Consider the following 72,089-nt stretch of genomic DNA (forward strand, 5'->3'; position numbering starts at 1 on the left):
CTTACCAATGAATTCATTGATGTTTACTGTTGCCTTGGGCACATGGTTATCACTGTTCGTATGAAGTAATTCTCTTTTAAAGGACTTTTCTTATCGCCGTCTATGGTCGATCTACTCTTCAGAAGTTAGGCGATTGTTCTATTGCTCAGTTTTAACAAACGTAACCAGAAGATTAATGGTGCGGATCAATGAGTAGGACATCTCCAGGAGTACTGTTGACAATTCCGAGCATAAGAATGTTCGCGTGTTAGTTTTTTAGATATTAAAATTGCTTCACACAGAAGAGTCTGAGTGGTTCCTTCCTAAGTTCATGTGTAATAATCTTAATTATAAGAACTGTATCCTGCAGTGAGATCTGAATTTTGAGACCTGACACAAACACACTAAAACATAATCAGTAAAAGTTAAAGCAAGAATCATTGTACGATCACGATAGTTAATACAATCCTATTCAACGTAACCGAATCTAATTAGCATAACTGCATACATTTGCATAATTGTCTAAATTACTATAAATTCATAAAATGACACTTCTCACTAAATTTTATTTTTCAAGACAATATATACAACACTCTTCATATTCTCTGTATATGGCTTTCACTCATTCCCCATTCATTCAATCCATCATCGTTTACTTTCAACTTCGCTTTCACCGAATTCACGCATCACAGATTTGCCACCCATCGATTCCTCTCATCTATTTAATTCACTTCATCTCCACCATTATCTTAATGTTGTACTATTGTTTATGTTTTGTAAAGCGACTTCGATAAGGCGCAACATACATTCTTTAAGAATAAGATGAGATGAAAATGACACTCTCAACCAATCGAGGCATTGATTTAATGAGAAACGTTCGAAGCAGATACAATTATTGAATTCAAGCATTATCAGTTATATGCGAGCTTGCACGTACAAATAGCCAGCACACACAATTATATATACGTATCTATCTTGTAAATGTATTGCCAAAAGTTGTTCACGCAATAATCTCTTACTAGGAGAGAAACTGTTCCTCTTGAATGGAAAATGAGACGGCTGTCATTTCATACCCTTCTCACAATCATGCACTTGATAGCATTAAAATTAACCTGCTTTTTACGTAAGATAAAAAGCCAAGATAATAGAGGTTTAAAAAAAATTGCGGATTTAAATAATATTTTGGCGAAATTAAGATTAGGAGCAAAAATGTATAAGTTAAAGCAATTTCATATGATCCATGCCAGTCTTCTGTTTGTTACTCCCAGCTCCTCGATGTTCGATATCTAGTCTTACAAACGTTTTCTTTAACATGTAGGCATTCGCGACCAATATTATTCATAATAAAGGTTTTTGGGTTAGATCGCGTTTATTTATAAATGTGTCGTAACCCTCCACCACCCGACATGGCCAATCAGCAAAAAAGTGTCACGTTGACAAAAAAACAAATAATTCACTACTTTAGCCCACCGGTGTGTTGAAGAGTGAATCCACATTTACAGTTTGAGTACGACGTTTCGCTGGTAAATACATCCAGCATCATTGGGCAATTCGCACACCGGTGGGCTAAAGTAGTGAATTATTTGTCTTTTTGTCAACGTGACACTTTTTTTGCTGATTGGCCGTGTCGGGTGGTGGAGGGTTACGACACATTTATAAATAAACGCGATCTAACCCAAAAACCTTTATTATGAAAAACTTTTCTTCTTCCACTCTGTCAATATTTGTTTATTACACCGAAAATCCCGTGTAGCCAGTTACCCAGCTAGTTTTGGTGGCAAGGGCCCACAGCCACTAACGACATCATATAACCTTTTTGCCAGTATCAAAGTATGAAAAATAAAACGTTTTTCTTAAATCATCTGGCAATAAAACAGGTGCTAAGATGTTCAAACACCAAATAGATACCTTGTGCAAGGAGAGACGAGCTGTCTCTGGTGTAGACCCATCAATTTCAAGGACAATGCATTTATCAGAGCATGTTTTTTTGCATGCTCATGACAAATGTATGTGGTTAATGCAGTCACTTTATTCCTTGCAAAAGGTTTCTATTTGTTGTTTGAACATCTTAACACCTGTTTTATTGCCAGAATGGGTAAAAATCCACCACAGCTACTATTGAGGTTGCGATGCGCCCAGCCAGCAGCCAGCCAACACATTCGAAGCATTGATAATTCTTTCATAGTATAATTTAATGTACACGTTTTAAAGTTAAATACATGGCTGATTGTATGGCTTTTAAGTTATTTTTTTCCTTTTTTTTCTCTTCAAGACTCAACTTGTTTTAATATACTTGGAAACCAAAATACAACTGCAATAGCCATTTACAATTATTTTATCCGGAATAGCTAGAAATAAGCACGTCACCAATAAACACGGCAGCAAAATGACTCTACAGTACAACGTCGCATATCCGACTCGCTCGGGAACGTGAAAAAGTTTAGGTAAGTGAACATCTACAGAAAATTAGTCACCAGTGCACAAATATTGCACTGGGTGTGGTGGGGAGTTCATCGAACAAAGCAGATGATCAGTGACGGGACTGATATACAAACGTTGTACTGTACTCAAAAGATTATAGTCGGAAGACTAAAATGCCTCAAACTGTGCACAAATCATGGATCCCCTCTGGGAGTCGCTAAAACGAACGTCAAGTGAGGCTAACCACTTACTGATTGAACGTCAACAGTGGCCCGGCTAATGTCTTCACCGAGGATTAAATGGGCTCCTGCCATAGGAACGTTTAAATTCCAACTTCATGCACACTCGTACTTTTGTTTATCATTAAGGCAGGCGTATACTGGGTGCAGTGAGGCAGGTCGATCCACGTGGGTTCTACACGGGACCGTGCTCTTTGGGAAACGGGCACTAACAGGTCAAGGGGAAAATCCATAGCCTGACACAGCAACCAAAGACTGCACTTTTTCAGTATTTTGTCGATAATCCACTGTTGGATGAACCGCGTCTGCTGTATGAATGGAGAACGATCCCTCATCCGCTCTGGTATTGTCCGTGAGTGTCCGTGAGTGAACCCGTGCACAGCTGACTGATCAAGCGCCGGTATCCCTACGAATGGTCGTCACTGATTTAAATTGTTCTGATGGGACACAAAGAGAATGAATACCGGACGATATCCTACCAATGCCGTATTAGTCACGGAGGTTGTTTGACATCGGTTCCCCATTCTGATCAGTGCAAGTTGGTGAAGGGGACGGGGCAGGACCGATTCAGATATCACTTGCCACGGACACTTGCTGTGGCTGGGAATCGAACTCAGGTTCCGCGGTGGCAAGATGTTAACTACCTCGCCTAGTATACAGGAGGCCGTGGGTTCAATCCCAATACCTATGCCTGTTGTATATTTGGAGTTTACATGTCGCTCTCTCTCTCCGTGGTCACGTGGATTTTTCTCCAGGTCCTCCGGTTTTTCCCTCCACAGTTAGAATGAGAGAGGCTGCCATACATTTCCATGCGATAAGCTCCTTCCTGGAGCTGTCATTTGTGATGGCCAGCTCGCTTCTAAAAGATTGCAATGCAGCAGCTCAGTGGGCCTTACCTGGTAAAATAAAAAGATAGATTAGTATGTTTGGATGCCTGGTTCCTTATGCAGAGTGCGAGCCACTGTGCCATGACTCCACAATCCCGTGTTGGTTCTCAACACGGGCCCCTTGGGAGTATAATGCAAATCTATTTAGGTGAAATTTGGCAATGTAAAAAAATAAATGCAACTTTTAACTGAATACATTCGTTCACATTCAGAACCCGAATGTCACAATAGCCGCAAACGTCAACTCAAGAACTTGCAATCACACCTCAATTTACTTTGTTGGTGGAAAGCCATTAAGTACAATACAAATATTGTACCCTCGTTTTTCTAACAATTGCTTAATGATAATGTACCGTGTGTGAATGCACAATACACGTTGTTTTATTATCAGTCAAAAATGTAACATTTTGTTTAACTACAGTGCTATATTAAATTTTTTTAAATATTAAGGTAAATTAATTAAAACAGGATTAACGTCAATATATTTACGGTTACATGTATATAATGACTAACCAAAAACGTTTACAACTTAAATAAGCAAGTAGGAAGGTTTATTTAGTCACTGAAAGGAAACAATATATCATTATATTATTGGTTCCCTTGGTAAAGTCACGTAGAAGGGAAACAATAAAATAATACAAATATAAAACAAAAAAAATATATCATTGATTTCAGTGGCGTTACCCACAATGCAATGTCGTATGACTGACTCCCTGGAAAACTAAGGTATAGGCGGATCTGTGAAAATGGCAGAGAAGCTAACATCTTTAAATAGTTACAGTACCCACAATTCCTGCACTGGTTGTGAGCAATTTTTTGGTCAGGGCGGTTATGCGGTCAGATATGTGATGTTATACAGGGACTCTATTTACAAACGAGCTAGGTTCCAGAAGTCTGTTTGTAAGTCGATTTGTTCGTGAGTCCAAATTTACTCCTGTTGATTCCAAACATGTCGTACGGCATGTACACTAAACACAGGGAATGGCTTTAAAAGTTGTATAATCTCCTGTAGATGTAGATGCCACTGGCATTCTTCACATTCTGCAGATGTAGATGCCACCGCCGCCATCTATTGCACGGCGGTTGAACTTACGACTCTCGGTCCGAACAGGCAACTGGACATGCGGACAGGTTTGTTTGTATCTCTGAAAGTTGGTAAGTCGAATGTTCGTAAGTAGAGGAGTCCCTGTATTGTATTTATGAAGACCGCTTTCAACAAGGTTCACCGTTACTTAGCATGATCAGCAGCAAGATGTGATTCCACAAACTGCTGAGATGCAAGAGGCTGAAGAAACTTCTGTAGGAGTATTGGGAAAGAGGCAGAGAGGAGAGCTACTATTTGACAACTTTACATAATGGCGGCACTAGCGTGAAGTGAAGAAAGCTTCATGGTGGAGACAGGATGGAGTGTGAACCTAAGATTTGCCATTGAAGAGAACTGAAGACGAAGAGGGTAGCAACTACAATACATCACGTAGTATTCATTAAAAATTCCCTTCCAGTGATTAAACAAAGCGGCCTAATACAATTCTCAACCATTTACTATAATGGGCGTAACTTTCCAGAGCAACATAATTACAACAATTATCAAGCGATAGCAGGACATTGCTCATCTTCAGAGCAGCTTTTTCGACACCAAGGTTTCTCTCCTTGGCAGCAAATTCAACGTGTTCTTCTCCCGAGATACGGAGCTGCTGATGGGCTTCAGGCCTAACATGTTTATCTTCTTGGATCTCCGCTTGCGCTCCGAACCCTTGCATTCGGACGTGGTGGTTACGGATTCTGCACTGCGCCTCATGAAATAGCTCTTCCTCGCGATAACCGATGTCACTGCCACCCCCCCTCTCCTCCCGGCCTCTCTCCTCCCAGCCTCTCTCCTCCCCGCCCCTCTCTTCTCCGTCTCTCTCTTCCCCACGTCTCTCTTCTCTGCGTCTCTCTTCTCCGTCTCCATCTTCTCCGTCTCTCTCTTCTCCGCCTCTCTCTTCTCCGTCTCTCTCTTCTCCGTCTCTCTCTTCTCCGTCTCTCTCTTCTCCGCGTCTCTCTTCTCCGTCTCTCTCTTCTCCGCCTCTCTCTTCTCCGCCTCTCTCTTCTCCGTCTCTCTCTTCCCCGTCTCTCTCTTCTCCGCGACTCTCTTCCCCGTCTCTCTCTTCTCCGTCTCTCTCTTCCTCGTCTCTCTCTTCTCCGCCTCTCTCTTCTTTGCGTCTCTCTTCTCCGCCTCTCTCTTCTCCGTCTCTCTCTTCTCCGTCTCTCTCTTCTCCGTCTCTCTCTTCTCCGTCTCTCTCTTCTCCACGTCTCTCTTCCCCGTCTCTCTCTTCTCCGTCTCTCTCTTCTCCGTCTCTCTCTTCTCCGTCTCTCTCTTCTCCGTCTCTCTCTTCTCATCGTCTCTCTTCTCTGCCTCTCTCTTCTCCGAGTCTCTCTTCTCCGCCTCTCTCTTCTCTGTCTCTCTCTTCTCCGTCTCTCTCTTCCTCGTCTCTCTCTTCTCCGTCTCTCTCTTCTCTGTCTCTCTCTTCTCTGCGTCTCTCTTCTCCGCCTCTCTCTTCTCCGTCTCTCTCTTCTCCGTCTCTCTCTTCTCCGTCTCTCTCTTCTCCGCCTCTCTCTTCTCCGTCCCTCTCTTCTCCGTCTCTCTCTTCTCTGCGTCTCTCTTCTCCGTCCCTCTCTTCTCCGTCTCTCTCTTCTCTGCGTCTCTCTTCTCCGCCTCTCTCTTCTCCGTCTCTCTCTTCTCCGTCTCTCTTTTCCTAGTCTCTCTCTTCTCTGTCTCTCTCTTCTCTGTCTCTCTCTTCTCTGCGTCTCCCTTCTCCGCCTCTCTCTTCTCTGTCTCTCTCTTCTTTGTCTCTCTCTTCTCCGCGACTCTCTTCCCCGTCTCTCTCTTCTCCTCGTCTCTCTTCTCCTCGTCTCTCTTCTCCGTCTCTCTCTTCTCCGTCTCTCTCTTCTCCGTCCCTCTCTTCTCTGCGTCTCTCTTCTCCGTGTCTCTCTTCTCTGCGTCTCTCTTCTCCCTGGGTTTTTGCAGAAACTCACTCATCTGCACACTCAGGGCATCGGCTTTGGAGCTCTGGGCGGTCTCTTTCTGGCTCCTCTCCATACTACAGTGCTCATTCTCCCCTCCTGCCACTGATCCCATGGGCGAGGGGGGCAGTGGAAAGAGGAGGAGTTGGGGAATAATTCTGTTGATAAATTCCATGCAGGAGCCGCTGTTTGAGCGCAGGCTCATTTTGGGGGATTGTGATGATTGTTCCGAGCTTTTGTTGGGAGAGGCGTGCGGCTTCTTTGGAGATTTTCCCCTCCCTATTGTCAGTTTATCCTCATTAACAATATGATTGTCATCTTTGCATTCCTCATTGGGTCCAGAAAAACGACAATCTTCATTTGAACGTTCTCCCGCCGAGTTATTCACTTGTGGCTGCTTAGTTTCCTGGATTTCTACAGCTCCGCCATCATCAATAACAACCTTTTCTGGTATCAGATTCAACTTTCTGCCAGCACTTGTCTGTATGCTCTCAATAATTTTAGAGCTAAAAGCTCCTCCATTTGTCTCACCAATTGTTCGTGAATTTTCAAACTCGGCACCATCCGCGTGGCCACTTTTTTCGGAACGACCTCCCCCAATCAACGACCACCTCTCTCCCAACGGTGTCAGCAGTGTCGCTTTACGAGGACGGCCTCTCTTCCTCTTCGCGGGGGCCTCTGAACCCTTGCAGGACTGCGCGCCATTTGGATCGGCCCGCGCCTCCCCTTCGCTGACCACCACTGCTCCCGCGAGAGCCCCGGACCATGCCCTCAATCCGGCACAGTGCTCCAGCGGCACGACCACGCATTCGTCAGCCACACCGTCTGCCTCACCCAGGCAAGAGACAGAGTCATGAATCTGCGGCCTCCTCTGAGCGCGCGCCGTCCAATCTTTGTCACTGTCGCCAATGACGGCGGTTGCCGGGGCCCGGTCACCACTTGGCACGGGGCTTGCCGACGTTTGCTTTGGCGCAATGTGAGGGACGTGCTGGCCGGCGTTGTTACCGACTGATTCGAGCATAGGCGGGTACTTGCGGGGGCGTCCACGTCGTCTCGGCAAAACGGGAAACAACGGGATGCCGCCGGCGCCAACGCCGCCGATTCCGCAGCCGTTCTGATCGGCACTCCCGCACAACAAGTGAACGCACTTCTTCTTCGTGGGGCTGCACTCTAATTCCCTGCAGTCTCCTTTGCTCCCAGCCGTGCCCGGCACGGAGCCTTCTCGCCACAATTGAGAATCTGCGCCATTGGCCATTCCGTCGCCCGCCCCGGTCGCGTGCCTCATTTGCGGCGGCCACATCTGCCTCTTCTTGTAGGAGCGCTTCTGCTTGGGCAAGGCCTCTTCCGCAGCCGACTGCTGCGGTGTCTTACGTGGTCGTCCTCTCTTCTTGGGCACCGCTGCCGCTGCCAAGACGGCGGCGGCGGCGACGACAACGGCGTTGCCTTTGGGAGCTTGTGGCACCGACTGCTGTGTTGGCCCAACGTGAGCGCCTTCATTGAAGGCCTGCCTGCGCTTCAGCGGCACCTTGCCCTGCTTCTTCTGCAGGTAGGCGCTCGGCGGTATGAATCCCTGCACCATGCGCCTGCGCAGAAGCTTGTTGAAGCGCCACATGCCATTTGGCATTAGCTCCTGCTGCTGCCTCGCACTGAAGTCGCACGTCCCCGGCGCCGCGCCCGCGTACGACGACACGAGGGACGACGGCGGTGACTTTGGCGACTCCAATATGCTGCACCGCAGGCCCAAGGCAGCCAGCAGCCTGTGCTTCTTGAGTGTCTGCACGGACAGCCCAACTTCCGGAAGGGACCGAACGCTCCGTTCCGGAGAAACCCGGCCCGGCTCGACCGCGGGCAATGAGCTCGGCACCGCCCCGCTCGATATTCTGACGTCTTTCAGGCAGACTCTCTCCACCTCCAGCTTCATCTGCTTGAGTGACGGTCGTTCTGGGCCGCACCCGTCGAATGGCCTCTTACCGGCCAGACGGCCGGGCCGTGGGCAGGCGGTCTGATTCGCCTCAACAGCCGTGCCGAACGCGTGCATCGAGTGAGGCCAGTCGCATGGCTCCGTCTGCACCGAACGCGACACTGAGAGTGGCGGGCGAGGCGGCGAGTCCGGGCCAAGCAAGCGGTTTGTGCGATGCAGCCTGTCAGGCACTGTGGCGTCGGGCGGCTGTTGAGTTGGAGAGGCCACCCACTCGGCGGAGCGTGAGACGTCGGGACCGGGGTGCCGCGCAGGGGCCCCGGTCTCAAACAACCCAAGCGCGCCGTCCATCTGCAGGATCTCGGCCAGGGTCTGCACCTCGGAGCGCTGGCTGATGGGGTAGGAGAGTTTGGAGGTGTAGCAGAAGTCAAGCAGCGGCAGGAAGGTGTGCTTGGGAAAGCCTGGGGGGGTAGAAAGAGCGACAGGTACGGAGTGCAGGTTAGCGTAAGTAACCCGGTGACGTGTTCATTACAATGGTGACAGACGATAACTCGCTACCGAACGGCAGTGACGTCACCACAAAGCTCATAACCAAGCTAAGCTGCACTTTGAGGCCCAGTGAATTGTTGAATGCTCACTGGCAGAAGATCACGGGGCAGACCCATGTGATATCGGTTAATGGACCACGATGAATGACCAGGGTTTTCCATTCTGCCAACTCGCCTTTGCATGAACCCTTTTTGTTCTTGTTATTGTTTGAACTACTGCCACCGCCCGCAATTGTGAGTTGTTTGCGTGAGTGTAAACTGTGCATTAGAATGTGTGAAATGTGAGTGAGAATGAGCTGTCTGTGAGCTGCATGTGAGTGTGTGTGAGTGAGCTGTGTGTGTGAGTGAGCCGTGTGTGTGAGTGAGCCATGTGAGGGTGAGCCATGTGAGAGTGAGACGTGTGAGCCATGTGAGGGTGAGACGTGATTATAATAAGTGTGTGTTGTAAGGGCCATTGCCCGAAACGTCACCTATTATTCTGGATTTTATTTTGGAGGCCACCCCCAGCAAATGTGATGTGTGTGATGGTGTGGTGATGTGCACTTGTGTGTGTGTGTGTTGGTGTGATGGTGTACAATCGTGTGTGTGTGTGATAGTGTACACGCGTGTGTGATGGTGTGGTGATGTGCGCTCGTGTGTGTACCTGGCACAGCCTGAGTGAGGCCTGGTTGATCGTGCACCTGGTGCGGCCTGGGTGGGGCCTGGTTGGTCGTGCACATGCCAATGCCTGAGTGAGGTCTAGCTGATCATACACCTGGCGCAGCCTGAGGCCTAGCTAATCGTGCACATGGCGCAACCTGAGTGAGGCCTAGCTAAATCATGGACCTGGCGCAGCCTGAGTGAGGCCTAGTTAATAGTGCACGTGGCGCAGCCTGAGGCCTAGTAAATCGTGCAAGTGGCGCAGCCTGAGTGAGGCCTAGCTGATCGTGCACATGGCACAGCCTGAGTGAGGCCTAGGTAATACTGCACATGACACAGCCCGAGTGAGGCCAAGTAAATCGTGCACCTGGCGCAGCCTGAGTGAGGCCTGGCTGATCGTGCACCTGGTGCAGCCTGAGTGAGGCCTGGTTAATCGTGCACCTGGCGCAGCCTGAGTGAGGCCTAGTTAATAGTGCACGTGGCGTAGCCTGAGGCCTAGCAAATCGTGCAAGTGGCGCAGCCTGAGTGAGGCCTAGCTGATCGTGCACATGGCGCAGCCTGAGTGAGGCCTAGGTAATACTGCACATGACACAGCCCGAGTGAGGCCAAGTAAATCGTGCACCTGGCGCAGCCTGAGTGAGGCCTGGCTGATCGTGCACCTGGCGCAGCCTGAGTGAGGCCTGGTTAATCGTGCACCTGGCGCAGCCTGAGTGAGGCCTAGTTAATAGTGCACGTGGCGCAGCCTGAGTGAGGCCTAGTTAATTGTGCACGTGACACTCCCTGAATGAGGCCTAGTTAATCGTGCACAGGGCACAGCCTGAGGGAGGCCTAGTTAATTGTGCACGTGACACTGCCTGAGTGAGGCCTAGCAAATCGTGCACCTGGCGCAGCCTGAGTAAGGCCAAGTAACTCATGCACAAGGCGCAGCCTGAGTGAGGCTTAGTTGGTCATGCACGTGGGGCCTGGTTGTGCACATGCCACTGCCTGGGTGAGGCCTGGCAGATCGTGCACCTGGCGCAGCCTGAGAGGCCTGGTTAATCATGCACAAGGTGCAGCCGGAGTGAGGCCTGGTTGACTGTGCACCTGGCGCAGCCTGAGTGAGGCCTAATAAATCGTGCACCTGGCGCAGCATGAGTGAGGCCTTGTTGATCGCGCCCATGGCGCAGCCTGAGTGAGGCCTAGTTAATAGTGCGACGGACCACAAGCTGTCTTCCTGCCACGGACTCTAAGCTGTGTTCCTGCCAAGGCAACATTGCCACGAACTCCAAGCTGTGTTCCTGCCAAGGCAACATTGCCACGGACCCCAAGCTGTGTTCCTGCCAAGGCAACATTGCCACGGACCCCAGGCTGTGTTCCTACCAGGGCAGCATTGCCACGGACCCCAAGCTGTGTTACTGCCAAGGCAACATTGCGACGGACCCCAAGCTGTGTTCCTGCCAAGGCAACATTGCCACGGACCCCAAGCTATTTTCCAGGAAAACTTCACGGAGATCGTCAAGACGGCCAAGGGTCGTGAATGAAGAGCCCCCTGTGTGGGCTTCAGTGGGGCCGTCTGGTCGGGCAGCAGAGACACGAGAGGCCAAGAAATGACATTCCAGTCGTGGGCTGAGCTCAAGGAGGGCTAGCTCGAGCACAATCTTGCGGCGGGGAAAGGAGGCGGTGAACTGCCAAGAATCTGCTGTCCCTGTCTGGGGGGGGGCTGTTCAACCCTAGCACATGGGCGAGAAGCCGTGCATGTGTGACGAGTGCGGCAAGACGTTTTCTCGCGCTCGGCCTACAAGTACATATATATTTTTTATTTTCCGCTTGTGTGTTAATCTGTTTACCCCGGATATTTTAGAGATGGCAACTCTACAAACAGCTACCCTCGTTACTTTGCGTCCATACTTGTTGCTCGATTTGCCACTACACCTGCTAATGAAACACCTCATAAACACTTCTACACTCCATCATTGTATCCTTTTAAACCCTATCTTTGTCCCATTACTTCACCAGCACTCCTTCCAAACTTCATTCTGCTCTTAAAAATAACACCACCTGCGAGCTACTGCTATTCGTCCAAGGTTCGTTGTTCTTCATCCTTTCACAGAAAATACTTGTGCAAACTATTAATTCTACTTTTCTTATTTCTGGGTGGTATTGAGCTTCATCCTGGCCCAAATGTAAAGAACTTGTATAATTCTGTAGATTTTTCTTGCAGGAAAGGTGTTGGTGTTCTACATGTCAACATCAGAGGGCTTATGATTAAATTAAGTCAACTAAAACTAGAAGTGGCAAATCTTGACCTGGACATTTTTTGCCTAACAGAAACATTTCTCACTCCTGCCGTCAATGACTTGCAGATTACGATTGACAACTACAACCTTTTCGGCTTGACCGAGGATCTAAAGGAGGTGGAATTGCCATCTATGTTCATAATACTATTGCATGTTCACTAGCTCACTCCTTGTTTAAAAAATGTTGCTTTGAAGGTCTGGCTCTCAGAATAACTCTCCCAAATAATCAACAGATATTGGAAGTGTGCTGCAATAGACCACCTAGTGGGAAGGATGATGAAGCTGCATCTGCACTGAGAGAGCTTTTTGGGGGCCTCTCTAAAAGTGAAATAGTTTTAGTGGGTGATCTAAATTGGAATTGGCTAAACCCGCCGGCCGTGGCCACAAATTTTGCAGGTGAATTTAACCTGTTTCAACCTAAAAAATCCGGGACAGTCATCTCTGCTTGACGTCCTATTGACAAATGCCCCTCGCAATTTCACACTGACTGGTGTTCCGGGTAATAACCTTAGTGATCACTCCTTCATTTTTGGGGTGAGATCATCAGCCAGACCCAAAGCCCCCCCTAAATTGGTTGAGAAGCACTCTATGAGACACTTCAGCACTCAGGCATTTACTAATGATGTGCTTCACTCGGATATTGACAAGGTCTGTAATATCCCCAACCTGACTACGGTTTGGGAAACCTTCAGGTACACGTTTCTCCAATTTCTTAACAAACATGCTCCGTTGGCTAGATTTAAAACTAAAGGCAACCGCCCACCATGATTTGATCCTTTGATTACAAAGCTCATGAAAACTAGGGACAAGGCTTGGGCATGTGCTCAGAAAAGTAATTTGGTCAATGACTGGCTAGAATACAGGATTTTAAGGAATAGATACGTCAAAAAAATACGACATGCAAAAAATGCCTACTTTTCCTCCACTCTCCTGGAATCACATGGAAATGGCAGGATTTTCTGGAAAACAATCAAATGTATCGAAAAGGCATCCAAAACAGACAATCTGCCCGTTGAGCTTAACCGAAATGGGGAATATTTTTCAGATCCCAAAAAGATAGTTAACAATTTTAACCTTCATTTTTCTGAAGCTGGTAATCTTTTTGATAATGTATAGGGAGTCACCCCTGCTCATGCAAATTCCTACACCCCTGTCCAAATATTAAACGAATTTATTTTCCAGCCAATCCACGAAAGTAATGTTCTGAAACAACTGTCCTATCTCAAAGGGTCCTCCTCTACTGGAGCAGATAGTATTCCTGTCTTTGCTCTACTAACTGTTGGTCACCTAATATACAAACCTATAGCCCATATTTTCAACCTGTCCATCAAAGAAGCATCGGTTCCTCTAGAATGGAAACATTCCTATGTCTGTCCACTTCACAAAGGGGGCCCTAAAGATGATCCAAATAACTACCGACCTATCTCAATTTTGTCCCCGTTGCTGAAAAATTTTGAAAAATTATTGAACTATCAAATTAGCAGTTTCCTGTCCACCAACAATCTACTACATCTAAAACAATCTGGGTTCTGAAAAAAATACAGCACCACATCTGCTGCATTAGACTCTCTGAATCACATTTACAGTAGCCTTGATAATAAGCAGTACTGTGCCTGTCTTTTTCTTGACCTGTCCAAAGCTTTTGATACAGTAGACCACAACACCCTGCTTAGTAAACTAAGTTGCCTCGGTTTTTCCGAAAACGCAGTAAAATGGTTACAAAATTACCTCTTTTCTCGCACCCAAACTGTATTCACAGATGGTTGGAGGTCAAACAGTGTTAAGATAACAAAAGGGGTTCCACAGGGTTCCATCCTCGGCCCCCTTTTGTTCTCTCTTTATATCAATGACTTGGGCACTGACCTGGATCATTCCAGGGTAAATCTTTTTTGCAGATGACACGATACTGATTACTGCTGGCCGCTCTCCGGATGACGTGATTGCTAAGCTACAGGGTGATTTCAACAAACTACAACATCAGCGAGTTGGTCTTAAACTAGTCCTGAATACCTCCAAAACCAAGGTGCTATGCTTCTCACCAGGACTAAAGCAGGAAGTGATTTTTCCCCAATTACATTCCTTAAATAATGATCAAACAGAGCAAGTCAAGATCTATAAGTATCTTGGGGTCATCCTGGATTCAAAACTGAATTTTAAAGATCACATTGATTATATTGGTAAAAAGACAAAAATAAAAATAGTTTTTCTGTATTGACACAAGCACTGCTTCCCCCCTATGTTCCGTTTGGAATTGATAAAAGCTACCATACTGCCTCTACTTGACTACTGTGACATCGTGTATAAATGAGCCCCAAGTACTGTACTGAAGAAGCTTGATTCCATCTATCACTCGGCCTTAATATTTACATTGAACTGCCCATATAGGACTCACCACTGTGATCTCTACACTGGGTCAAACTTAACATCTCAATGTGCGACGGTTTGTGCACCAGATCTTATTTATTCACAATGTACTTGCAAAAAAATCCACAGACTACCTGCTGGATCTCCTCTCTGTTTCAAATAACAAATTTGACCTCAGGTCTTCGCTCATTTACCAGCTTCACATTCCCTATTACCGTACAAAAACTGGAGGAAGGGCCTTTGCTATTGATGCCCTCAGAGTCTGGAATGCTATTGCCAATAAACTGCAACTTGAATCGCTACCAATGAGATCTTCTCTCAAAACTGCTCTAGAGTTGTACACCCCTAGCTGCCACTGCTATTCATTAGCGTAAAATAAAATAAAATGTTTTGCTCCAGATGACGCTGCAAAGTATTATCTGTATTTTGATTTAGCGTGCTGATTTTAAAGGTGCATTGAAAAATTTGATACTCCGACTGATGCTTCTGTTGTTGTGGAGTAACTCATGCAGCCAGCTATGGCTCTAGGGTTTTGGTGTTACATGTTATTTATGTAGTTTATTGTAAAAAATTCGGTCACAGTCCCTATGATCACTGTTACATTGCAATTATGGTTTTATTTTTGGTGATTTCGAAAACGTTTTTTGGTTTGGACATGTTTGTTTTGTTGTAGTACGGAGTTAAACTGATGGCCTTAATCTAAGTTTTCTTGTGGTTGTAGTTTTACTTGCATCCCACTGGGATTTTTGCACACAGCGTTGGTGTACGGTGCTTTTTCAGGAATATTTTGCTGTTTTTTTCATGGATTTTCTGTTTGCACAGTCACATAGTCACTGTAAGATGTTTTCTTGTTCGTGTTTTTGTTTTTTTGTTTGTTGTGGTTGCACCCGATTCAAGAGCCAAATGCCTCACAGGGCTATACCAAATAAATAAACTGAACTGAAACTGATTACCTGGCAGGTGCACGACGGAGCCGTGGTTGCGCTCGAGCAGCTCCTGCAGAGTGCCGCTGCAAGCGGCCAGCACACAGCGGTGAGCGCGCAGCGCACTTCCCTCCACCAACAGCGTCACGTCGTTTAGCGGCTGGCCACAGTCCTGCCGCTGGCGGTCGAGCGCCGCGAGGAGTGACGCACTGTGACACGGGTCGCTCTTGCACACGTGCTCCTCCCTCACGTAGCTGTGGTCGTTGCTGGCGCCGTCCTGCGTGGGTGACGTAGCCAGACCCATCGGCAATGTCGGCAGCGACGTTATAATTATTGGCGGCAGTAGTGGCATGAGCAGCATTACCAGCGGAATAAAAATAGTAGCTGCATAATCAGAATTACTAGCAGCAGCAAAAGCAGCAGTAATGACATCAGAATTACGAAAATCAGTAGTAGTGACATCATGGTTATTAGCAGCAATAGCAGCAGCAATGACATCAAACTAACTTAAAGCAGCAGCACTACCAATGGAATCAGCAGCATCAATAGCAAATGTAAAGTAATCATCGTCTACTACATCAACACCAGTGACATCAGCAACAGTAGAATCGGTGGAATAAACAGAAGCAGAATACACAAGAGCAGTTGTTTCAACAACAGCAGCATCAACACAACATTCACAACCATAACAGCACACTAGCACTAATTCCCAAATCTTAAATAACGAAAGTAGATATGGCATTAAAAAAATATTTAATTCTAAATAGCAGGTCCAATCAATTGTACTGCATTTCAAGGACCACCCCTGTGTGAACCTTTCTCCACAGGAATAATCTCGCCAAACAACCACAGACACAAAATGGTAAAACTTCAAACACCGTCAACATGAAAGAGTTAATGAAATGTGCTCCGGGCCATCCGAAGTGGCCATCATGATCTATTTCTATATATAGATGCGGTGCTATCCATGTGTAATCCACAGCTTTTGAACGTGGGGCTAGTGGATCACTCAGAGAGATCACTGTGCGCTGTGAGACTCCCAACCTACGAGGTTGCGTGGTGGCCAGATAGTGAAGTACAGCAAATGGGCTGGGTGGTGGCCAGATAGTGAAGTACAGCAAATGGGTTGTGTGGTGGTCAGATAGTGGAGTACAGCAAATGGGTTGCCGATCTGTGATTAAGCATTTGTGGGTTACATCCTCTTGTACGAATGGGATTTCTCTCTGTGTGCTTGGAGGTTTTTCCCCCACCTTCAGATGTACAAAAACTTGATTAGAAATTTGCCAAATGTCTCAACGCAGTGAAAAATAAAAATGCGCTGCCAACTGCCACAAACGCTGAAAACCCCTGCGGCCGCTTTTTCCGCCACCGCTTCAAGAGCTGCTGCGAGGCTCGCCGGTGGACGGACACAAAGAGCTGCGAAGAACGTACAATGGGACCCCTACCGATTAAAAAAACACTCTCACCTTGGTACTGCTGTCATGACACGGGCCACACGTCGAAACGAAACCCTGCACATCCATGAACATGCCTGAAAAACAAAGAAGCCAAAGTTTGTCATCGGCTGTGAATGTCACGATTACGTATTGTCCACACCCCACTTGCGCTGTCGTATGACTAAATGTCCGAGGTTCAAAAGTACTTTGGGGTTCCGTTTTGCTGACAGGATGACGTTGTGCGCATAACGTTACAATCTAAAGTTTGTGAGTTCACGTCCGGTTCGTTTGTACCTACAGAGACCACACATACCCGGCCACATGTGGTTTTGCCTGAGGGCCCTGTAAGTGTTGATGGTCGAGTGGTGCTCCCGGTCCGTCTCGTGATAAGCGGCGATGATGCTTCTCCGGAGGTCCTTTGTGTACAGGTCCATGGGCGCACTGTCGGCAGCCGTCAGCTCATCCGGAGTCGCGGTGGCAGCAGAGTCTTGGTAGAGACTCACAGGAGGCGGCGACGACGGCGTGGCAGTATCAGCCATGGTTCTTCCTCCCAAACCTAACGGACGAATAACAAACAAATTCATACATTTCCTAGCTTCGATTTTAACCACGGTGCGGTACTTTGCAAGGCACTAACATAATAGAACTTACCGCGTGGGGGTTTGCGTGCATCTTTCAATGCGAGTCGTGAGTGTTTTTATACATTTGTACTTGTGTGATTGTGCACGTACATAGTTGCGTGTAAATATATCTGCATGCATGTATGCGTGTGCAGGTATGTACGTGGTATGTGTGTGTGTGTGTGCTCAGATTCAGTTTGTTTCGGTTTGTCAAAACCAGAAAATTTCTGCCCCGCGACAACACTCACAATAATTATTCATGGTGTAACAATTCATCAATGAAAGCGTATTCATTTGACAAGCAAAATCATGCACAGAAACTGAGTCCAATTCTTATCATCATCATCGGCCATGATCAAGCCACTGCTGGACGAAGGCTTCCCCTAGCTGTGGCCATCAGTTATGGTCCTGCAATGCACAAACCCATACAGCACGTGAACACAAGTTGATTTCATTGCTCCATTTCCGAGGGCGACCACTGCCACTCCATTGTTGATATTTTGTGGGTGCCGCGATGGCGATGTTATCTACCTCGCCCGGTATACAGGAGGTTGTGGGTTTGATCCCAACCCTAACGCCTGCTATATATTTGGAGTTTGCGTGTCTCTCTCCCCATGGTCGCATGGCTTTTTCTCCAGGTCTTGTTTTTTCCCTCCACATTTTGAAACATGCGTTTAGACTATTTGGCTGCTATAAATTTCTACGTGATAAGCCATTTCATTGGGCTATTATTTGTCACGAGGTTGCTTTCCTTAAGAGTCAATATTATGTCTCTAACATACCTATGTTCTCTAATCCACGTGTCCCTCTTCTATATGCTCTCAGTTTAATTTCAGTCATGCCATCTCTTCAAAGTTCATGTGATGATACACGTAATATTCTCAACGCACTGCGAGGGCATCAAACGCGTTCAATTGTTGGAGTAGAATCACGACTGCCATTTCGAGACAAATTTGTGAGACAAGTGCAGTGATTAGTTGATTATTTAAATAAATATTAAAAACTAGAAATCCTTCATTTCTAACCGGACGAGAGCCCATTGAGTATGTTTTCAAAGCAGACCCGAGTTAAATGAGGACACAAATTATCCATCGTATGAATTGCAAATCGTGGCAAATTTAACACTGAATGAAACCAAAGTCCAAAACAAACAAAAACACAGAGGCAAGGCACAGAGTTAAGATCAAATTGAATGTAAATGAATTATCAAGTAAAACGCCATACTTCAACCTTCAATAACCAGGATTTATAATGAAAGGGTAAGAAAAATAAACCATTTATGTGCATGGAAAAGGAGGCATTGGTGGGATTGAAAGATGAAACCCCTGGTGTGGATTGAATGAGGGTTAATCAACAACACTTACAGTCATGAATATACAAAGACTCAAATTGCTTGCTGCAAAAGAACTGACTTAGGTAGCATTGCTTCTTAATACAGCATCAAAGCACTAAAACCCCACGTACAATGAGCTACACACGCTAAAGATAGCGTGCCGAAGTGTGCGCTACTTTTATGAAACATGGCACACGTATACTTGAAGGTGTGTCTTCCGTGTTAAGGTTTTTACATGTGGCGCAAACAATACAGCTAACTTTGAAAATTAAATAAAGCAGAACTCCACGAGTTAATAAACTAAACGTATGTTTTAGCATATTGTTGGCTTTCCAGGCTAATATTATCAACCGGAATTTGTTTAAGCAATCTCTGGCCAGGTTTTTGACTTTATGGCTCTCATCAGCAGTCAGAGTTGTTCAACGAATATTTCCGGAATGGTATATGTTATTGGCACGAGCGCACTGCATGGGGAATATGGGACCCCCCCCTTCAAAGCAAAACGCGATGCCAGCGTATAAAAACTCATCAGACGGTGCCGTGGAGCATTGTGGGTGAAAGAAAACATGAGCGGGTACATTGTGCCTCCAATTATTAGTAACATTGATGTTTTAGTCCATCAGCCTATGGCTTTCCGGGCAAATATTATCAAGATAACTGTGAAAAGAATGTATTACAGAGCCCAAAAGACAAATATTTACCAATATTTTGTTTTAATTGGCAAAATGATATAGCAAGAAACTTTACAGATAACCGGCCAAATAACTTTGCGTAGAACTGGGACCCATATCTTATAAAATGCTTCCTTCCCTTTAACATCTGGCAGCTCACCAGCATTGATTCAAGCAAACCCGACTCTGCTGATGGATGTATGTTAAACTTTTTTCGCACAGTACGTAGCCAGACATTGGATGTCGAAACCAGTCTGGAGAATCTTTTCACTCCCAGGAAGCATGAGGCTTGGCATTTCTTACGTGGAGACAAGACAAATGGAGTATACATTGTCCGCTTTCCTATTTGGTTGCTTTATAGAGCTCATAATCAAAAACTCTTCAAGGTAAATTCCAATTATCAATTGGAAGACCGCACCTAGTTTGATTGTATGTAACATGAGCTAATTTCTAAGCCACATTGCCACAGTCAAGTAATAGCTTGAAGCTAGAGGCAACCAGATGATGATTAGCAGGCACAAAAGTGACTCGCTTGTATAGAGTGTGACTTTGCATTTCTTTGTAATATTTTGTATGTATCATCGTTTAGATGTTATCCAAACACACACGTGTAGGATTTGGACATGTCCACAGTAGATCTGCATGTTTTAAATGTTAAATCACAGAGGTTTAGACTGGAATAGATGGCATCTCACGCACTTATTTACTTACATTAAGTAATAATTTACAATAATTACATTTCTTCATTAATTAAATCCTTTTAGACGTCAGTTTTTACCTCATTTACTACAGATCTAAGCGTACGGGGCATCACGGTGGCAAGATGTTAACTACCTCGCCTGGTATACAGGACGTGGGTTCGATCCACACCCCAATGCGTGTATATTTGGCAGTTATATGTTCTCCCTATCATCGTGTCCGGTTTTTCCCTCCACATTTAGAAACACCCTTTTGGAGTAAATTTCCACACGATAAGCCACTTCATAGGGCGATTATTTGTGGCCAGGTCCCTTCTGAAAAATAGCTATATAGCACAGTGGGCCTTACCTGGTAAAATAAAAATTAGTTTAGTTTTAAATAGTTTAGTTTAGTATGAAGGATCATCAGAAAAAGATGAATGCTGCTTGGCGATTCGAAGGAAAGGATGGGGCAGGGTGGAGGGCGTTTGAGTCAAATACCTGCCATTTGGCACAACTCAAGGAGATTCAAAGACTAAATATTCCAGGAAATGTGCCTCACCGGTATTTCCAGAAATCTCGAGTACAGAATTTTGTCAAAAAGAATGGCAGGATGTCATGAGAACTGGCTGAATTTGTCGGATTTAGTGAACCAATGTGTTTTTTATTTAAAGCTTTCGTGACTGCAGGGATTCATATTCTTGGTTCTTTCGGTAAAGTCACGTAGAAGGGAAACAATAAAATAATAAAAATATAAAACAATATATTTTATTTTATTGTTTTATATTTTTATTATTTCCCTTCTGCATGACTTTACCGAAAGAACCAAGAATATCAATGTTTTGTATAGTATTATTTACTTAATCCAATTACTTGAAACAAAAAAAAGGTGCCAGGGAGGTTCTTAGGACTCCATTTGATTTGACTACGGATTGGGATTTTTTTGTATGTGATAGTGGTTATTCAATTGCATTTTCCACTGTAGAAAAGTCAATGTATAGTATGTTGCACTTTTTTTCCCACCCAAAACAAATTTTAATCATTTACCAAAATACTAATTGGGAATGGACTTTGTGATCTACTATTTTGAACACATTTTATTGGCCTACCCAGCATTTACAGGGCTCATATTTTACGTCTTCGGTCAATTGCTTGAAATAACCAGACTTGGAAGCACAAATCTGTCTTGTACTTAAGTTTCTAAGTTCTCTGTCATTTATAATTATCTGCAAAGTGTGCATGTTTTTTTTACGTGAAGAGGCCAAGCTTTTCCTGTAAGCAGAGTTCAGCTAAATACGAGGTAATCCAGGGTGTTACGTCTCGCTCTCTTTATTTGCTTCTTTAACAGAGCAAAATTTAATTTAGAGGTCATTTTGCGACCAAACGGTATTCCACGTGCTTACTACTAATGAAGACCAATTCACATTCACGTCCGAGTGAAATGTTAAAATGATTCGTATTTTTTAACTGACCTCAGAAAAGTTGTCTTATTTTAATATGTATTTATAACGAGATTATTTTTTTTTTACTAGAGATCTTAGTCACAAAACAAATACAGAAATACTGTACAATCCATCATGAACAGCCGATCTCAGGGAGAGACATTACCAAAACAGAAAATACCCATCAATCTGTGTAACTTTAATTGACAAGGCGATTAACCAAAAGAAAATTTAAATTATAACTTCTAAAGATTACCAAAACTAGGAATTAAAATGAAGTGAGATGTAGGACTCAAAAGCACGAGTAATAATAATGTTCAAGAAAACATCACAAAGCGAGTGAACATTTTTGTAATTGTAAGAGATGTAAAATCGTCCCATGGGTGGAGGTGCATTACAGTCTAAAGAACATTAGTCAACACCTATAGTTTTCTAGATTTGAAGTTTTCGTGACTGCAAGGATCCATACTCTTTGGTTCTATTCAGTAAAGTCACGTAGGTAAAAAATAAAACAACAAAACACGTGTAGTTTTTAGTCATCACCTATAGTTTTTAGTCTCCCGAACAATAAGAATGTTATGGCACGTCTTAAATGCCAAGGGTTTAAATATTAACTTGGACCAAAATATTTCTCTTCATATTGCCCGACGGGGCCAGTCTTGGCATATAAATCACAATGATGAAGAGGACAGTTCTCATTTTATATAAAGTGCAAGGCCAAATGCAAAACTGAGTCCTGACTATTTAGAACTGTAATTTGAGTGTGTTTTTAAATAAACGATCGGATCCACAGGGAGAACAAAAGGAGACCGAGTATTGGTCATTGGTAAACACCATTACCTCCGATTAGCGTGGTTGGCTACAGTGAGGGAAAAAAGTATTTGATCCCCTGCTGATTTTGCACGTTTGCCCACTGACAAAGAAATGATCAGTCTATAATTTTAATGGTAGGTTTATTTGAACAGTGAGAGAAAGAATAACAAAAAAATCCAGAAAAACGCATGTCAAAAATGTTATAAATTGATTTGCATTTTAATGAGGGAAATAAGTATTTGACCCCTCTACAAAACACGACTTAGTTCTTGGTGGCAAAACCCTTGTTGGCAATCACAGAGATAAGACGTTTCTTGTAGTTGGCCACCAGTTTTGTACACATCTCAGGAGTGATTTTGTCCCACTCCTCTTTGCAGATCTTCTCCAAGTCATTAAGGTTTCGAGGCTGACGTTTGGCAACTCGAACCTTCAGCTCCCTCCACAGATTTTCCATGGGATTAAGGTCTGCAGTAGGCCACTCCAGGACCTTAATGTGCTTCTTCTTGAGCCACTCCTTTGTTGCCTTGGCCATGTGTTTTGGATCATTGTCATGCTGGAATACCCATCCACGACCCATTTTCAATGCCCTGGCTGAGGGAAGGAGGTTCTGACCCAAGATGTGACGGTACATGGCCCCGTCCATTGTCCCTTTGATACGGTAAAGTTGTCCCGTCCCCTTGGCAGAAAAACACCCCCAAAGCATAATGTTTCCACCTCCATGTTTGACGATGGGGATGGTGTTCTTGGGGTCATAGGCAGCATTCCTCCTCCTCCAAACACGGCGAGTTGAGTTGATGCCAAAGAGCTCCATTTTTGTCTCATCTGACCACAACACTTTCACCCAGTTGTCCTCTGAATCATTCAGATGTTCATTGGCAAACTTCAGACGGGCATGTATATGTGCTTTCTTGAGCAGGGGGACCTTGCGGGCGCTGCAGGATTTCAGTCCTTCACGGCGTAGTGTGTTACCAATTGTTTTCATGGTGACTATGGTCCCAGCTGCCTTGAGATCATTGACAAGATCCTCCCGTGTAGTTCTGGGCTGATTCCTCACCGTTCTCATGATCATTGCAACTCCACGAGGTGAGATCTTGCATGGAGCCCCAGGCCGAGGGAGATTGACAGTTCTTTTGTGTTTCTTCCATTTGCGAATAATCGCACCAACTTTTGTCACCTTCTCACCAAGCTGCTTGGTAATGGTCTTGTAGCCCATTCCAGCCTTGTGTAGGTCCACCATCTTGTCCCTGACATCCTTGGAGAGCTCTTTGGTCTTGGCCATGGTGGAGAGTTTGGAATCTGATTGATTGCTTCTGTGGACAGGTTCTTTTATACAGGTAACAAGCTGAGATTAGGAGCACTCCCTTTAAGAGTGTGCTCCTAATCTCAGCTCGTTACCTGTATAAAAGACACCTGGGAGCCAGAAATATTTCTGATTGAGAGGGGGTCAAATACTTATTTCCCTCATTAAAATGCAAATCAATTTATAACATTTTTGACATGCGTTTTCTGGATTTTCTTGTTGTTATTCTGTCTCTCACTGTTCAAATAAACCTACCATTAAAATTATAGACTGATAATTTCTTTGTCAGTGGGCAAACGTACAAAATCAGCAGGGGATCAAATACGTTTTTCCCACACTGTACGTACGGTGTGAAAGAAGTTCATCATACATACATTACAAATCCAGAAATCTTATTAAATGGATACAATCTCATACATTGCTCTTTCAAGCTTATTGGAAAACCAGATACTGTTTTGCAAAAAATAATAATTAGATGCATCCCCGTCATATATCCGTCTCCACATAAAAAAGAAAATAATTACTAACAACCTGGGAGTGAATCATTCCAGCAGCATTAATTCAAGCCAAGAAAACTCTGGACTGGTTTCAAAATAGTGTCTCAGTTTAACACGTAGGAGGCTTTCGCAACCAGTATTATCCATAAAAGGTTAAACAATTTTTGTCATGTCGCGCAAATATAAACCTCTATTTTGGATAAATGTGACGTTAAACAAGCCACCACCCGACACAGTGAATTAGCAAGGTTTGTCATGTAAACAAAACATGCCAATTAGTTACTAGTTCAGCACACTGACGTGTTGGAGAGTAAACCCACAACATTGAAAAGTCGAGTACTGTGACGTTTCAGTGGTAATTACAACCAGCCTCATCAGGCGACAGCCAGAATTATCGAGAAATCCTCCTGCTTCGGTCTTAAAGAGAGGGGTAAATGTGATGTCATCACGTGAGGTGTGAAGATGAGAGGGGGGTTAATGTAGTCATATAAATTACAATGGATATCTCTTATTGGTTGGGTTATTCACAGTTAATCAACATACTTAACGTATGTACATTATGCTTTTTTGGGCCCGAAAAATCGCAAGTTATTTTTTTAGGTATTGCGATCGGTTGATAGCTTCAATGTATCACCAAAGCTACCAAAAGAAGGTGTGTACCAGATTAATTACTCCTGTGGCAAATGCTATGTTGGTCAGAAGGGACGAATGATTAGCATGAGATTAAAAGAACACCAATTAAATATTAAGTACTCCCAAACACAACTGTCGGCAGTTGCAGAACACTCATGCCAACATGGGCACTCGATTGATAATTTTGAGCATTTGTGCAAAAATAGTTACCACTGGTCAAGAATAATTGGAAAATCTATTGAAATTGAGAGAAATAAAAATCATTTTAACTGTTCTTATAGCCAAAGATGTATTTCTGCTTCGAAGCATATTATCAAGTAATACACTGTCTAATTGCACGCCTATACGTCATTGGTGATTAACTTGAGCAGCCAAGAATAGGTTTCCAATTTTTGAAAAGCAAAAACTGTTCATAACCCAACCAATAATAGATATCCATTGTTATTTATATGACATTAACCCCGCCCCTCTGGTCTTTGTACGTAATAGTTTCACAAGTGACGCCATCACATTTATCCCTCTATTTAAGACTGAAACAGGATTTCTCCACAATTCTGTCACCTGATGATGCTAGTTGTAATTACCGGCGAAACGTCACAGTACCCGAATTGTAAATATTGTGGGTTTACTTTGCAACACACCGGTTAGTGCTGAACTAGTAACATTGTTTTGCCATTGTTTTGTTAAGTGACAAACCTTACTAATTGGCTGTGTCGGGCGGTGGCGGGTTTAACGACGCATTTATATTTACACAATCTAAGCCAAACAAACCTATATTATGGATACAGTGTCTCATCAGCAGTCATTCTTGCTTTAATCAGTGCTGGAGAACTACCGATGTTACCGGCAAAGACATCCTCTTTACTATGTATATATTTTGCCAGAGTCCCAGTCTATCTACCTCGAGGTTAGAATGGACAACTGTGTTAAAAGTCATAGATAAATCGATGACATCCAAGCACATTTTATTCTTGTCCAAATGGTCATATCGTCTTTACAAAGTCTGTTATTGCTGTAACTGTCATCATGATCTCATCATTATTGGTTTGAATTTAGGTAATCTTCCTATACTAGAAATACGTTACATTTTTATCAATGTTTACAGATTCTTTAAGAAAATACACGAATTAAATGTTTGACTATATTTTGGTAATGTGTAAAATATCTACATGATCTATCTTCCATTAAATTGCCATACCATTTATTGTAACTGACAGATTAAAAAGATGCCTTACTGGAATTACAGGAGGTCGATGACAGTTCAAGGCGACGTTCAGTCTCGACGGGTCCTCATGGATTTAAATAGAGAATAGTGATAATGAAGCATGGACAGAGGTATGTTAAAAATGACATTGACAGGAAGAGGAACACATTGACCGGGGGGAAAACAACACAAATTAAGGACGTCACGTTCACTGTTGAGGAAAGTAAAATGCGCCCTTGGCCAGGAGACAGCACAAGGGGCGAATGGGTGCCTGATGAGACTCGTGATAAAATGGAATCCATAGGAGAATACACACCACGGTCGACAACCATCACCGAGACTAAACTAAAAACTAAACTTTTTATTTTATTTTACCAGGTAAAGCACACTAAGCTGCTATATAGCTGTTTTCTAGAAGCGACCTGGCTATGACAAATGCAATCTATAGCAGGTAAAGTACTCCTGAAGTCGAAACACATGTTTCTAAATGTGGAGGGGCAAGATCCGGAGAACAAATCCACTCGACCCCTGGGAGAGACATGCAAACTCCAAATATATAATAAAGGCGTCAGGGTGGGGATCGAGCCCACGAATTTCCTGCATTCCAGGCGAGGGAGATGACATATCATAGCCAACGTGGCGACCATAAACGAAGCGAGTTAATATCGTGTAGGTGGCGATGAGCGGTTGCTACCATCTGTGGGACCGCGAGGGATGCGGCGGGCATGGGAAGGCCTTCACCCAGCAGTCGACAAACACGTGACCCAGGTTATAACTTTGAACTTCCGATGTTACGAACATTGATGCTCACGTTGATTGCGACAACGATGAAACTCATACACTGTTGCAAAAACCATCACGGCATTCGCGATGGCAACGATGAGTTCGACGATTCTGACGTTCGTGAGAATTGGCAGTCAACCCGAGCTGGGGGTTTGAATGCCGGTACAAGGGGGAGGCTTCATCCCAAACCAAACGAGCAATAAGTAATATATATTTTTAAACACGCTTTAATGAGAATGTACCGTACTAGTAATGGAAGAACGCCACGACTCCAGGAAGTGGCCCCGAAGCTTGCCACAACGTAAGGGGCCGTGACCAATTACAGCCAACGTCAGTTGAGTGAGGACACAATTAGACCCAAGCCGAAACATAACATAAAAAATCATGTTTAAAAGTATATGTTTACTTTTAATGATATAATATAGTATTGTCATCAGTATGACATACGTATACTAAGTTTGCAGTCTACACCACATTGGGAAGTGGGTGAAACTTGAGTTACAAGATTTGAATATACAACAACAGAGTGAGTTAATAAAAAGCGTGTAAATAATAAAAATTAAAAATGATGCTTGTTGTGGTCATCTCTGCTGGCGGTCCTAAGCCATTTGTGGAAACTCCACGTTCCTTGTGACGAGAGTCAATCTTAGCGCAGGGACAATCGATATAATTACCACACATTGATTGTTCCTTGACATATAATTTATTATTTTATTGTTTCCCTTCAACGTGACTTTACCGAAAGAGCTAAGAATAAGGATGAATGCAATGTGGTAATTTCTGAATGTTAAGATGATGAATACGTTCAGACGAGGGTTATATTTGCATCTAATCCCTACCCCAATGTGACTATAACCCATGGAGTGTATCATATTTTCGACGTGTTGCAACTGATTAAAAAAATATATTAATGATCTTATTGATGTGTGTAGTTGTATTACGAAGTGAATAGTATAATATTAAAAGTGACATTTTCTGTTAAATAACCTTGTATCTGGGGTAATACCGTCCACTGTAGTAATACAGTCAGGCTGCATGTATGTTTTTCATGATTTATAGGGATTGAAACTCGTATTACATCTGTTAATTACTTTGCTAGTCAATTTAAATGTGTTCGATAATGTGTTCAACGATGTTTATTTTTTTTAATATAAATATTATTCACGTAATTATTTTATAAGCGCCTTGTTAAAGTAATCGTGGCCCATCATCCGTGCCCGTCCGACTGTACCGGATTGTAAAGAACACACAAAAAATATGTATTGGACAAATTAAAGTGTAAACATTTTTACATTTCACTTTAAAATATCCTCAAACGTGTAACGATTATTAGTTTAACCAACGCTTGCGATTTTCGTAAGAATTTTAAAAAAGTTAAGCGACGACGGCTGGCGAAGGAGCACAACTCATATACAAACAAACGTGCCAAAAATAAATATACCTCTCCGTAGATAAAACTCCAACAAATTTGAAATTAATTCAAGGCAAAGAATAAGACATCGTTATACACATTCTGTAATTAAAACAGGGGTGATTATTTTAAACACAACTATAAAAATGACAAAATCACAACTTCCCCCTCGCACCCCTCCCCACGCTGACCGACTGAGCTCTAAAGCGGTGGGCGTTCGGCAAAAAAACGCTAACGTAAAAAAATACAAAAACAACTTATAAAAAACTCACAAAACTCACAAAGCCGACGCGAAACTCGTCCGTCCACGTTTAACTGTGCTTTTAAATTACATCGGTCGTGTTTTCATCGCTTGTTTTTAATTATTTCACTGTTTAATTCGAGTCGGCTCGCAGCCTGCGATCACTTCCCGGGGTGCGGGCGGCGGCTCGATCCCGGGGCACAGAGAACAAGACGAAGCACTCGCACACAGTGGGGCACACTAACACAGAATGGGGCATACTCACTCAGAGTGGGGAACACTCACACACAGTGGAGCACTCTCACACAGTGGGGCACACTCACACACAGTGGAGCACACTCACACAGAGTGGGGCACACTCACACAGAGTGGGGCACACTCACACAGAGTGGGGCACACTAACACAGTGGAGCACACTCACACACAGTGGAGCACACTCACACAGAGTGGGGCACACTCACACACAGTGGAGCACACTCACACAGAGTGGGGCACACTCACACACAGTGGAGCACACTAACACAGAGTGGGGCACACTAACACAGAGTGGGGCACACTAACACAGAGTGGGGCACACTAACACAGAGTGGGGCACACTCACACAGAGTGGGGCACACTAACACAGAGTGGAGCACACTCACACAGAGTGGGGCACACTCACACAGAGTGGGGCACACTAACACAGAGTGGAGCACACTCACACAGAGTGGGGCACACTCACACAGAGTGGGGCACACTCACACACAGTGGAGCACACTCACACAGAGTGGAGCACACTCACACAGAGTGGGGCACACTCACACAGAGTGGAGCACACTCACACACAGTGGAGCACACTCACACAGAGTGGGGCACACTCACACAGAGTGGAGCACACTAACACACAGTGGAGCACACTCACACACAGTGGAGCACACTCACACACAGTGTGGGGCACACTCACTCAGAGTGGGGCACACTCACACAGAGTGGGGCACACTCACACACAGAGTGGAGCACACTCACACACAGAGTGGAGCACACTAACACAGTGGAGCACACTCACACACAGTGGAGCACACTCACACAGAGTGGAGCACACTCACACAGAGTGGGGCATACTAACACACACAGTGGGGCACACTCACACTGAGTGGAGCACACTAACACAGAGTGGAGCACACTCACACAGAGTGGGGCACACTAACACAGAGTGGAGCACACTCACACAGAGTGGGGCACACTCACACACAGTGTGGAGCACACTCACACAGAGTGGAGCACACTCACACAGAGTGGAGCACACTCACAGTGGAGCACACTCACTCACAGTGGAGCACACTCACACAGAGTGGAGCACTCTCACACACAGAGTGGGGCATACTCACACACAGTGGAGCACACTCACACACAGTGGAGCACACTCACACAGAGAGTGGGGCACACTCACACAGAGTGTGGAGCACACTCACACAGAGTGGAGCACACTAACACACAGAGTGGGGCATACTCACACACAGTGTGGAGCACACTCACACAGAGAGTGGGGCACACTCACACACAGAGTGGGGCACACTAACACACAGAGTGGGGCACACTAACACACAGAGTGGGGCACACTAACACAGAGTGGGGCACACTCACACAGAGTGTGGGGCACACTCACACAGAGTGGGGCACACTAACACACAGAGTGGAGCACAATAACAGAGTGGAGTACACTCACACACAGAGTGAGGCACTCACTAACACACAGAGTGGGGCACCCTCACACAGAGTGGGGCACACTAACACAGAGTGGGGTACACTAACACACTGAGTGGGGAACTCACACAGAGTGGGGCATACTAACACAGAGTGGGGCACACTAACACACAGAGTGGGGTCCTCTCACAAAGAGGGGCACACTAACACAGTGGAGTACACTCACACACAGAGTGGGGCACTCTCACACACACAGAGGGGTACACTAACACACACAGAGTGAGGCACTCACTAACACACAGAGTGGGGCACCCTCACACAGAGTGGGGTCCTCTCACAAAGAGGGGCACACTAACACAGAGTGGGGCACACACACCGTGGGGTGGTCTCTCACACGGACTTTCACACGGATGTTGAACTTGTTGCACCGTATGTAGCCAACCACGCTAATCAGAAGTACGGGGGAAGGACAATAAAGTAAACAAAAACAGTGTTGTAAAGAAATTAGTTTTCAATCTTAAAAGGGCACAGTGGCTTCATAAAATCAGAAGAGTGTTGCAGGTGTAGTGGAGTACGAAGGTGTGTTGTGGAAACAACGTGATTACATGGGGCCCATTGAGGTCGTCGAATATGGTATGTTCACCCGTCGCGCCTTAAAAAGTTTGTATTGCCGTATCACGCGTCATCTCCCATCCCAGAGCAGCCTGTATTGGATGTGTCCGACGAGTCTGTGAGGAGGTCGCATGTGTACGCGCCTCAGAAATCTGCCTCCCGTGTGCCTGCAGGACCATCCCTATTGACTCGACGAGGGGGTTCTGGCAGGTTTGCTGACCGGACGCCGGTTGACCGGCTGCAACCTTGAGATACTGTCCGGCCCGCGCAGGGACGAGGGACGGTCCCGCCGGCAAATGGTCGCTGGGACAGGGACGGGTGTGCGTCGAGGACCAGACGCAGCCCTCACTTAACGGAGGAGCGTGGCCCGCCCTTGCCCCACGGTGTCCCGTATAGGGGAAATGGGCCGGCAGCTGGAACTCGCTCCCAAGGACGGATCTTCCATTGACTCTGCGTGTTGCGGTTCTTGTACAAAGTTGTTATGCTGTGTCCATTGTTATGTCCAAGGTACTCCACTACCCAGAGGTCGAAGTGTCGTCGTAGCCGGGATGGCTAGATTTTTTTTTATCACGGGGGGGGGTGATGTAGTGGAGTACGAAGGTGCATTGTGGAAACAGCGTGATTACATGATAACAAATACAGTACAGGTTATGTGAGGGCAATTAGGTTGGGAGAGCCAAGCACGGCTGTGATTGGTTGGTGCTGTTTTCGGGTTTCCGGGGCTGGAGAGGCGTCTTGAAGCCTGGCGAGAAACAGGTGTATGGATCACGCGGGGTGCCGTTGGGACGCGGGTTAATTAATTGGGGTGTGATGAGAGCATGGATAAATTGGGGGGGGTCAGCAATTGGAGCAGGAGTTGGAGTTTGGAGAGCTTGGAGTCAACAGAGGGAATTGAAGTGTGGAGAGATTGAGAGACAAAGTTGGAAGACAGAGTTTGAGAGACAGAGTTTGAGAGACAGCGTTGGAAGACAGAGTTTGAGAAACAGAGTTTGAGAGACAGAGTTTGGAAGACAGTGGAAGGGAGACGGAGTTGGAGACGGAGCTTGGAGAGAGCGTAGCGATAGCGAAGCTGAACAAAGACGAAGTAGTTAATGGTGGAGAGAGCATAGCGATAGCGAAGTTGAACAAAGACGAAGTAGTTAGCGGTGGAGAGAGCGTAGCGATAGCGGAGCTGAAGACGAGAATAGCCCGCAGTGGAGAGAGCATAGCGATAGCGGAGCTGAAGACGAGAACAGCCAGCAGTGGAGTGAGCACAGTGACGGTGATAGCGGTGAACAGGGATGAAGCAGTAGCAGTGGAGTGAGCATAGTGACAATGATAGCGGTGAACAGAGATGAAGCAGTTAGCAGTGGAGTGAGCATAGTGACGGGGATAGCGGTGAACAAAGACGAAGAAGTTAGCAGTGGAGAGAACATAGCGACGGTGATAGCGGAGAGCGGAGACGAAGAAGTTAGCGGCGGAGTAAGCGAAGTAATCGTGGGGAGTAAGCGAAGTAATCGTGGGGAGTGGAGAGACAAAGGTGGCGAGCGAGTCGAGTGAAGTACGGCGAGCGAGCCGTGGCAACCAGGATACTGTGGAATGTGGAGGACATGCTGAGAGTTGTAAATAAAGCGGTGTTCGGAGAAAGACAGAAGTTGTCCGAGTGAAATCGAACACTACATTTGGTGTCAGAGTGACTACGAACCACGCCGAGATGTCGAAGAAGGCGGCCAAGAAGAAGAACGTGCTGGTGGACTCGTCCGACGACAGCAACGACGAGGACGTGCTGCCCGTGTCCGGCCAAGTGGCCGATACTCCTCCGGAGGGCCTGGTAGAATGGGAAATTACAGAACGAGACGGCGGTTCGAGCGGGGCCGAGACCCCGGGACCGTCGAGCGATTGGAGAGTCCTCATGGCCCAGTGGGAGGCCAGGATGGTGACATTGACGGAGGCGTTCAACCGCTTTGTGACATCGGACCACATACAATCGACGGTGTCAAGTTGACCAGCAGATATTGCGGCGGGGTTGGAGCGATTGGAGAAATCCGACGACGATGAAGCGCAGCCGTCGTGAACAGCACGGCGACTTCATGTGCAGCGGTTCGAGGCCAAAGTTGGTGATTGGACGGCATTTACACGACGGTTCCGAGCAGCTTATCAATCTCTGGAGTGGACTGAGGGTGCCGCGCTGCGGGCACTGCCGACGGCCCTCGATGATGATTCTTTGGCGACATTTAATGGTTTCCCTGCCGCCGTCAAGTCAACGCTGGACAGGGCATTCGCGGCAATGAGAAAGGTGTACGAGCCGCGATCGGTCGCCAAACGTAGATTTCAGCAAAGGAAGCGGGAGGGCACGGGAATCCCCTCTTGCGTTCCACAGCGCGCTGTTGGCCCTCGCTCAAGTAGCATACCCGGCGATGGACCAGGAGGCCCTAGATTCCTTGCTGCAGGAGAAGCTTTTGCAGTTGGCGAAGGAGCTACGAGTCCTTTCGCTTCCTAACAGCAACAATGACGACGATATGTCGTCTCAACAGATCGCCAGGAAATTCCAAGTAAACCTGGACCTCCGCGATGAGCCAGCGGTGGTGGGTGTGCAGCCGCTGCTGATGAGCGCTGCCGCGTCTGAGAGCGCGGTGGTGGTGGGCGAGGCGCCGCCGATTGCAGCGGTGGCCGGGGTGCCACCCGCGGGCATGCTGCGTCGTCCCGCGGTGTATGGAGGTGGCACGCAGCGGACGTGCTATGAGCGCGGACGGAGAGGACATCTCGCCCGCGACTGCTGGCGGCGCAGGGCGGCCTTCCAAGGGCGCCGACCAGCTACAACCGAGGATTCCCCCAGGACCGAGGATTCCGGGTGAGTCGCGATACATTCGATACACGGTCGCTCTTTCCACATCACCCATCTGCGTCATCTCACCCATTCACATCTCATTCGTATGTTGCGCAAGGTCAGGACATGTGGGGCGCGTTGGTGCATCGTGTTTTGGGAGCTGCGCGGGGGTCGTCGGATGTCATGGCACTTATTCAAGGGGTGATGGGCAGGGTTATTGTTGATACAGGGGCTTCTGCGACCCTTATCTCGTTACAAACTTTTCGCTCGTTGCCAACTTCGCCCCAGGCCCTAGAACCGGTTGACGGGCCGTGCATAGCAGCAAATGGTGGCAGCCTCGGTATTATGGGTTGTATGGTCGCGACGATTCAAATTGGGGAAGTGAGCGTTACGGGGAATGTTTTGGTCTCCACGGCCTTGGCGGTACAGTGTTTGCTGGGCACGGATTTTTTGCAAAGGATGCCGCTTAAAATTTCGATAGAGAAGGGGTGTTTTGAATTGCCATTGGGGAAATGTCTGAAATTTTTGGGAACGCCTTCTAAGTTTGCGGTTGCGAACGCCATGGTGCAGGCCGTGGTGAGCCGCACCGTTCGCGTTCCGCCTGCCACGCAGATGCTTGTGCCGCTGCGCTTTAAAAAACAGTTGCCTTTCAATGAGCAACAGGAGGGTATATTGCTGACGCCCTCAAATGCTGTATTACGGATGCCCACTTTGGTAGGGGCTTTGACTATTGTACCGGCAAATTGCGACCCTTTCATAGAAATTGTAAACACGGGACACGAACCGGTCGTCATTCAGGAGGGCACCACGTTAGCGCATGCAACGGCAGCGCCGGGTCCGGAAGGGGAGGCGTGTTTGGCAACGGGACAGAGTGAGATGTTGTCGGGTGATGGAGATGATCCGGACTGGTTGCGAGATCTTTATATGCAAAACCCAGAACTAACGCCTGTGCAACAGTCGCGTCTTCATGGGTTGCTCATGGAATTTAAAGATGTGTTCAGTTCAGGTAAATATAAGATGGGTCGTACGTCGTTGTTGCGGCATCACATTGAGACTGGGAATGCACCCACAATCAGATTGAATACCCATCGTGTAAGTCCGCTGGAGAAAGATTGTATTCGGCGAGCCGTTGATGAGATGTTAGAACAGGAGATCATTTCTCCTTCATCCAGCCCGTGGGGAGCTCCTATTGTACTCGTTAAAAAGCGCGATGGGGCCATGCGATGTTGTGTTGACTACCGAAAACTAAATAAGGTTTCTGTGGTGGAAGCGTATCCGCTCCCACGTATTGATGATTCACTAGACGCCCTGTCCGGCGCAAACATTTTTTCGACCCTCGATCTGTTGTCGGGCTTTTGGCAATTGCCCCTGGATGAGGAGTCTAAACCCAAGACCGCTTTTCGGACACCACAAGGGTTGCTCCAATTCAATGTACTCCCGATGGGGCTTCACTCCGCGCCGGCCACCTTCCAACGATTAATGGAACTCGTGTTGTCAGGACTGCAGTGGGAGTCGTGCTTAATATATCTGGACGACATCATTGTTTTCAGTAAGGATTTTGACAAACATTTGCAACGGTTGCGTGCCGTTTTTGGCCGAGTGCGGCGCGCTGGATTGAAATTTAAACCCCAAAAGTGCCATTTGTTAAGGACGTTGGTTAAATATTTGGGGCACGTTGTTAGCGCGTCTGGGGTGGCCACTGATCCAGAGAAGACGATTTGTGTGCGAACGTAGCCGGTACCGAAAACAGTAGCGGAGGTGCGTAGCTTCGTGGGCTTCGCGTCGTATTACTGACGATTTGTTAAGGATTTTGCCACGATTGCGAGGCCGTTGCACACGCTCACCGGTAAGGGTATGAAATTTCAGTGGGGAGATGTAGAACAACGATCATTTGAGGCGCTGCGGGCCACGCTGGCGGACGCACCACCGCTTGGATACCCAGATTTTACGAAAACCTTTATTCTTGACACAGATGCCAGTGATACGGACATAGGCGCGGTTTTGTCGCAAATAGTGGATGGTGTTGAAAAAGTTGTGGCGTATGGCAGCTGGGTGTTGTCCCCGGCTGAACAGAAGTATTGTGTAACGCGCAGGGAGTTGCTGGCCATCGTGCACTTTGTTCGACTGTACCGACCGTATTTGTACGGCAGAGATTTTTTTATCTGCACTGATCACGCGGCACTACAGTACTCGTTGCGAGTTGACCAGCCGTCGGGACAGATGGCCCGTTGGCTCGAGACCCTCCAGGAGTACTCTTTCATGATCCAGCATAGGAAGGGGATGCGTCATGTCAATGCTGACGCCTTGTCAAGATTGCCGCGACCGACTGGCTCGTGTCGGTGTGCGGAGGGCTCGCTGCGTTGCGGTCCGCCGCTGCAGGACGTTCCGGCAATGGTCGCTGCAGCGGATTCAATTCGGCCAGAAGCGATTCCCGCTGTGGGATCGGGTTTGTTGGGGTTGACGTTGGGTCAGTGGAAATGCTTATGGGTGGATGACTCCTCCCTGACCAGGATGAGGCTTCGTGCCTCTCGCTCAAGGGGATCGGAAGATCGCCCCTTTTTAAAACTCGTCGATGGTCTCCTCGTTCGCTGGGATGTTTAAGCACAAAAGTTCTGTATTGTTGTTCCGATTGCGTTGCGCGGGAAACTCATTAGTGATACTCATGCCAATTTGATGCATTTGGGGGAGAAAAAGACTGCGCTGACCTTGGGGAAAGATTTATACTGGCCGGGGATGTATAACGACGTTCAGCGAGTTGTAAAAGCATGCCATGAATGTGCGCGGCGGAAGGCGCCGGCGCGACCCTATCGTGTACCATTGCAATCGATACGGGTTTCGCGTGTCAACTAAATTGTTACCCTAGATATATTGGGTCCGTTCCCCGTCACCCCCCGGGGGCATAAGTATCTGCTCGTCGGGGTGGAGTACCTTACTCGCTGGCCTATGGCATGGCCACTGGTGGCCCAATCTGCGGCGTCGATCGCAGAGGCTTTCTTGCAGGGATATGTTTTCGATAAGGGCGCCCCGGAGCACTTGCTCATTGATCAGGGCAGAAATTTTTCGTCACGATTGCTTAAGGAGGTGTGTGATTCATTAGGGACCAAAAAGATTCGAACGTCCCTGTACCACCCGCAAACCGACGGGATGGTCGAGCGCCTGCATAGGATGCTGACGTCTATGCTTTGCCACCAGGTTAATGCTTCACAGGATGATTGGGACCTGCATGTTGCGGCGACGCTGGCCGCTTATAGACTGGCCCCGCATGCCTCGACGGGGTACTCGCCGTTTTATTTGATGTATGGACCTGAACCAGAAGCGCCGGCCTTGGTCAAATTGGGTGTACAAAAACAGGGGAAGTCATCGACGGTGCCTGCTCCTATGTGGGTGGCATTGGACCGTCTGAGAGAGGCTTGGGAGGCCTCGTTGGGTAACACGGCGCGACAAGCCACCAATGAACGATTGCATGGTACACAGCGGTCTCGAGAGCCGTGGTGTGTTGGGGACAAAGCGTGGTTGCATTGCCCCATGGTACCGGTGGGAACGTCTCCAAAGTTCCATCGTCCCTGGCAGGGGCCCGTTGAGGTCGTCGAATATGGTATGTTCACCCGTCGCGCCTTAAAAAGTTTGTATTGCCGTATGACGCGTCATCTCCCATCCCAGAGCAGCCTGTATTGGATGTGTCCGACGAGCCTGTGAGGAGGTCGCATGTGTACGCGCCTCAGAAATCTGCCTCCCGTGTGCCTGCAGGACCATCCCTATTGACTCGACGAGGGGGTTCTGGCAGGTTTGCTGGCCGGACGCCGGTTGACCGGCCGCAACCTTGAGATACTGTCCGGCCCGCGCAGGGACGAGGGACGGTCCCGCCGGCAAATGGTCGCTGGGACAGGGACGGGTGTGCGTCGAGGACCAGACACAGCCCTCACTTAACGGAGGAGCGTGGCCCGCCCTTGCCCCACGGTGTCCCGTATAGGGGAAATGGGCCGGCAGCTGGAACTCGCTCCCAAGGACGGATCTTCCATTGGCTCTGCGTGTTGCGGTTCTTGTACAAAGTTGTTATGCTGTGTTCATTGTTATGTCCAAGGTACTCCACTACCCAGAGGTCGAAGTGTCGTCGTAGCCGGGATGGCTAGATTTTTTTTATCACGGGGGGGGGGGGGGTGATGTAGTGGAGTACGAAGGTGCATTGTGGAAACAGCGTGATTACATGATAACAAATACAGTACAGGTTATGTGAGGGCAATTAGGTTGGGAGAGCCAAGCACGGCTGTGATTGGTTGGTACTGTTTCCGGGGCTGGAGAGGCGTCTTGAAGCCTGGCGAGAAACAGGTGTATGGATCACGCGGGGTGCCGTTGGGACGCGGGTTAATTAATTGGGGTGTGATGAGAGCGTGGATAATTTGGGGGGGTCGGCAATTGGAGCGGGAGTTGGAGTTTGGAGAGCTTGGAGTCAACAGGGGGAATTGAAGTGTGGAGAGTTTGAGAGACAGATTTGGAAGACAGAGTTTGAGAGACAGAGTTTGAGAGACAGAGTGGAAGGGAGACGGAGTTGGAGACGGAGCTTGGAGAGAGCGTAGCGATAGCGAAGCTGAACAAAGACGAAGTAGTTAGCGGTGGAGAGAGCGTAGCGATAGCGGAGCTGAAGACGAGAATAGCCCGTAGTGGAGAGAGCGTAGCGATAGCAGAGCTGAAGATGAGAACAGCCAGCAGTGGAGTGAGCACAGTGACGGTGATAGCGGTGAACAGGGATGAAGCAGTAGCAGTGGAGTGAGCATAGTGACGGTGATAGCGGTGAACAGAGATGAAGCAGTTAGCAGTGGAGTGAGCATCGTGACGGGGATAGCAGTGAACAAAGACGATGAAGTTAGCAGTGGAGAGAACATAGCGACGGTGATAGCGGAGAGCGGAGACGAAGAAGTTAGCGGCGGAGTAAGCGAAGTAATCGTGGGGAGTAAGCGAAGTAATCATGGGGAGTGGAGAGACAAAGGTGGCGAGCGAGTCGAGTGAAGCACGGTGAGCGAGCCGTGGCGACCAGGATACTGGAATGTGGAGGACATGCTGAGAGTTGTAAATAAAGCGGTGTTCGGAGAAAGACAGAAGTTGTCCGAGTGAAATCGAACACTACACAGGCAGCTGCAGAAGGGCATCTGAAAGCGCACGATGCAGTCACCATCTTTGTTCGATGGCTCGCCAAAAGCCGATGTGAGGATGACCGGAGTCCATGTAATTGTTTATGCCCCTTGAGATCAGCAAGGTATTATGGTTTATTTCTGGCAGGTGTGATGAGCCCGACCTTATAATGTATTAATTCAGCACCTGGAAGCCTGTTTGAGTACTTATCTCCCCAATAGTTTTAAACGCATATTCAGATGGGAGATGGGCAAGTAAAGAGATGGGACATTCAGGTCCTTCCCTGTCTTTGGAAGTGCGATCACTTTGGGCCTTCTCGAAATATTGGGCAGCTGGCGTTCTGAAACATTTCAGCTGAAACATAGTCAAACATAATCTCCAACACGAGGTCGACTTAATTCAATATGAATTGTCATCACTAAAACTACTAAATCCCCAAAAAACGAAGATCATGATCTTTTATTCAAACTAAAATTTAGTTTTATTCCCTTCACCTATTACGGATATCAGAAACAACATTATTGAAAAAAATGAGTGATTAAAAACTTGGGTTTACTTATTGATTCAACACATAAAATCCAACCCGATATTGATCTTATACATTTTTGGGTTTTTTTTATACAGAAACAAACATTGTTTTCCCATTTGATTGTGCCTGCAAATCGTTAAAATTATCAGTCTGTCACTTTTTGACTGCTGCGATGCTGCTAACGAATCAGCTAATTGAAAGACTAAACAGACTTAAACCCCCTTTATCATTCTCATCTTTTATTTGCATTGGATGTATTTGTAGTGACATAGAATGGGTCACTACGGCACGTAGTGCTGGTTACTGACAGAGAGAAGGAATGTGGGCATAATGGCCGACCTGCTGGCAGAGCAGCGTGTGGCAGCCGTTCTGCCAGCAGAGCATGCAATGCCATGGAGTGGGTCACTAGGGTGTGGCGCTGGCTGCTGGCAGAAGGGGGCATATGAGGACAGGGCACCCCGGCCGGCTGGTGAAGCACGTGATAGGCCAGGGTAAAGGATGTGAGGCAAAGGTGACCAGAGGGGACATGTGAGGTATAGCCCAGAACCTTCTGGTGGGTTCCAGAAGGGGGCATAGCCAAGGGCGGAGCCAGGCAGGGGACATGTGGAAGGTGGCCCAGAACCTTCTGGTAGGTTCCAGAAGGGGGTGTGGCCAAGGGCGGAGCCAGGCCACGCCGGGGGGCATAAAAAGGACGTCCCGAGGCTGGATAAGGGCTGTCTGTCGGTGGAATGGAACACAAGGTGCTATGTCTTCGGCATCGTGGGTCAGACAGCGGGCAAGCTGTTCTGACCCGTTTATAGTTATCCAATATGTGAACAGTGTCCAAAGGTGTAGAATAAACGTGTGTTGCCTCCAACTATTAGTGTCTCAGAAAGTGAATCATTACATTTGGTACCAGAAGTGTTAATGATACATTATAAAATTAGGGAAAGTAAAAATTAGAATGTCGATGTTGACGTGGAGGAAGACACTCACCGTGGTGTCTTCGGACGAGGAAGACGGCGGGGAAGTGATTCCCCAAACAACCCTGGGACCCCGGATAATAATCCCGAGGAGGCGTCGGTGGAGCAGGGGGAGGAAGACTGCAACTCCACGCTGCGGCCATCAGGAGGAGGACGCCGCATATGAAATACTTGCCTCGCGGATTTGCTGTCTGCGGCAGCAGCGCTGGTGGCGGAGATGAACGTGGAGGAGCTGAAGAAAGATATGGTGGTTCGAGAAGGGCGAGTGGGCAGCCCCGCTGGGGCCATTAGCCGAGCGCGAGTGGCCGCCATTTTGTCGGCTGGGCGGGAAAAGGCTCCCGCCAAATTTGACCCGCCGCCGACTTCACGCGCGGAGATGCCCACCCTCATTTGTACGAGAGTTTGCAGCTGCGGGGGATGATTGGGCTGCCTTTCAAAGGCGGTTTGCTGCTACATGTGAGCTTGCGGGATGGACTGATGTTGAGGCCCTGCGAGTGCTGCCTATGACTTTGGTTGATGATGGCTTGGCGGCATTTTATGCAATTCCTTCGACGGACAGGACGACGTTGTCACAGGCGTACGCCCAGATGGCAGCTATCTTCGATCCGCCGTCCAATGTGCGACAAAAAATTGCAACACGAAGACAGGGAGAGATCGAGATGCCTCTCGCCTTCCGCAGCGCGTTGATGTCACTTGCCCAAGCCGCATACCCCAAGATGGAGCAAGCAGGGTTAGACTCCCTGGTGTTGGAGAGGTTGTTGGCATTGGCTCGGGAAATTAACGTTTTTCTGCCCGCCACGGAGGACGACCTTACTTCGATTAAGGTGGCTCGATACATACAGGCACATTGTAGTTTGCGATGGCGAGTGGGGGTGGCCGCTTGTGTAGGACAGTCGGGGAAAGTGGAAGAGCCAGAGGATAAGGAAACCCTTCCAATTTGTGCATCACTGATCAGGAGTCCACGGGGGAAAGTCGATGCGGGACGGCGACAGGAGCGGGAACTGCAAGGGAGAACTGTCACTCCACCATGGAGGGCTCCCGTCACCTGTTTCAAGTGTGGCCTGCGGGGCCACATTTCCAAGGGATGCCGTGCTGAGCAGGGACTGTTCTCTGTACCTGCGCCATTTTCTACCCCGCCGACCTCCGCTCCTCCGAGCCTAAAGGCGAGTCGCGGCGCTTCATACACCCAGCCTACACAGCCATTTCAGGCATCTTCATTGCAGACCGTGTCGGGTTCGCACGTCGCCACTCCTTGTCGTGTCGCGGCACATGATAGTCGGGTTTTGGAGGGTGATGGATGGCCGCGGCGTCTGGGGCAGTGGACCGTGTTGGCGCATCGGGTCGTGGCGGTGGCTGTGGGATCGTCCGCGGTTGTGGGAACCGTACATAGTGTTGAGGTGTGGGTGCTCATTGATACAGGAGCATCCGCCACAATTATTTCGGAATTTATTTATAGATCCTTGCCGCCAAAATTGGGTTGTCTTAGTCCAGTGCGTAGTCCATGTGTCGCCGCTAATGGTGGGAGTTTAGGTATTGTGGGCCAAATATCGGCGACAGTACGGATTGGTGATATTGAAATGACAGGCCCAGTGTTGGTTTCAAAGTCACTGGCGGTGCCTTGTTTGTTGGGGACTGATTTTTTTTTAAAAAGATGCCTGTCAAGATTTTTATTGACTAGGGGTGTGTTGAACTGCCATCGGGGCGTCGATTAGCGTTTTTGTCTTCCCCATCTCAGTTGTGTATAGCCAACGCTACGGTTCAGGCCCTGGTGAGCAAAACTGTTTGAGTTCCCCTGGGTGCACAAATTCGTGTGCCCTTTCGACTGCGGAAGTGTTGTGTGTCTAACTACACGGAGATGACTTCTGGAGGCAACGGGTTTATTCCAACAACTCTACGAACAGCGACTGTAACATGAAGGGGTACGGCCCATTCAACCCGATAGACTAAAGGAGGAACAGCCTCCCTTCTAGTGTGTCCTACACACCCCGGGCTACTCTACACCCAGGTCCCTTGCCACGGCCGCCAAGGGAGGCTAGACTGACCTGACCTTGCTAAGGTACGGGTCCCACCACTGGTCCGCTACAACCCGGCTCTGACCAGAGCCTCAGGTGAGGGTCCCAGGGTGCTGGTCCCACCACTGGTCCACTACAACCCGGCTCTGACAAGAGCCTCGGTTGAGGGTCCCAGGGTGCTGGTCCCACCACCAGTCTGCTACAATCCGGCTCTGCTAAGAGCCTCGGTTGAGGGTTCCTGGGTGCTGATTCAGTCTTCAGGTCTTGGATGTCTTCAGGCTTGAGTTGGTGAACACTGCCGGACCCGTTCAGAGGAGCAGCTTTTTATCCCCAGGTCGGGGCTTACCCCTCCCCTAATGACCCCCCCTCCAGAACCTTCTGGAAGGTCTTAAAAGGTCTTAAAATCGGTGGGCGGTCTCTATCCCCCCCAGCCCCCAGCCTTTGGGGGTCTGGGGTGTCAACCAGGTAAAGCGACCAACAGCGCCTTGTTATGGCGCAACAGAAGCAGCTCGATTGGGAAGTTACTGGGTGGGGGGGGGGGGGTTCTTTTAACCCCTTTGAACAGAGCAGTTCGTGGTCTCACTTTGGTGGGGGCCCAGACAATAGAGAGGGGGGATCAGGAACCCTTCCTCCAGGTGTTGAATGCTGGGTTGAGTACCACGGTTATACAGGTGGGTACGGTTTTGGCCCACGCGACGGCTGCATGTTGTGGAGAGACCAGTGATGTGGCCGCTCATGTTGTGGCTTCAGTGGAATGGGGAACGGTGTTGGATAATTCGTGGATGGATGTGTTATGTTCGATGAATCCGGATTTGTCATGGGAGCAGAGGGGTGAGTTCAGTAAAAGTAAATTTGATATTGGCCGCACATCCCTGATGCATCATCATATGGATACGGGTAGAGCCGCTCCCATACATCAGAATTCATTTTGGTTTAGTCCGAACGAGGACCATGTGCATCAGGCGGTCGATGAGATGTTGGCCGCTGATATAATTTCCCCTTCCACTAGTCCGTGGGGAGCGCCCATTGTTCTGGTTAAGAAGGTCGGGAGTTTGAGATTTTGTGTGTATTTCCAAATATTGAACAAGGTCTCCGTGGCGGATGCGCACCCGCTCCCACAGATGGACGATTCATTGGATGCCATGTCGGGTGTGCGATTTTAAACTACCCTGGATTTGTTGTCAGGGTTTTGGCAGTTGTCTTTGGATGAAAGTTCCAAGCCAAAAACAGCGTTACGCACTCCGCAGGGGCTGTTTCAATTTAATTGTCTTTTGATGGGACTCCACTCGGCTCCAGTCACGTTCCAGCGACTTATGGAGTTAGTGCTATAGGGACTCCAATGGGATTCGTGTTTGATTTATTTGGATGACGCAATTGTCTTCGGACGCACGTTCCAGGAGCATCTGCAGCGGCTATGTTTGGTGTTTGTTAAAATGCAGGCCGACAATTTGAAGTAAGCTGCAAAAATGTCACCTATTGCAAAAGCCGGTTCGCTACCTGGGTCACATTGTTAGCGAGGCCGGGATTAACTACAGACCCTGACAAAACTGTGTGGGTGCGCACATGGCCAACCCCAATGTCGATGGGTGAAGTCCGCAGTTTGGTTGGGTTCGCGTCATACTACTGCCACTTTGTGCCCGGGTTTGCTCTCACTGCAAAGGGTCAGAGGTTTTGGTGGGGGGAGGAGGAGGCCGCATTTGTTGTGCTGCGTGATGGCCTTGTTAATGCACCTCCCCTTCGGTACCCCGCTTTCTCCTTGCCATTTGTGCTGGACACGGATGCCAGCGACACCGGAATAGGCGCCGTGTTGTTAAAGGTGGAGAACGTGTTGGAGAGCGTAGTCATTTACGGGAGCCGGGTGTTGTCCCCCACAGAGCAGCGCTATTGTGTTACGTGCCGCGAGTTGTTGGCTATCGTGAATTTTGGGCAGCAGTACCGTCCATACCTCTAGACAGTTCGTGGTACGCAAGGATCACGCGGCCCTGCAATATGCACTGCGAGTTGATCAGCCATCCGGACAGCTCTTACAATGTTTGGAGGTTTTGCAGGGCTACTCCATCACAGTCACATACAGAAAAGGGTTGCGCCACTGTAATGCGGATGCTTTGTCGCGATTACCGCCGAAGGGCCAGTGTGCATGTTTGACGGTTGCTGGTAGGTGCAGGAGAGCCTTGCGCCATTGTAGTGTTGGTGGACGCTCCACCACCCATAGCGACGGTTGCGTGCGACAATACCATCGGTCTTACACACGAGGAGTGGGGGCGCCTCCAGGCGGAGGACACCTCCCTTCCAACAATACATCACCGTGTCGGTAGAACGAGCAGGGTCCAGGGGGGTATGTCCCCCGTGGTCCTCTGAGACGGGCTGCTCATGAGATGGGATGCAGAAGTGCAGCGTTACTTCATCATTGTGCCAACTGCTCTGCAGGGTAAAGTTACGAGAGCTGCACGTGTGCGGTTGATGCACCTTGGGGTGCAGAAGACATTGTTTACCTTGAAGCGCGACTTCTTTTGGCCCAGGATGTCGGAAGATGTCCACAATATATTTAGGTGGTGTTTGGAATGTGCTCGCCGAAAGCCCCCGCAGAGGCTGGCCCGACCACCGTTGCACTCCATTGAGGTGTCTCGCTGAATGAGCTTGTTGTCCTCGACATCCTTGGGCCATTTCCCACCACGCTGAGGGGCAATACATTTCTGCTTGTGGCAGTGGAGTATCTGTCACGGTGGCTGGTGGCATGGCCCCTGCCGGATCAGTCGGCTGCGTATATTATGGACACGTTCCTTCATGGGTACGTGTTAGATAAAGGGGCCCCGGAACGTCTCCTTATGGACCAAGGTCTGAATTTTTCTTTGAAGTTGTTGAAGGAGGTACAGTGAGGGAAAAAGTATTTGATCCCCTGCTGATTTTGTACGTTTGTCCACTGACGAAGAAATGATCAGTCTATAATTTTAATGGTAGCTTTATTTGAACAGCGAGAGACAGAACAACAAAAAAATCCAGAAAAATGCATGTAAAAAATTGTTATAAACTGATTTGCATTTTAATGAGGGAAATAAGTATTTGACTCCTCTGCAAAACATGACTTAGTACTTGGTGGAAAAACCCTTGTTGGCAATCACAGAGGTCAGACGTTTCTTGTAGTTGGCCACCAGGTTTGCACACATCTCAGGAGGGATTTTGTCCTATTCCTCTTTGCAGATATTCTCCAAGTCATTAAGGTTTCTAGGCTGACGTTTGGCAACTCGAACCTTCAGCTCCCTCCACAGATTTTCTATGGGATTAAGGTCTGGAGACTGGCTAGGCCACTCCAGGACCTTAATGTGCTTCTTCTTGAGCCACTCCTATGTTGCCTTGGCCGTGTGTTTTGGGTCATTGTCATGCTGGAATACCCATCCACGACCCATTTTCAATGCCCTGGCTGAGGGAAGGAGGTTCTCACCCAAGATTTGACGGTACATGGCCCCGTCCATCATCCCTTTGATGCGGTGAAGTTGTCCTGTCCCCTTAGCAGAAACTCACCCCCATAGCATGTTTCCACCTCCATGTTTGACGGTGGGGATAGTGTTCTTGGGGTCATAGGCAGCATTCCTCCTCCTCCAAACACGGCGAGTTGAGTTGATGCCAAAGAGCTCAATTTTGGTCTCATCTGACCACAACACTTTCACCCAGTTGTCCTCTGAATCATTCAGATGTTCATTGGCAAACTTCAGACGGCCATGTATATGTACTTTCTTGAGCAGGGGGACCTTGCGGGCGCTGCAGGATTTCAGTCCTTCACGGTGTAGTGTGTTACCAATTGTTTTCTTGGTGACTATGGTCCCAGCTGCGTTGAGATCATTGACAAGATCCTCCCGTGTCGTTCTGGGATGATTCCTCATCGTTCTCATGATCATTGCAACTCCACGCAGTGAAATCTTGCATGGAGCCCCAGATCGAGGGAGATTGACAGTTATTTTGTGTTTCTTCCATTTGCGAATAATCGCACCAACTGTTGTCACCTTCTCACCAAGCTGCTTGGCAATGGTCTTGTAGCCCATTCCAGTCTTGTGTAGGTCTACAATCTTGTCCCTGACATCCTTGGTGAGCTCTTTGGTCTTGGCCATGGTGGAGAGTTTGGAATCTGATTGATTGATTGCTTCTGTGGACAGGTGTCTTTTATACAGGTAACAAGCTGTGATTAGGAGCACTCCCTTTAAGAGTGTGCTCCTAATCTCAGCTCGTTACCTGTATAAAAGACACTTGGGAGCCAGAAATCTTTCTGATTGAGAGGGGGTCAAATACGTATTTCCCTCATTAAAATGCAAATCAATTTATAACATTTTTGACATGCGTTTTTCTGGATTGTTTTGTTATTCTGTCTCTCACTGTTCAAATAAACCTACCATTAAAATTATAGACTGATCATTTCTTTGTCAGTGGGCAAACGTACAAAATCAGCAGGGGATCAAATAATTGTTTCCCTCACTGTATGTGATCTGTTGGCTATGAAGAAAATTCGGACTTGCCCTACCATCCCCAGACTGACAGGATGGGAGAGCACCTGCACAGGACTCTTATGTCCATGTCGAGGCCGTGAGGGCGTGGAGGAGGCCGTGATGGGGTGGAGTTCGTGATGGCGGGGAGGAGGCCGTGTTGGCTATGAGGATACCGTGATGGCGTGGACGAGGCCGTGATGGCGTGGAGGAGCCCGTGATGGCGGGGAGGAGGCCGTGATGGCGTGAAGGAAGCCGTGATGGTGGGGAGGAGGCTCTGATGGCGTGGAGGAGGCCGTGATGGCGGGGAGGCCGTGATGGCGGGGAGGAGGCGGTGATGGCGTGGAGGAGGCCGTGATGGCAGGGAGGAGGCCGTGATGGTGGGGAGGAGGCCGTGATGGCGGGGAGGAGGCCGTGATGGCGTGGAGGAGGCTGTGATGGCGGGGAGGCCATGATGGCGGGGAGGATGCCGTGATACACTCACTCATCTTACACTGACTCACTCACACATCATACACTGACTCACTCACACATCATACACTGACTCACTCATCATATGCTGACTCACACATCATACACTCACTCACACAACCACTGACCCATTCACTCATCATACACTGATTCACTCATCATACACTCACTCATCATATGCTGACTCACACATACTCAGTCACACTACCACTGACTCACTCACACATCATACACTGGGAGTGTCATGCTGCCAGCTATGGCTGCAGGTTTGGTCGTACATGTTATGTATATCGCTTATTGTTAAATTTGAATCACAGTTCCTATGATTACTGTTGTTACATTGTTTTTATAGCTTTATTTTGGTGATTTCGAAAACATATGGTTAAGCCATGTTTCCTGCGGAAGTGCGGAGTTGGCCTGATAACTTTAATCTAAATTGTCTTATGGTTATTATTTGACTTGCATCACACTGGGATTTTTGCACACAGCGTTGTAATACGGTGTTTTTTTCTTTTCTGGAAGATTTGCTGGTTTATCCAGGATGTTTCTGTTGTGCATTGTCGCTTTAAGATATTCTCTGTTCATATTTTGTTTGTTGCGGTTGCACCCAACTCAAGAGCCGCATGGCTCACAGGGCTATATCTAATAAATAAAACTTGAAACGTGATGTTGTGCCAACAGGTCGAGGCACAGTCCGATTGGGACCTACACGTTTTGAGTGTTCTCGCGGCCTATAGGATGGCCCCTCATGCCTCTACTGGGTTCTCCCCGTTCTTTTTAATGTACAGGAGAGTGTGTGACCCCCCCCCCACGGATAGTAAGAGGGTCGCTGTGCTGGGACTTATGCGCCTCACCCATTAAACGATTGACGTAAGTGCGGGAGGCGTCCCGTGGCAATTCGGCCAAGCGGCAAGCGGCGAACGAGAAACTGGCAGGGCTTCGGGAGTCTGGGAACCCGTGGAAAACTGGGAAGAAAGCATGGCTGCATTGCTCCCATGTGCCCTTGGGTACGTCCCCTAAATTGTATAGACCGTGGCAGGGCCCGGTTGAGGTGATAGCGGTCAGGAGGCCGCAATGTGTTCGGATCCAGGTTGGTCGCAGGCATTGGTATGTGCACCCATCTCGGTGAAACCCTATTTTCCGCCTTGCCAGGTTGTTTCATCCCCACTACCCGAAGGCCGGGTGTCTGATGTGCCCAAAGAGCCCGGGTTTGCGACCATAGAGGTTGTGCCTCAGTGGATTTCTGTTCCGTCCACAGGTATCCAGCACTTGACAACCGTGGAACCACCCATTGAGCCGTCTGAAAGCCATCCAAGGAGGGAGGAACGACCGACACCCACTTCTTCTTCCCCCCTGGGAGGGGCCAACACCCATAGACCATCCTGAAGTCATCCTCGGGGTCCCCAGGGAACCCGCCCTTGTTCCACCCGGGGGCCCGGCGACGAGGACCTGTTCAAAAACTGTACGTTTTAAATAACCGCCCCAATCGTCATATTTATTCCGCCACCATCTAGAAAGTGGTCACAGACACGAGCCGAGCTGTGTTTGCCAGTTGAACAGGATCCTTCCTGTATTTGTGGGCTGTGGCATGCCAGCGGTCGTCGTGTGTCGTATATAGTCTGGGGGTTGAGTTTATTACGGTGCGTTCGGGAATGTTTTTTTATTATTGTTGACTCGCGAGGGGGGCTCACGGTTGTTGTTGTTGTTGTTGTTGCTGTTGTCGGGATTGTTGTTGGTCGATGGTGGGTTGAAGGGGGCATATCCCTGAACCTTCTGGTGGATTCCAGAAGGGGGCATAGCCAAGGGCGGAGCAAGGCAGGGGACATGTGGAAGGTGGCCCAGAACCTTCTGGTAGGTTCCAGAAGGGGGCGTGGGTGAAGGGCGGAACCAGGCCATGCCGGGGGGCATAAAAGGGAAGTCCCGAGGCTGGATAAGGGCTGTCTGTCGGTGGAATAGAACCCGAGGTGCTACGTCTTCGGCGTCGTGGATCACACAGCGTGCCGGCTGTTCCGACCCGTTTATAGTTATCCAGTGTGTGAACAGTGTCCAAAGGTGTAGAATAAACGTGTGTTTCCTCCTACTATTAGTGTCTCAGAAAGTAACTTACTACATATGTACCATACAGGACTCACCATTGTGACCTCTACTTAAAATTAAATCTCAAATCACTTGATGCTATACGAAATATACATTGGGCCTGTTCATCCCTAAAATTATTACTGGTAAATCTGCAATATACTTAGCTAATTCATCAACCCAATTGTCAAATTCAAGACACCTAAGACGTTTACAGTGAGGGAAAAAAAGTATTTGATCCCCTGCTGATTTTGTACGTTTGCCCACTGACAAATAAATGATCAGTCTATAATTTTCATGGTAAGGTTTATTTGAACAGTGAGAGTCAGAATAACAACAACAAAAATCCGGAAAAACGCACGTCAAAAATGTTATAAATTAATTTGCATTTTAACGAGGGAAATAAGTATTTGACCCCTCTGCAAAACATGACTTAGTACTTGGTGGCAAAACCCTTGTTGGCAATCACAGAGGTCAGACGTTTCTTGTAGTTGGCCACCAGGTTTGCACACATCTCAGGAGGGATTTTGTCCCACTCCTCTTTGCAGATCTTCTCCAAGTCATTAAAGTTTCTAGGCTGACGTTTGGCAACTCGAACCTTCAGCTCCCTCCACAGATTTTCTATGGGATTAAGGTCTGGAGACTGGCTAGTCCTCTCCAGGACCTTAATGTGCTTCTTCTTGAGCCATTCCTTTGTTGCCTTGGCTGTGTGTTTTGGGTCATTGTCATGCTGGAATAGCCATCCACGACCCATTTTCAATGCCCTGGCTGAGGGAAGGAGGTTCTCACCCAAGATTTGACGGTACATGGCCCCGACCATCGTCCCTTTGATGCGGTGAAGTTGTCCTGTCCCCTTAGCAGAAAAACACCCCCAAAGCATAATGTTTCAACCTCCATGTTTGACGGTGGGGATGGTATTCTTGGGTTCATAAGCAGCATTCCTCCTCCTCCAAACACGGCGAGTTGAGTTGATGCCAAAGAGCTCCATTTTGGTCCCATCTGACCACAAAACTTTCACCCACTTGTCCTCTGAATCATTCAGATGTTCATTGGCAAACTTCAGACGGGCATGTATATGTGCTTTCTTGAGCAGGGGGACCTTGTGGGCGCTGCAGGATTTCAGTCCTTCACGGTGTAGTGTGTTACCAATTGTATTATTGGTGACTACGGTCCCAGCTGCCTTGAGATCATTGACAAGATCATCCCGTGTAGTTCTGGGCTGATTCCTCACCGTTCTCATGATCAATGCAACTCCACGAGGTGAGATCTTGCATGGAGCCCCAGGCCGAGGGAGATTGACAGTTATTTTGTGTTTCTTCCATTTGTGAATAATCGCACCAACTGTTGTCACCTTCTCACCAAGCTGCTTGGCAATGGTCTTGTAGCCCATTCCAGCCTTGTGTAGGTCTCCAATCTTGTCCCTGACATCCTTGGAGAGCTCTTTGGTCTTGGCCATGGTGGAATCTGATTGATTGCTTCTGTGGACAGGTGTCTTTTATACAGGTAACAAGCTGAGATTAGGAGCACTCCCTTTAAGTGTGCTCCTAATCTCAGCTCGTTACCTGTATAAAATACACCTGGGAGCCAGTAATCTTTCTGATTGAGAGGGGGTCAAATACTTATTTCCATCATTAAAATGCAAATCAATTTATAAAATTTTTGACATGCGTTTTTCTGGATTTTTTTGTTATTCTGTCTCTCACTGTTCAAATAAAACTACCATTAAAATTATAGACTGATCATTTCTTTGTCAGAGGGCAAACGTACAAAATCAGCAGGGGATCAAACATTTTTTTCTCTCACTGTATATAATTGTTTTTATTATCCCAAAAACAAGAATATCAATAGGTGATAAAGCTTTTGCTGTTGCAGCACCGTTTTGGAACAACCTTGTTTTCTCCCTCAACATCGTAAATCTTCTTCTTTGGTTCTTTCGGTAAAGCCACGTAGAATGAGAATAAAATAATAAAATAAAAATAAGACAATAACATTCTCACGACGTTTTGGCCACAACACAAGCGGCCTTCTTCAGGTGAAAGAACAACTGTCGGGACGATAGTGCTTCAATGAGTGCTGCTGAGATTCGTGGCATCTTTTAAGCTCGGTAATAGGTGTGAATGACCTAGAAAACAGGAGAATTTAGCAGTGAAATAGCTAGGGATTAGCTTGTGACAAAAAAATTGGTGTGTTAAAGTCAAAGTTTACATATCAACGGAGCCATTTAGTATATGGACGCTAAAGGGCCTCCAACTACCCAACTATCATACAGTAAACCAATGTGAGAAAAAACTAAGTCTATTTTACATCAGTATAATAATTGTACTTAATATATTCTTCAATAAGCTGAGCTATTAATCACAAAGCAACTGGGTACACACTACACAATATAATGAATATCATATAGTAAAACCAATGAAAACCAAAATATAAACTACCTCAATGTTATCAATAAACTCTATATACTCTCCAATCAGCTGAGCCACCAACAATAAGTCGTTATATATCACAATGCCATATTGTGAAAAATGGCAGTTTTTCTTCCCATCAACGACCAGCACCACGGACAATGAACGAGCTTCGTTCAGACGGACGAGTCAATCCATGCTCGGGAACGGAAGAGGGAGAGAGACAGCCACAATGCGTTGTTATACTCCATGTTATAAACCATAGCATTAACCCTGGTATGGTTTATAATATGGCATTGTGATATATAACGACTTATTGTTGGTGGCTCAGCTGATTGGAGAGTATATAGAGTTTATTGATAACATTGAGGTAGTTTATATTTTGGTTTTCATTGGTTTTACTATATGGTATTCATTATATAGTCTAGTGTATACCCAGTTGCTTTGTGATTAATAGCTCAGCTTATTGAAGAATATATTAAGTACAATTATTATACTGATGTAATATAGACTTAGTTTTTTTCACATTGGTTTACTTGTATGATAGTTGGGTAGTTGGAGGCCCTTTAGCGTCCATATACTAAATGCCTCTGTTGATATTTAAACTTTGACTTTAACACAGCTATTTTTGTCACAAGCTAATCCCTAGCTATTTCAATGCTAAATTCTCCTGCTTTCTAGGTCATTCACACCTATCACCGAGCTTAAAAGACGCCACGAATCTCAGCAGCACTCATTGAAGAACTGTCGTCCCAACAGTTCTGTTCTTTCACCTGAAGAAGGCCGCTTGTGTTGTGGCCGAAACGTCGTGAGAATTTTGTCTTATTTTTATTTTATTATTTTATTCTCATTCTACGTGACTTTACCGAAAGAATCAAAGAAGATTATTCCCTGCAGTCACGCAAGCTTTAAATTGTAAATCTTCCTTGAAAAAATATAATGAATCTGAAAATTAGTTACTGGATACAACTACATTTGCTAATATGATTTGTAACTTGCTCCTTACCCGTGTATCGATAGTTACATTTTAATGTGCAAATTTATTGAGGGGCGGTGTTGTCTTGCTGTGCTCTGGGACTGTTGTTATTGTTGTTGTTTTGCTGCCTTGCCCAAGCTTGCATTTAGTGTTGAAAAATCGGCAGGAACTGATATACTTTATCTCTTTTTCTTCTTCTGCATGGCTGATGTAGATGCACAGCAACTACAATTTCAGTCTGTCAAGCCAGATAATCGTATTAGGAGCAGCAGAGTATATGGCTGTGATGTTTCTTTCGTATTTGTGGATCGGAATTACGTCATTTTATGTTGTAGGGTCTGTTCTGGATGACTAGTCGCACGCTGAAGAATTTGTAATTTTCGATTTGTGCATCAGGGATCCACATCTACTGCCATGGTTTGTACAGTGGATGCAGTTAAGGGTGGACCATGAGCTTCGTGGAAGATCAATCCTAGGGATCTCCTACGTTGGGTCTTTCACAAGGTGTTTGTTTGTGAGTTATTTTAAACTCCATGCAGATCTCCCAAGCGTCATCGGGGTTGAACTCTCATTGTTGAAGGTTAAGCACATGGTTCCAAAAGGGCGTGCGTGACTTTACATTTTCACATAAGCTACTTCGTTGAGCTGCCATTTGTGGCCAGGTCGATTAAAGAAAAGAGATATAGAGCTCAGTGGGCCTTACCTAGTAAGAAAAAAAAGTTTAGTAATATTGTACATTTGCATGTAACACTTAAAAAAAATACTGTATAGTAAATTTGGAAAAATCTGTTTTTTTGTTGTGTATGCTGGCTCGCTTGTCAGAAGGAGGGCAATAGTCACGACAATTGCATACACACATATACGGGGGTACTGACGCCCACACACACACCAGAAACACACCAGACTAACACCCCAACAACAATCACTCGTATGGCCTTAACAGGGCTGTTGGGGCAAATGCTGTTAGCAAAGCAGCGCCTATGAAGGCTGGCACGGCGCACGAAGTGGTAGGTGGCCAACACCACTCCTGGCCGTCTTTGTCTCCCCAGTGGTGATGTTTGTACACCACACCAGGTACTCATTTGAGGCTGAGTCGACCTAGGGGAGGCCCAGGACCAGAGTTGTCCATGAGCGGGAATCGAACTCGGGTCTCTGATTCATGAAATCTTGTGGAGGACCGCTCCGCTGAACAATACACTTTGTAAATGCGAGTTCGCGTTTTAAGTCGATGTAAAACTATTTAATGGGAGCTGGTTTGTAAGTGCAGGTGTTCGTAAGTCGAAGGCTGCATGTACTTACAATTGATTTCATACTCCATTGGACTCATCAGAACACCATTGTCATAAAAGTATTACTGGTGTAAAGTCTGCCTCTGAAAACCACATACAGTATGTTGAGTCCCCCCTTCCACATTATTGAATGCCATCAATAAATGTGTGAAAAACGCACGTGCTATCTTTTGACACATTTTTGTGTTGTTTGAAAAATTGTGGCCGTGAAAACCAAACTACGGACCAAATACTTAGCAAAATCATAGGGAGACGCAGAGATATATAGAAATCCAGAGATGCGTGAAAGAAAAATACAACTGGAATCGTATTTCTACACCTCGCACGAACAAAGCTATACCTGACGGGGCAAATAATTCTCACCAATCAATTAGAAACACAAAATGGAGTCGTCACGTGCCTCTTAACGTGACAACACTGCGACCCAAAGATGGTAAGGCGTTACCTCACTTTGGTCAGTGGAATGTGCACTGCAGTACGCGTGGCAGTACTACCGATTAATCGGTGTAAATCTTACGGCTCCATTGCAACTTCAATCACCACCACCGACTTATTATCAACGCCGTTGAGATCGGCTCGATACAGTCGCCGTTAGGCGCGGTCACGTGAAAAAATTTATACTTAGTAATTTTTTGCATTCTCGCCACGTATATAATATAGAAAGCACCGCTCTGTCTGTAAAACACTGCGTTATAATATAATTGTGTTTTAAAAATCGTTAGTTCAGTCGTATGCTGCTCGCACATTGTTGCGTCAATGGGGAAAGCAATGAGGGAGCGGCTAGATGGAGCAAACCCGACCATTGGCCATGGCGCAGCGGTGTAACAGCACAGCGCTTTGCGGACTTGTATTATAAGTGGAAATGATTGTTTTCACTGTATCAAACGTGCAATTTAGCTTTCCGTTGACGATGCTCTTGCAGCAGTATATTTAAAGGGGGGAAAACACGCGAACTACTGCGTAAAGTACAGTACGGCTCGTCTTGTACTGTACGGTAATTTTAGACGACCCGCTTTTATCCATAAAATGTTGAGTCTGGAACACAGAATGGGTTGTGTTCAGTTTGTATACGGTTTACTACAATCACGAATACGTGGATAAAAAAAATAGACAGTGTTCATAGAGTTCTATACATTATCCAGTAATACTGTCATGTAGATATTTTTACAATCAGAAAGTTTGCAAATAATCAATATTCATTATTTCATGTTTATCTTCAACAAGAGATTAGTCTCGCGGAATAATATACATTGCCATTGAACAATTAGCAGTAGCACAGTACTGTATAGCAAATCCTTCCCCCACACCTCAGAATAGCGCGGTTGGCTGCATACAGTGCGAAAGAAGTTCAACATCCATACATCCTAACAATAAGTGCAGTAATTGTAATTATCACTGCCTTTAATCATCACTAAATCCCAATCTATTGTCATTAATCATCACTGTTAAAGTTATGACCATTCACATACAGTACGTTTACGTATTTCAGAAAATAATAGTGGTCCATACATTTTTAAACAGTAATACATTTAACGTAAGCAAACAGTGAATTTCGAACAAATATTTTTCACCAAAATTCAATGAGGTCAGTCTCCCGGTATATAGAAACATTTATGCAAACCGACACACCTGATGACGTGTTATGGTCGAAACGTCGTGAGAATTTTTATTGTTTTATATATATATTATTATTTTATTGTTTCCCTTCAACGTGACTTTACCGAAAGAGCTAAGGATATAGAAACATAGCTATTAAAAGTCATCTTTGTAGGACTTTCAATACAGCGGCCAGGAAACCCATATTGAGTACGTGCACTGCCGGATTAAGGTTCTTAGAGGCCCTTTCGTGGGCGTTTCTACAGTCGGTGCTGCTGCTGCTGCTGTCCCATGTTAGTGTTGTGTGTCTATGAGTACCGCCGCTGTCACTCCGCTTGTTTCACGCGCTACTTCGTTCAGACGCTGGACAGATTTTGCTGCTGCCGATACGTGCATTTGTTTAGCCTGTGCCCTCATTCGAGGGCAGCGTGCTACCGTGTGCCGCGCAGATAAGCAGATTGAAATTATACAAATAAAAAGTAAGTCTAAAAATATTATTGAAAATGCTTACAACAATTTTTTTTTACTATTATTAAATTGGACGACGCAGCTTTAAAAGGATGGCGTTCATTTTCATCGATAACATTCAGTGTTCTGACAGGATGACCCATGGCGAGCTCCATATTGCTTTACTTTTGTTTAAGCTTAAAGGTTGTTTGACTTATTTCAGGTGTAATATGCCTCACTTACGAGTTAACGACTTGTTACCACTGCAAAGAAATTGCAGCGATCAGCCAACAAATTAAGCGAAAAAAGAATGAAAAAATAACATTTAACTTGTTTTTCTTTTATAAAATACAAAATGTCAAAATTTCTGGATAGAAACACAAGTTGCCGTATTTCCCCAGTTTGCCTAATACAGAACTGTGTAATTTCAGAAATGGCAGCGACTAAATTAGAAAAAAATAACATTTAGCACTTTAGCCCTTAGGTCTACTTAATATAATTCTAGTATAAATGCATTTTTAATTTTTTACTAGTCTCTGACTTATATTCCTGTTTGGTATATCTGTTCAGAAATGTACATCATTAGACCTTTGCCAGTACCAAAATATAATAATAGGGGTTTCCCCTTTTTTTTGGCAACAAAACTGAAACCTTTTTACAATGATTCATGTCTGCATTAACCACAATGCCTGCAGTCAAAATGCAAACAAAAAACATACTATGATAACATATGCAGTGTGGACCAATCAGTTTCAAGGACAATGCATATGTTATAGTATGTTTTTGGTTTGCATTTTGACTGCAGGTATTGTGGTTAATGCAGACATGAATCCTTGTAAAAAGGTTTCAGTTTTGTTGCCAGAAAAAAGGGGAAAAACCCTATTACTGGTAGGAACGAAGTTGTAAACCGAGTGTACCAGCCTGCAATAGATTAATGTGTCCGTCCGCCCGTCCGTCCATCCCCTTTCAATACTTTAACGAAGTGAAATCTCGTGCTGTTGGGTGTAAAATCAGCAATAGACAGCGCAGAGACTTGATATGTCTTATTGCACCCAACATTTGGAAGTCACATTATCTCATTTGCGAACTTCTACCAGCCCACCCTGCAGGGACCTGTTATTATGTTCAGAAATGGTTATTATTAGTGTATTTCTCTCACTTGATGAAAAACAATATTTACATTGACATGACTGCCTATTTGTCAAAATTTATTTTTGTACGCCCTAGGCACGTGCCTAGGAAGTACTGTGCCTACTTTACCTATTGGATAATCGGCTCTGAGTACATGGACGAATCACGAACTCCCCTCCATCTCATATGCAACAGCTGAATTAATTCGGCCCAATTTCGGCCCTGGAGCATCTGAGCTATGTGCTCAGAGACTAGAAGAGTACACACGTACATGAGGTTCAGTTATAAAACTCAGAGACCAGTCTTAAACACCTGAACCTTAGACCAGTCCTAAATACCTGAACCCAGAACAACAATGACCCGGAAACTCCCTCCCCCCACCTCCAAAGAAACCCCCCCCACCCCGCCTGCTGTGATGAGTCCCGTGTTCCTGGTACCGTCGATGTCCCTGGTACTACTGCCCGGAATACCCGTCAATGTATGATGTGAGGGAGGATGTGGAATACAAATATTTTATACATATAAAAAATAATCTTTGTACGTGGTGATTCATGTCGAAAGGTCCTCCACCACCTTACGCAACCAAACATGGAATTGTTTACCACGCCAGATGGTACAGTTTCATCTCACCGATCAGTTGATGAACAATTCTCACGAACAAAATGTGGTTATAATAATTACGTGACCTAACCCAAACATCTGTTTTGAATAATATTGGCTGGGAGGAAAACCTACAGCTTGAAAATGCACATGTTGTAATGTGTTACCTTGTTGAAGCAGGGGGATATAGATACACATTGTTATTGAACTCGATGTCGGCTGGTTGTCAAGGTATTCCACCAGACTTTAAAGCTGCAGATATTGTAATTTAGTCCCTTTGCACAAACCCGGTAAATACGCAACATTGAGCCAACCTCAACCAGCATTGGTCCAACATTTATGTGATTACTGGGAAGACGGCAAATATAATAACCAACATAATTACAAACCTTAATGTAACCTGAATGTAATTCACGTATTCTATATTGTAAACTCATTTCTTTATGACTGCTTTATGTTTGGCTTGTCCTTGCCCCGTACCTCCGATTAGCAAAGTTGGTTACATACAGTGCAAAATAATTTCAACATCTATACAGTTTGTCAAAACTCCTAAGAAATCTATTGAAAATATTTTTCGTTTGACTGTAAATGTAATAATACTTTCAAGACAATCAGATTATAGAGCTGCAACACAGTCCTATAGCTGCTACTTTGACCGTTTGAAATATCTTCAAGTGACTTCAAAAAAGTTCTCCGCTGTCTTTGTTGATTTATAAAAGGCTTTAGAAATGATTGATAATTACATTCAAAACTCCATGGTTATATTGCGGTGTCAGTAAGGAATCAGTTGGTTTGTTCTATGTGTGTATGTGTAGAGGAGTAGTATGGAGATGTGACGTCATATGCGCTGTGAGGTGCGATGACGTCATGTCACCTGGGGGTACTTAAGGGGGGCCCCGTGACGAAAGCGGGGTCGTTGTGTGAGCCCAGGATGGTGAGAAGTTGAAGAGAGCCGAAAAGACAGCCAGGGGTAGAGCTCAAGAAGTTTGTAGAAGCCGGCTGTAGTTACGGGAGGTGCTGCTCTCCTCGGTCGGGCGGTGTTGGCTGAACCCCCGTCCCGACTCGAGTGAGAGAGCCTGAAGAGGCAGCCCAGGCTAGCAGTAGAGAGAGCCAAGGGTCCATGTGAAGGACCGAGTGTAGGACACCTACCCCTTGTGTTTACTTACCATCTTCATTGTTAATAAACCAGCACAAGCCCTTACCTGAAGACCTGCCTCCACGTCGTCATTCACTACACAACTGGTGCCAGAAGTGGTTCCTACCTTCGCCGCAATGTCGAAGTTGGCAGCGAGACGAAAGAACCCGCCTGTGGTGAGATACGACGACGAGGACAGCCTGGAGGAGGTCCCTGCAACATCCCCGGAGACCGGGGCCCTGGAGATGCACCCCGTGGAGCCAAGTCGTCCAGAGCAGGAGGAGATGGCGGCCGTGGGTGGCTCCTCACTGCCGCTGGAGACTTGGCGACTCCTCACGAGCCAGCTGGGACTGCTTCTTCAGTTGGCCGCGCAGCTCGCTGCTACGATGGCCAAGGTGGAAGTACAGCCGCGCACACCCGACACATTTTCGGAGTGGGGTCGGCAGATTCTCGTCATGGCGCCTCCCGCCTCGTTTGAAATTGGCGCCATTTCTTCAACGTACGCGACGCGGGAGTTGGACGCCATTGCTTTATGGGACACGACGCAGCATTCGGGTGCCATTTTGTCCGCGACACCGCCATCGGGCACCATTTTGTCTGCGACACCGCAACCGGGCACCATTTTTTCCGCAACTCCACTACCAGCCGCCATTACCGATGCGATTCGGCAACCCAGCGTCGCTACGGCTTCCCCAGCAATGCCTCCGTGTGTGCCGGTGGGTGCGCCCTCGCCGGTACTAACGTCCGGCGGTCAGTAGCTCCGTCGCTTTACACCCGTCCGCCCATTCATCGCGGCAGGCGGCGATTTGATGGCCTTCTATGATCGGTTTGACACGGCGTATGTTTCTGTTGGATGGCCTATGGACGAAGCTCTCAAGGTGCTCCCCACAGCTCTTGATGACCGGGCTTTGGCTGCTTTTAAATCCATCCACGGATAGGGCGACGCTTCCAGCTGCGTACGCACAGATGGCTGCCATTTTACAGCCGCCTTCCAGCTCTCGCTGCAGGGGGAGACACCGCTCGCCTTCCACAGCTCCCTGCTGGTGCTGGCTCGGGCAGCCTTCCCCAAAATTGATGGGGCAGCGCTGAACTCGCTGGCACTGGAGCGGTTGCTCTCCCTGGCGCGGGAGCTGGGGATTGCTCTGACAATCGCCGAGGAGGCCGACATCTCACCATTGAGAGTGGCGCAGAACATCCAGGCGCACCTCACCCTACGACAGTCGCCCAGTGTGGCGGCATGCGCGGGGGTCCCGATGCCCGCGGGGGCTGGCACGCCTCAAGGGGAGGACGTCCTCGCTGCTCTCGTTGTGGGCGATCGACGCGGAAGTGGCGCCAGGGGTCGCCGACCGGAGCAACGGTGGCGGGCGAGGGCTCCCTGCTCGCAAGGGTTGGCACATTTACTGCCTGCTTCCGCTTTTATCAGCAGGGCCACATCACGTTGGGCTGCCACAATGCTCCTCTTCTTCCTCCAGCTCCACATCAGCGTCGTCTACCAGGCCTCAGGCGAGTCACGACGCATCGATCACCCAGCCGCTCCCCTCACCTCACTCATCTAGCGGGGTTAGGGTCCATAATCACAAGGCCATCACTAAGTGCTCGGGTTCGCTCGGTGTTCGCTCGTTGTCATTATCCGGGTCGCCTAAGCGAGTCCATCAATGCAATGCGCTCATGCATCGCATTGTGGCGGCAGAGGCGGCCGCGGCGGGTTCCTCTGTCCAGGGAGTGGAAGTGCAGGTTTTGGTGGATATGGGCGCGTCGGCCACCATTATATCCGAATGTATCTACGGGTTGTTGCCACACAGCATTGGCCAATTACGGCTGGTTCAAAGTACTTGTGTCGCTGCAAATGGCGGCAGTTTGGGCATTTTGGGCCACATTGTTGCCTCCATACGGATCGGCGAAATAGATTTGGAGGGGCCGGTGTTGGTCTCAAAGGTGTTGGCAGTGCCATGCCTTTTGGAAACTGACTTTTTAGCCAAGACGCCCATCCGTATTCTTGTGGACCCAGGCTGTGTGGAGATGCCATCGGGCCGACAGTGTGCGGGCCTTGGCTAAGGAGTCCGTGACCATTCCACCGGGGTCACAGATTCTGGTACCCCTGAGGCTGCGCAGACCCCTGCATTTGCATTCCCCGGAGATGGGCATCCTGTTGTCTCCCTCTAATTACTTTTCGAGGACGCCCGGTTTGGTAGAGGGGCCGGGACCCCTTTTTGCAGGTCCTGAATTCGGGGCCCTCGCCGATGTCGATTCTGGCCGGCACCGTTTTGGTGCACGCAACCTCAGCTCCTCCACCCGATGACGCTATGCCGGCTGGGGGGGTTGTGGCGGGCGTGATGCACGGTGGGAAGACCGACGCATCATGGATTGATGCGCTGTGTCACGAGAATGCCTTGTTGTCCCCCGAGGAGCGCCAGCGGCTCCACAAACTCATTGAAAGGTTCACCGATGTGTTTAGTCAGAGTAAATTCGATATTCGTCGCACGACTCTTCTGGAACCTCACATAGACACGGGGAATTCGCCCCTATTTGGCTAAATTCGCACCGTTTAAGCCCTGCGGAAAAAGATCATGTCCTCTTGGCCGTCGACGAGATGTTGGCAGCGGACATTATCTCTCCATCCACTAGCCCTTGGGGTGCCCCCATTGTGCTAGTCAAGAAACGGGATGGGAGTCTCCGGTTCTGCGTCGATTTTCAGAAGTTAAACAAGATTTCGGTGGCTGATGCATATCCATTGCCTCACATGGATGATTCCCTCGACACCCTCTCGGGTGCGCGGTTCTTTTCGACCTTAGATTTGCTCTCGGGCTTCTGGCAATTGCCACTGGACGAGGCCTCTAGAGCAAAGACAGCGTTCCGCACACCCTAGGAGCTGTTCCAATTCAATCGGCTTCCTATGGGCCTCCATTCGGCCCTGGCCACCTTCCAGCGTCTCATGGAGATGGTCTTGGCGGGTCTGCAGTGGGAATCTTGTTTAATTTACTTGGATGACGTTATTGTTTTCAGCCGTACGTTTGACGAGCACTTGCACCGTCTTGAGGCAGTGTTCGTCAAAGTGCGTGCTGCGGGCTTGAAATTCAAACCGCAAGAGTGCCATTTGTTGCAACCGTCGGTGAAATATTTGGGCCATATTGTTAGTGCGTCAGGTGTTGCCACAGAAGACAGCTTGTGTCTGGACATGGCCAACTCCCACATCTGTCGCTGAGGTGCGCAGCTTCGTCGGCTTTGCCACGTACTATTGTCGCTTTGTGCGCGATTTTGCAACGGTAGCGAAGCCACTGCACGCACTATCCGCAAAGGGTAGAAAATTTAGCTGGGGCGTAGAGGAGGACGCTTCTTTGTTGCGCTTCGCGCATCCTTGGCGGATGCGCCGCCCTTGGGGTACCCTGACTTTTATAAGCCCTTCATTCTCGACACTGACGCCAGTGACTCAGGCATTGGAGCTGTCCTGCTCAGGTGGTCGACGGGGTTGAAAGGGTCGTCGCGTATGGCAGTCGCGTGTTGTCTCTCGCTGAGCAGCGGCATTGTGTGACCCGAAGAGAGCTGCTGGCCATTGTGTTTTTCGTGCAGCTGTATAGGCAGGCGGTTTACCATTCAGACTGACCATGCGGCCCTGCAATATTCGCTGCGCATAGATCAGCCTTCGGGTCAGATGTCCTGCTGGCTTGAGGTGCTGCAGGAATATTCCTTCAACGTCATCCACAGGAAGGGGGCACAGCATGGAAATGCTGATGGCCTGTCCAGACTGCCTACGGAGGGCAGGTGCGCGTGTACCCTGGGTTCCAGTCGCTGCAGGACCCCAGTTGACACCGCGGCCCAGTTGGTTGCAACGGCCAAAGCGGCCCCCCCTCCAGGCGTGGCCTTGCCTATGGACTTTGGCCTGGGTCTCCCCCAAAAGGTGTGGTCCAAATTGCAGATGGACGATTCCTCTTTGGTGAGGTTACGACGCCGTGTTGGGCTAAATGCCCAGAATTCAGCTCCGTCGGCTGTCCCAGTTGTTGCTGTGCATGACGGCCTCATGTGTTGGGATACCGAATTGGAGCGTTATTGTGTGGTTGTACCTACTGCCCTGCGAGGAAAATTGACCCGAGCCATTCACAATAAACTTATGCACCTTGGTTATCATAAGACCTTGCTGACCCTTAAACGGGACTTCTACTGGCCAGGTGTGGAGGGTGATGTGACACTGTTTTTTAAAGTTTGCCATGATTGTGCACGGCGGAAGGCCCCAGTTGGCCATGATCGGGCCCTGCTGCAGTCCATCTGGATTTCTCGTATCAATGAGCTCGTGGCACTTGACATTTTGGGCCCCTTCCCAACGTCCCAACGGGGACACAAATATCTCTTAGTTGTGGTTGAGTACCTCACGCGCTGGCCTATGGCATTGGCCTTGGCAGACCAGTCGGCCTCGTCCATCACCGAGGCCTTTGTAGAGGGTTACGTTCTGGACAAGGGTGCGCCAGAACAACTATTAACGGACCAGGGCCGAAATTTTTCTTCACGACTGCTTAGGGAGGTCTGTGACCTCCTTGGCACCAAGAAAATTCGAACATTGCCCTATCACCCTCAGTCTGATGGGATGGTTGAACGGTTGAACCGCACCCTCACGTCTATGTTGTGCCACCACGTGAGCATGTCCCAGTCGGACTGGGACCTGTTGGTCCTGGGGGTCCTGGCCGTGTACAGGTTGGCCCCTCACGCCTCAACGGGGTTCTCACCCTTCTATCTAATGTATGGCTGAGATCCGGAACCCCCGATTCAGGTACAGATGGACTTGGGATTCTCGAAGAAGGGATCGACCGGCTGCGCGAGGCACGGCAGGCGGCTGTGGACAATTCGGCCAGCCGGCAGGCGGCTAACGAGCGCCTGCCGAAGCATCAAGCCTCCGGCCTTACGTGGGAAAAGGGGCAGAAAGCATGGCTCCACTGCCCCCAAGTACCTGTTGGCATATCCCCTAAATTGCATCGCCCTTGGCAGGGCCTTGTTGAGGTCGTGGAGGTCCGACGCCCACAACGTGTCCGCATTCGCTTCGGTCGCCAGCACTGGATCGTACACCCGTCTTGGCTGAAAAGATATGTACCACCTAGCCTCATTGATTCATCCCCACTTTCTGGGCGGCCGGTGATTGATGCGTCCGACGCGCCGGGCAGCATGGGTCATGATGGTGAGCACGATGTCCGCCCTGTGTGTGCGCCTACAGAGCCCCCACCAGTAGCTCCTGGGGCGACGCCTCTTCATGTGGATGCCCCGGCGACGGGCCTGTCGCTAGCTGGCGCGTCGCTTGTACCAATGTCCGATGCCGCATGTGGGAGCGTACCTGCAGCTCACATGCGTTCAAGGGGTGTTCAGTTCTGATGACCGCCATTGGGACCATTGTCATCGGGCTCCAGCCGTCGCCATCATAATCGGCACATTGCTCCGCGAGATGATGGCCTTCCTTATTGTCGTACTGCCAACGATAACAACATGGTTGTTATCGTTGCGGTGCTAGGGGTCCCAGGGTCCTAGGCTGGCTGGTCTTCTGGCTTCTGTCTTGGACTGGCCCCGAACCTGTGTAGATGTCCGGCTTTTATACACCTCCCTGGTGTGTCAGCCTCTCTCTTCCAGAGAGTTCCAGGAGGGGGGGGTCCCAGGAGATCCTAGGACACCCCGCAGCCCCCTCCCTTTGGGAGGGGGTTGCGGGGGATCCCAAAACACCCCGCAGCCCCCTCCTGCCTTTGGGCTGGGGAATGTAGCGACCCCCCTGCCGGTACGAGGTACTGCCTATGATGGGCCCTGTTTGCCATTGCAGGTAAGTGCAGCTCATCTCCAGCGCTACATTACCCCCCCCCCCCCCCCTTCATAATATCATCCAGCTGTTCCGGCTGTCAACAACACAACAAGAACAATAAAACTAGTTAACCAAAAATCAGTGTACGCATGCCTCAATGAATGAATGAATGAGAACGAGAGGAAAGACGCCTTCCCCCCCCCCCGCGGTCGCACATAATAACCCCCAGCCCACCAATACAAATCAATACTATATACAACCACATATACAGGATGAATGCAAGCCCCAACCACACATTGTACATGCCGACAATGAGGTCCCCGTCCGCCAGAGCGAGTCGGAGAGAGTGAGGGAATGAGGGAAGAGGGACGGACCGACTCGCCCAACAGAAGACAAGGTGAGTGGTGGCGAGTTGGGACGATAGTTCGTGGGCAGGGGTCAAGAAAACCGTCTAAGTTTGGAGTGAGTCCGAATAGCAGGCTCATCGGCCATGACGGAGGCAGGAGGGGGCCGACAGCCCGGGGTTGGGCCTGTGTCCTGGCCACCTGATTTTGCAGGCAAGCTGGTTCCCGCTAGGATGGTCGTAGCGGGTGGCCGGGCCGATTTCACTCTCGAGGCACCTGAGGGTGGGACAACAGGACCTGGCTGAGAGTTAGAATCCGCATGGCACGGCTTGTCGGACACGTCGCGCTCTCGGCCCCCGAGAAGTGTGGGAGGTGTGCACGGGTGTACATAAGGTTTCAGGCTTGACGGGTGCACGAACCAGCGCCGCTTACCGTGCTGGATTTTGGTGCACTGAGGCCAGACAACAACAACCGGGCCCCTCCAGAGCTTAAGCAGCTTCGATGATGTAGCTAGCGGCACTTGTGGGCAGTGGAGCCAGGCGCGGTCTCCCTCTGCCCACACATGGCGGGATGTGGAAAGTGGTAGTAGACTGGGAGATGCGGTATTGGTGGTAGAGATGCAGTAATAGACGTGGAGAGCTGTAGTAGACAAGGGGAGCAGTAGTAGATGTGGAGAGTGGTGGTAGACGTGGAGAGCGGTAGTAGAGGTGGAGAGTGGTAGTAGACGTGGAGAGCGGTAGTAGAAGTGGAGAGCGGTATTGGCGGTAGAGAGCGGTAGTAGACGTGGAGAGCGGTGGTAGAGGCAGAGAGCGGTAGTAGAGGTGTTGAGTGGTTTTCGATGTCTAGCGCATTAATAGAGTTGGAGATGCGGTAGTAGACGTAAAAAGTGGCCGTAGTCCGGGAGATGTCGTATTGCTGGTGGAGATACAGTAGTAGACGTGGAGATGCAGTAGCAGACATTGAAAGTGGTAGTAGATGTGGAGGGCAGTAGTGGATGTGGAGAGTGGTAGTAGACGTGGAGAGATGTAGTAGATATGGTGAGCGGTAGTAGAGGTGGAAAGTGGTAGTAGACATGGAGAGCAGTAGTAGATGTGGAGAGCGGTAGTAGATGTCGAGAGCGGTAGTAGACGTGGAGATGCAGTAGTAGATGTGGAGATGCAATAGTAGACGTGGAGATGCAGTAGTAGAGGTGGAGAGCGGTATTGGCAGTGGAGAGCAGTAGTAGAGGTGGAAAACTGTCGTATAAGTGGAGAGCGGTAATAGACATGGATAGCGGCAGGAAAGGTGGAGAGCGGCATTAGATGTGGAGAGCAGTAGTAGAGGTGGAAAGCAGTAATAGACGTGAAATGTGGTAGTAGAGGTGGAGAGCAGTAGTAGTGGTGAAGAGCATTACTAGAGGTCGAGATGCAGTAATAGACGTGGAAAGTGGTAGTAGAGGTGGAGAGCGGCAGTAGAGGTGGAGAGCGTTGGTCGATGTGGAGAGCAGTAGTAGATATGGAGAGTAGTAGTAGAGGTGAAGAGCTCTAGTAGACATGGAGAGCGGTAGTGGAGGTGGAGAGCTTCAATAGAGGTGGAGATGCAGTAGTAGACGTGGAAAGTGGTTGTAGACGGGTAGATGCGGTATTGGCGGTGGAGATGCAGTAGTAGCCGTTGAGAGCAGTAGTATATGTGGAAAGCGGCAGTAGATGTGGAGAGTGGTATTCGACATGGAGAGTGTTAATAGAGGTGGAGATATGGTAGTAGACGTGGAAAGTGATAATAGACCGGGAGATGCGGTTTTGGTTGTGGAGATGCAGTCGTAGAAATGGAGATGCTGTAGTATACATGGAAAGTGGAAGTAGACCTGGAGAGTGGTAATAGAGGTGGAGAACAGTGGTAGAGGTGGAGAGCGGTATTAGACTTGGAGAGCGGTGGTAGAGGTGGAGAGTGGTAGTAGATGTTGATAGCGGTATTAGAGGTGGAGAGCGGTAGTAGAAGCGGATAGAGGTAGTAGACATCTTGAGCGGTAGTAGAGGTGGAGATGCGGTAGTAGACATGGAATGTGGTATTAGACGGGGAGATGTGGTATTGATGGTGGATATACAGTAGTGGACAGGGAGAGCAGTAGTAGAGGTCGAGAGCAGTGGTAGCGGTGGAGAGCGGTAGTAAATGTGGGGAGCGGTAGTAGACGTGGAGAGCGTTGGTCAATGGTGGAGAGTGGTAGTCGACATGGAGATTGGTAGTAGCGGTGGAGATGTAGTAGACGTGGAATGTGGTTGTATACTGAGAGATGCGGTATTAGAGATGGAGAGCGGTAGTAGACGTGGAGAGCAGAGTAATCAAGGAGAGCCGTATTAGACTTTGAGACTGCTGGTAGACGTGGAGATGCGGTAGTAAAGGTGGAGAGCGGTAGTGGACATTCAGGGCGGTGGTCAAGGTGGACAGCGGTGTAGACGTGCAGAGCATAATTAGAAATGGAGACCTGTAGTTTTATGGAAGTAGACGGTGAGAGCGGAAGTAGACATGGAGAGCAGTAGTGGAGGCTGAGAGCAGTAATAGGTGTGGGGAGCGGAAGTAGATGTGGAGATTTGGTAAAAGATGTGGAGAGCGGTAGTAGTGGAGAGCGGTAATAGACGTGGACAACGGTAGTAGATGTGGAAAGTGGTAGTAGATGTGGAGAGTGGTAGTAGATGTGGAGAGTGGTAGCAGAGGTGGAGAGTGGTAGCAGACGTGGAGAGCGGTCGTAGACGTGGAGAGCGGTCATAGACTTGGAGAGCGGTTGTAGATGTGGAGATCAGTAGTAGACGTTGAGATCGGGGTGTGGTGCTTGTAGTTTTTGGCGCTTAAGGAGTTCTGTGAGTGTGGGGTTTGGTGCGTGTGGGGTTCAGTGTAGGGTTCGGTGAGTTTGGGTATGGTGAGAGTGGGTTGTTCGGTCCGTGTGGGTTGTTCGGTCCGTATGGGTTGTTTGGTGCGTGAAGGGTACGGTCAGTGTGGGGTTCGGTGCTTGTGGTTTGTTCGGTGCATGTGGAATTCGGTGGTTTTGGGGTTCGGTGCATGTGAGGTTCGGTGCACGTGGGCTTTGATGCGTGTGGGATTTGGTGCATGCGGGGTTAGGTGGGAGTGGGTTGTTAGTTGAGTGTGTGATTCGGGGCGTATGGAGTTCGGTGATTGTGGGGTTCAGCCAGTGTGTGTCCGGGGTTTGGTGAGTGTGGGGTTCAGTGCATCTGGTTTATGCGGTGCGTGTGTGGTTCGGTGATTGTTATTTGTTTGGTTGATTATGGCATTCTGTGAGTGTGTAGTTCTGTGCGTGTGCGCTTCAGATAATGTAGTGTTCGGTGCTTGTGGGGTTCAGTGCGTGTGGGCTGTTTGGTGTGGTTGGGTTATCTGGTGCATGTGGTTGATTATGGGGTTCTGTAAGTGTGGGCTTCTGTTAGTGTGGGTTGTTTGGTACGTGTGGGGTTCGGTGCATGTGGGGTTCGGTGAGTTTGGGTTCTTCGGTACTTGTGGGATTTGGTGCGTGTGGGGTTCGGTGCATGTGGGGTTAGATCAATTTGGGGTTCGGTGCCTGTGGGGTTCAGTGTTTGTGGGTTTTGGTGATTGTGGGTTGTTCGGTTAAAGTGGGTTTTTGGTGCTTGTGGGGATCCATGAGTGTGGAGTTCGGTGAGTGTGGAGTTCAGTGCGTGTGGGGTGTGGTGTATGTGGTGTTCGGTGAATGTTGAGTTTAGTGCGTGCATGTTCGGTGCATGTGGGGTTCAGTGAGTATGGCTTTTTCGGTGCGTGTGGATTTGGTGCATGTGTAGTGACGTAAATGGAGTCACTATGGCGTTTAGCACCAGCTGCTGTCACAAGAGTGGAACTGTGTGTCTTGAGCCTCTCTCTGGCACCAGAGTAGGTATGGTATTGAAGCAGGCCCTAGGGGGCATGGTTCTGGTGAGAGAGAGAGAGGGCAAGTAAGGACGTGACAGTCTAAGTGAACCCGAGAGGGCACGTGACCGGGACAGGGTAGCAAGGGGGCCCAAAGGGTGGCTTGAGGGACACGTGGTGCTCGGTCGAGAACCTTCTGGTGAGAGGGTGGAGCAAGGCCACACTTGGGAGCATAAAAGGGAGGTCCCGAGAGCAATCGCGGCTGTCTGTTGGAGTGGAACCCATCGGTGCTACGTCTCTTCGATTCTCGGTCCTCGGTCTTCGGTCTTTACGCTTGGCATCGTGGGTCAGGCAGTGTGTTACTGACTGACCCGGTTATGTAGTTACCCAGTTGTAGTCTAGTTACCCCGTTGTGGTCTAGTTAACCAGTGTACGTTTATGTAGTTACCCTGTTGGGGTGTGAGAATAAATGTGTTGCCTCCTAGTTCAAGTGTCTGCCTCTGTGAAACCCACTACACGTGTGGTTCGGTGCATTTGGGGTTTGGTGGGTTTTGGGTTCGGTGCGTCTGGGATTCGGTGTGTTTGGGTTTCGGTGATTTCGGGCTTCGGTGAGTGCGGGGATCACTGCGTGTGGGTTGTTCGGTGTGTGTGGGGTTCTGTGCGTGTGGGGTTCTGTGCGTGTGGGGTTCAGTGTGTGTGGGTTGTTCGGTGCATGTGAGGTTTGGTGAGTGGGTTTTTTGTAGCATGCGGGGTACGGTTAGTTTAGGTTGTTCGGTACGTGTGTAGTGTGTTAACTTAGGTGCACACGAGTACTTAGAGGCAACACGTTTATTTAACACAACGGATAACTCTAACAGGATAACAGCATAGGGTGGTGATCACCACGGCTAACTAAACTGACACTTGGAGAGAAAATTCTATAGCCGGACCTGGACAGTTAACCGGCTGCCTATAACTCCCCTGGCGTGGCTGGATCTGCCCTTGGCCACGCCCCCCTTCCAGAACCCTCGTGGGGACTCTGGATCCCCATCACATGAGTCTCTCACCCCCGACTGGGGCCGCCCTGCCTCCGGTCACGTGTCCTCCTGGGTTCACCTCGTGGTTACGTGTGGGGGCTACCGTCCCCCGCCATCACCGAATTGTCGGGGCCGCTGTCCCCCGATTCCCCCATGACGCTCGTACCGCTATCCCCCGCCTCCCTGTACCCCTGACTTTGTTGCTGCCCGCGTCGGCATATTTCTATTAGTGGGGCGGTATGCTCTACGCTTGCAGCGCGCTACGCTGGTTGAAGGGGATCCCTGCATTCTGATTTAAAGGGGCCGTTTAAACCGCTGCGCGAATACGCGCACGTCTGGCTACCTCACTATAGACACTCGTACAGGCGAGCGATCGTAACACAGTCACACCGGCGCGCGAGCGCTAAGCGCTATTGTAAGTGATCGTACAGATGCGTGGACACCAAGCACGCTCCACACTCTCAAAGACCGCACGACGCAGTTTTATCCTCCTGCTAGCGATTTTATTTGCCGCGAGTAACCAGTTTAATCTACGTGTGATGGTGTGGGTCAGTGGATGCTAGTCTATTCCTCGGAAGTCTTCGATTCAATTTCTACTACCGATCGCCCCGCTCTCTATCCTGGATTAAAAACACTTAGACTTACGCCTCTCTCCCTCGCACTTACTTCCACCCTGCTGCGCTGAACGCTGTAAGGGGATGAGGTGGCGAGTTGTCTCTGTAGAGGGGTGAGCCTGACGGTGCTGGAGTACGTCCCACGGTCGTCTTGGACGGCTGACTCTGCTGCTCCCGGAACCGCGATGATCTTGAAGAAGAACTGCCCTTGCTACCTGAATCCCCTTCCCTTTATCCTACCTACAACAAAGGAATTTCGCCGTTTCGCTCCCTTGGCCTCCCGTCCAATCAGGGGCTTGGATTTTCCCGCCCTTTCGATACTCGGATCCCAGCTCGGGTGATGTCGCCGCAGTGATCTCTCCGACGTCCGCTCTCTGTTCTCCCGCTACCAGTCCACTGACCCGTGCTTGTGCGTGTGTGGTTCCACTCGCGGTGGCTCGATGGCCCTTGCCGTGACCACGCAACTTTAATATTAGGTCACGGCGCCGCAGTGCATGTCAGCTACAGGGAGAAGATCGCCCAATTTCCCGGCCGCAGGAAACCATGAAGTTCGATCCCATTAGGGACTTCTGGAAAAAAAACCTATCGGCCGGGTGACCTCCCCTCCCGGCTCTACGTGGGGCGTGTGTGCGTTCGTGCGGGGGGGGGGGGGAGGGGTTGTGAGGGTGCACCGCGTCGGCGTCGGCATCGCCCGGTGGCGGCTTCACGGTGGTGGGCACGGTCTCGGCAGAGCGGCTCTGCTGCGGCGGCCTCACGACTGTGCAGTGGGCAAAAGCGGACGTCTGAGAAGGCACCGGCCCCGGGAGAGTGGCGGGAAATCCGAGGCATCGGTGACGGCGTCGCGGCGGTGGGCATGGCTCCGCTGGAGCGGCTCCGCTGCGGCGGCACCACATACGTCCTGAAGCGACCCCCTTCTCAGTGACACCCGTGCTCTGCCCTTACAGTACCACCCCTCACACGGCACTGTCTATGCACCACGCTGGCCCCCTCGAGGCCACCACACGTGTGTGTTTCGGTGCATGTGGGGATCGGTGCATTTGAGGTTTTTGTCCATGTGGGGTTCGGTGAGTGCGGGCTTCGGTGAGTGCAGGTAGTTGTGGTGTGAGTTGTTCGGTGCGTGTGGGGTTTGGTGATTATGAGTTGTTCCCTGAGTGTTGTTTGGTGGGTGTGTGTGGAGTTCGGTGCATGTAGGGTTTGGTGCATGAGGGTTGTTCAGTGTGTTTGAGTTGTATGGGGCATGTGGCTTCGGTGAGTGTAGGGTTCAGTGAGTGTGGGTTGTTAGGTGAGTGTGGGGTTTGGTGCATTTAGTTTTTTCAGTACGTGTGGGGTTGGGTGAGTTTTGGTTGTTCGTTATGTGTGGGTTTCTGTGCAGGTGGGGTTCAATGCATTTGGGGTTTGGTGCATGTGGGGTTCAGTGAGTGTGGAGTTTGGTGAATGTGGGGTTCAGTGCGTGTGAAAATTGGTGAGTATTGGGTTCGGTGCATCTGGAATGCTGTTGCATATGAGTTCAGTGAGTTCGGTCTTCGGTGAGTGCGGGGATCGTTGTGCGTGTGGGTTTTGGTGATTGTTGTTTGTTCGGTTGAGTATGGGGTTCGGTGCTTGTGGCGTTCAATGCGTGTGGGTTGTTCAGTGTGTTTGGGCTATCTAGAGCATGTGCAGTTTGATGAGTGTGGGCTACGGTGAGTGTGTGTTGTTCGGTGAGCGTGGGTTGGTCGGTGCATGTGGGGTTCGGTGAATGTTTGTTGTTCGTTACGTGCGGGGTTCAGTGCATGTGGGGTTCGGTGAGTGTAGGGTTCGGTACGTGTGCATTGTTCGGTTCATGTGGCATTCGGTGTGTGTAGGTTGTTTGCTACGTGTGGATTTTGGTATATGTGGGGTTCGGTGCATTTATGGTTTGGTACGTACTGGGATTTGGTGC

The 72,089-nt window shown here is 48.3% G+C and overlaps 1 protein-coding gene across 3 annotated transcripts; it reads right to left on the reverse strand.

Moving 5' to 3' along the window:
* Positions 1–824: 824 nt before the first annotated feature.
* LOC142931214 (uncharacterized) lies at positions 825–28,680 on the reverse strand. Of its 3 annotated transcripts, none has more exons than XM_076074899.1 (5): positions 28,350–28,680; positions 16,947–17,189; positions 16,664–16,728; positions 15,228–15,474; positions 825–8,908 (listed from the first exon to the last, which is right to left on the reverse strand). In XM_076074899.1, the coding sequence occupies exons 2-5, from the start codon at positions 17,170–17,172 to the stop codon at positions 5,142–5,144; spliced, it is 4,305 nt and encodes a 1,434-aa protein (XP_075931014.1). In that variant the 5' UTR covers positions 17,173–17,189; positions 28,350–28,680; the 3' UTR covers positions 825–5,141. The 3 variants fall into 3 exon arrangements, with proteins under 3 accessions (XP_075931014.1, XP_075931013.1, XP_075931012.1); XM_076074898.1 differs by having other exon boundaries at positions 28,299–28,679; XM_076074897.1 differs by having other exon boundaries at positions 28,290–28,679.
* Positions 28,681–72,089: the final 43,409 nt, after the last annotated feature.

Source organism: Petromyzon marinus, chromosome 51 (genome assembly GCF_048934315.1).
Source record: "Petromyzon marinus isolate PM22_M1 ecotype Great Lakes invasive population chromosome 51, UKy_Petmar_22M1.pri1.0, whole genome shotgun sequence".
Taxonomy (NCBI): domain Eukaryota; kingdom Metazoa; phylum Chordata; class Hyperoartia; order Petromyzontiformes; family Petromyzontidae; genus Petromyzon; species Petromyzon marinus.

Excerpts from the sequence above, each read along its gene's own strand:
- LOC142931214 (XM_076074899.1), bottom strand. The coding sequence starts at position 17,172 with ATGGCTGATACTGCCACGCCGTCGTCGCCGCCTCCTGTGAGTCTCTAC. Across the intron at positions 15,475-16,663 it reads GTCATGACAGCAGTACCAAG|GACGGCGCCAGCAACGACCA; the intron begins GTGAGAGTGTTT and ends TCACCCACGCAG. Across the intron at positions 8,909-15,227 it reads CTCCGTCGTGCACCTGCCAG|GCTTTCCCAAGCACACCTTC; the intron begins GTAATCAGTTTC and ends CTACCCCCCCAG.